This window comes from Thamnophis elegans, chromosome 9, assembly GCF_009769535.1.
Source record: "Thamnophis elegans isolate rThaEle1 chromosome 9, rThaEle1.pri, whole genome shotgun sequence".
NCBI classification, from domain to species: domain Eukaryota; kingdom Metazoa; phylum Chordata; class Lepidosauria; order Squamata; family Colubridae; genus Thamnophis; species Thamnophis elegans.
In genome coordinates, this window is record NC_045549.1 from 76,501,892 (window position 1) to 76,573,980 (window position 72,089).

Genomic DNA, 72,089 nt, shown 5'->3' on the forward strand with positions numbered 1-72,089 from the left:
TCACCATCGCAGTCTGCCTCATTTGTATAATGAAGTCACGATGCAAACTGATAGAGATGTTATAAAATTGGGGGGGAGGGGATTAACCTAACCATAACTGCCTTATCCTACATAATTCAAATGCAAGAGTTATTGCCTATCCATAATAGACTTATTGTCTATTATTTCAAGGGGGGGTTGGGCATTTGAATCAGTACAACTGAAGTCTGCTAAATGAGAGTTGATTAAATGGACACCTCATTTATCTTAAGTAGGGGATGGATAGACAGAGAGAGAGACAGACACACACACACACACATAAGACACACAGAGAGAGCTATGGGTGGATGGATGGATGGATGGATGGATGGATGGATGGATGGATGGATGGATGGAGATAGATGATAGATAGATAGATAGATAGATAGATAGATAGATAGATAGATAGATGATAGATAGATAGATAGATAGATAGATAGATAGATAGATAGATAGATAGATATGGAAGGATGATGGATGGATGGATGGATGGATGGATGGATGGATGGATGGATAGATAGATGATAGATAGATGATAGCTAGATAGATAGCTAGATGATAGATGATGATAGATAGATAGATAGATAGATAGATAGATAGATAGATAGATAGATAGATGATAAATGGATGGATAGATGGATGGATGGATGGATGGATGGATGGATGGATGGATGGATAGATAGATAGATAGATGATAGATAGATGATAGCTAGATAGCTAGCTAGATGATAGATGATGATAGATAGATGATAGATAGATAGATAGATAGATAGATAGATAGATAGATAGATAGATAGATAGATGATAAATGGATGGATAGATGGATGGATGGATGGATGGATGGATGGATAGATGGATGGATAGATCACCTCAACCATAGACAATTGGACACATACAAGGCAGCCCTTGGCTAAAAGCACAGAAAATATTGTAGCCCTGGAGATTAGAATTGGGCAGTCCTCAATTTACGACCACAATTGAGCCCAAAATTTATGTTGCTAAGTGAGGTGTTTGTTAAGTGAATTTTATCCCATTTTATCACCTTTCTTGCCACACTTGTGAAGTGAATCACTGAAGTTGTTAAGTTAGTATCACAGTTTGTTAAGTGGCTTCTCCTTTGTCTTCGCTTGTCAGAAGGTAGGCATCACATCAGTGGTGAGATTCAATTTTTTTTTACTACCAGTCCGTGGGCGTGGCTTGGTGGGCGTGGCTTGGTGGGCGTGGCTTGGTGGGCATGGCTTGACTTGGTGGGCATGGCTTGGTGCGCATGGCAGGGGAGGGATACCGCCAAATCCCCATTCCCTCCCAATCAGCTGGGACTCAGGAGGCGGAGAATAGATAGGGGCAAGGCCAGCCAGAGGCAGCATTTGCAGGTTCTCTGAACTACTCAAAATTTCCGCTACCGGTTCTCCAGAACTGATCAGAACCTGCTGAATCCCACCTTACGGATCATATGAGCAAATGTGCAAACCATCCATAAGCAACAACAACAACAACAACAAGAGTTTCATAAATGCAGGCACTCACCAGAGGAAATGCATCCAAAATGAGTGAGCAAGGAAGCACCTGGAGTTTTTCTGTCCGTCCTTGAGGAGTCTGGATCAAAAAAAGGTGGTGGGGGGAACCCCCCCCCCAGTTCGCACCTCAGTGGCTTCGACGGGTTGAAACAGGGTCCCTTTGTCTTCCAGTTCCATGTGTGCAAAAGAAGAATTACTGGAAAGGACGTACAGCCGTTTAGTGAGGGTGAGCCAAGTTCCGTCTGTGGACGAGGAAAAATGTTTTCCTTGGAAGAATTTTTTTAAACCAAGTTGGATTGGTCTTGAAAAAGCAGATTGGTTTCTTTTTCCTAAAAAGAAAAAAAAAAAAAAAGAAGTAAGCTTCATTTTTGCCTAAACGCCAGCTCCAAAAATCTGAGGTTGTAAATCAGCAGTGGGCTTCACATCTTGTTACCGCCAGTTCAGGGGTGAGCATGAGCCCCTTCTACGCATGCGCTTTGCTCTCACACACTCCGTCTGCACATGCGCCCGGCCTTAAAAGCTTGCCTAAACGGGACAGCATGGAGCTCGGGCAGGGGAGGGCGGGAGGGGCAGGTCAATTTTTTTACTACCGGTTGGTGGGCGTGGCATGGCATGGCGGGCGTGGCAAGGGGAGGAGACTATAAAATCTCCAATCCCACCACACGTCCCACTTCTCAGAACTACTCAAACTTTCCGCTACCGGTTCTCCAGAACCTGTCAGAACCTGCTGAATTTCACCCCTGGGGTAGGCCCCACCTGCAGTTTCTGCTGCTGGTTTGGGCGAACCGGTCCAAACTATCTGAATACCACTTCTTGTAAACTGTAAACTGATCTGTTGCAAAATTTCATCTGCTCCTTGCCCTGCACCAACTGTTCAAAACGCTCCTGAATTAATGTCTCCGCAGTTGGCAGGGTCTGCTTACTCTTGCCTGGGCTCGAAGGGAAAGGAGACCACATGGAAATCCCAGGAAGGTCAGCATCCCGTTAAGGCGACCAATGGGAAACCATCTCTTATTGTACAGGGCAGGGCCAAGAGGCGTGGAGGACATTTTTTTAAAAAATTAAATTAATGCAACCATGCATGCCTCTTCTGGAAGCTGGTCCTTGCTTTCCCATTAAAGCCGCCATTCCCAGTTGCTATTGTAGGCTGGGAAGCCAATTTCACGAAATTAGGACTTGTAAATAAAATAGAACCATTTAAAAACTATAGGTAGACCTCGACTTATAACAGTTCAAAGTTGCAACAGCACTGAGAAATTTGACTTAGGGCTGTTTTTCATACTCCCAACCTTTGCAGCATCCCCAGGAACAGGTGATTTCGGCTGCTTGGCAAACTGACTCATATTTATGACGGTTGCAGTGTCACTGGGGGGGAGGCGGTCACGTGATTCCCCCTTGGCAATCTTCTGTCAAGCAAAGCCAATGGGGGAAGCCAAATTCACTGAATAAGTGTGTAACTAACTTAACAACTGCTGTTGTTCACTTAAACACTGTGGCAAAGGAGGTGGTTAAATTGGGGTGAAACTCCCTTCACGAAAGTCTCTCACTTAACCAACGGATATTTTGGGCTCAACTGTGGTTCTAAGTCAAGGACTAGCTGTACGTGGACTTCAGGATCCCTTTCTCATTCAATCAAAAAAGCATCTATGGGATGCATGAAGTTAGCAGCAAACAAGTCCTCATCTCATTAGGGAGAATAGAATAGGGTAGACTGCAACAGAACAGAATAGGAGAACAGAATATAGGATGTAGAATATAGAATAGAAGATAGAATAGAAAATAGAATAGAGAATAGAATAGAATAGAATAGGAGAATATAGAATAGAAAATAGAATAGAATACGAGAATATAGAATAGAATACAGAATAGAAAATAGAATAGAGAATAGACTATAGAATACGAGAATATAGAATAGAATAGAATAGAATATAGAATAGAAAATAGAATATAGAATAGAATATAGAATAGAAAATAGAATAGAAAATAGATTAGAATAGAATAGGAGAATGTAGAATAGAATATGAGAATATAGAATAGAATAGAATATAGAATAGAATATAGAATAGAAAATAGAATAGAAAATAGATTAGAATAGAATAGGAGAATGTAGAATAGAATAGAATATAGAATAGAAAATAGAATATAGAATAGAAAATAGAATAGAATACGAGAATATAGAATAGAATATAATATAGAATAGAAAATAGAATAGAGTAGAATAGAATATAGAATAGAAAATAGAATAGAGAATAGATTAGAATAGACTATAGAATAGATAATAGAATATAGAATAGAAAATAGAATATAGAATAGAATATAGAATAGAAAATAGAATAGAGAATAGATTAAATAGAATATAGAATAGAAAATAGAATATAGAATAGAATAGAATACGAGAATATAGAATAGAATATAGAATAGAAAATAGAATATAGAATAGAATATAGAATAGAAAATAGAATAGAGAATAGATTAAATAGAATATAGAATAGAAAATAGAATATAGAATAGAATAGAATACGAGAATATAGAATAGAATATAGAATAGAAAATAGAATATAGAATAGAATATAGAATAGAAAATAGAATAGAGAATAGATTAAATAGAATATAGAAGAGAAAATAGAATATAGAATAGAATAGAATACGAGAATATAGAATAGAATATAGAATAGAAAATAGAATATAGAATAGAATATAGAATAGAAAATAGAATAGAGAATAGATTAAATAGAATATAGAATAGAAAATAGAATATAGAATAGAATAGAATACGAGAATATAGAATAGAATATAGAATAGAAAATAGAATATAGAATAGAATATAGAATAGAAAATAGAATAGAGAATAGATTAAATAGAATATAGAATAGAAAATAGAATATAGAATAGAATAGAATACGAGAATATAGAATAGAATATAGAATAGAAAATAGAAAATAGAATAGATTAGAATAGAATATAGAATAGAAAATAGAATAGAGAATAGAGACTAGAGTATAGAATAGAATACGTGAATATAAAATAGAATAGAATATAGAATGGAATGGAATGGGAGAGATGGAAGAGACTTTGGAGGTCTTCTAGTCCAACCCCTTGCCTAGACAGGAAATCCTGTATTATTCCAAACAAAGGGTTATTCAGCCTCTTCTTTAAAAAAAAAACTTCCAGTGTTGGGGCATTCACAACCTCTGGAGGCAACTTTTGTTCCATTGATGAATCGTCCTCACTGAATCGTCCTCCTTAGTTCCAGGGTGCTTCTCTCCTTGATTAGTTTCCACCCATTGCTTCTTGTCCTATACCCTCAGGGGCTTTGGAGAAGAAGCTTTATTTGACGTTTCCCGGGGGTGGGGAGAGGCCTATCTCCCCCTATTGCTGGGCCGAGGGAGCCCCCTGCGTGAGGGGGGCGGAGGGGACGCCCTCCCTGCATGGACCATCTTTGCAAAGGACCCACAAGCGATTCTTGCTCAGAGCAAAGAAAAGAGAAAAAAAAACGCAACCAGGACAGAATGGAAAGAGGAGCGCCGGGGCCGCGCATGCGCCAAAACGGGAGGGAGGGAGGGGGCGGAGCGCGGCGCATGCGCGTCTCCTCAGCAAGCGGGCTGAGGCGAGAGGGCGGCTGGATGGCGGCCGAGGCCGGCGGGATCCGGCAACGGCGGCGAGGGCGCTCGGGCTTGCCTTGAACGAGGGGGCGGGGGGGGGGGAGGAGGCGGCGATGGCGGGCCCGGGCCGGACTCCTCCGCCGGGGGGCCTGCTGCTGCTGCTGCTGCTGGCGCTGGCGGAGAGCGGGGGGCCGGGGCTGCCCGCCGGGTGCAAGCAGGACGGGGGCGGCGGGGGTCGCCCGCGGGGCAGCAGCAAGGCCTCTCCGGGACCCGGGGAGAAGGTGGTGTGCAGCAGCCTGGCCCTGGCCCACGTCCTGCCGCCCGGCGCCTTCCCCGAGAGGACCGTCAGCCTGTGAGTAGCCGCGCAAGGGGGGGGAGGGAGGTCCAGTGCGCATGCGCCCTCCGCCCGAGTGAGTGGGTGGGCGGCTCCCCCTCCCTCCTTTTGTCCTCGCGCTGGTTCCCCTCTTCCCCCTCCCCCCCTTTCTGCCTCGGATTGCGGCGGTCCGTTTAGTGACCGTTCCATTCCCTTGACCCCTCTTAGAGACAGTCCTCGAGATACGACGGCCTGCTTAGTGACCGTTTAATGGGATGCAGTCGTTCCTTGCCCCCCCCTGACTCCCTTCTTAGAGGCAGTCCTCGAGATACGACGGCTTGCTTAGTGACTGATGGGATGCAGCCCTTCCTTGGCCTTGGTCCCCCCTTGACTCCCTTATTAGAGGAAGTCCTTGACTTACAACGTTTCGCTTAGTGACTGTTCAAGGCGATGTAGCCCTTTCTTGGCCTGGATTCCCCTCCCCCCCCCTCTGTTCTTAGAGGCAGTCTGCTTAGTGACGGTTCAATGGGATGCCGTCCTCCTTTTGGCCTGCGTCCCTCCCTTCCTACAGGCTGTCCTCGAGTTACGGTGGTCCGCTTAGTGACCATTCAGGGCGATGCAGCCCTTCCTCAACCTGGGTCTCTCCCTTGACTCTCCTTTTAGAGGAGAGTCCCTCCCTTCCTACAGGCTGTCCTCGAGTTACAGATCGAGATCCTCGAGATCCGCTTAGTGACCATTCAGTAGAATGCAGCCCTTCCTTGGATTGGGTGCCCCCTGGACCGCCTTACAGTTTTTTTTTTCAGAGCCGTGTAAAAGCGAACCGTTGTTAGACAGTCCTCGACTTATAACAGTTGGCTTAGTGACCGAAGTTACGAGGGCAGTTGAAAAAGTGACGTAGGATCGGTTTTCACGCTTAACGACCATTGCAGCCTCCCCAGTTTCACATGATCAAAATTGAGATGCTTCTCAAACCGGTCCACACGGATGGCCGTTGCAGACTGCGGTCATCCCCTTTTGTGACTGACTGACTGGCAAGAGTCAGTGTGGGGAAATCCAGATTCACTTAACAGCCGGGTTACTAACTAAACAGCCATGGTGATCCACTTAACGACTGGAGCGAGAAAAGTTGTAGAAATGGAGCAAAACTCTCATAACAACAGCAATTTTTGCCCCCCATCGTTGCCGTCAGTAAGTAGATTAAGGCAGGGGTGTCCAAACTTGGGAACTTTTAAGACTTGTGGACTTCAACTCCCAGAATTCCCCAGCCAGCAAACCGTCCCAATCACTCTGCAGCAGGGTTCCCGGGTCCAGTTTCCAGATTCTACAGATCTGAGAGTTACGGAAATTGTCCAGGGTGTGTGTGAAACAGTGCAAGCACCAGTATTTACACCAGCAAAACGGTGGTGTTACCTTTTGAAGGCTTAGCGCCCTGCTAAGTTTGTAGGGCAGTTTTTATTAAAAACTTTTGATTAGGACGGTAAAAAAAACCTGTTGCGAGCAGCCTGAGCTTTGCAAATGTTGTGTCCTTTACAAGAATCCCACAGCTGCAAGCAAGATCTCCCCTTGTCTCCCGGTGCTGAAAAGCAGGGGAAAGAGCGTGTTTTCCTTGCAAGGCTCTTCTTATCCAGAGAAGCTCCCAAGAAATTGCTCAATTCACCGATTCTTTGGCCTTTGCTGTTGGTCCCACTTTCGTGGAGACATCTTCAGTTTGTCACACACACACACACAGATGAATCATGAACTGGAGTGATTCTTCAGGATGAAATTAACACCTTCAGGATGTTGTGTTGTTTTCTCAGTGCGTAACCTAGCCTGCCATTGACACTTTGTGAGAGTTTTAATTTTCCAGTTTGGCCTTTTGATTCCTTGGTGGTTTCCATCCAGTCAGCTTCGTTTGGTTTTACCCTGCTCCTTCCTCTCTAAACTGCTTTCATACTTTTGGTCCTGATGCCCTTTCCTATCGGTCTTAAGAAGTGCATTTTCCTGTTACTCTCCTCAACCTGATCGTTTTCTTCTGGGTAATTAAGACTTCAGAGCAGGCTGCGTCCCTGGACAGCTAGTAATGCGGCCCCACAAGGTATAATAAAAGGGAAGGACTCAGTAGGCAAACAAAAAACGCCAAGCCCAGTCTGAAGAACCGGCTAGGCGATAAGCCAACCATATTATGTGTTTTGTATGTGGCCCAACACAATGCTTCTTCGGTCAGTACGACCCAGGCCAGCCAAACGGTTGGAGACCCATGCGTTGAAGTGAGTCGGCTTTAATTAGTGTGCACAAGGAGCGGAGTTCCAGTTAGCAATGTTTTCTAGGCAGTGAGAAAATAGTTGGGCTCCCCACCCCCCCACCCCCGTTTGTCTGCTTCACCTCTGAGATTCATCTGTAGGGGGCTGCATTGTAGGCATTGCATCTGTGCCACAGATCCTAAACCAACAGTAGTTCTGGTGCTGTTTAAAATGGTTGTTTTTAACCTTTAAAGCCCTTAGCACCGGGTTATGGATGTAATTGTCAGGACCATTTCTTCCCTGTGAGAATTGGCGCAACCAACTGGTTCAGGCTGGGGAAAAACTGCTGGTGGTTTCCCATTTCAAGGGAGAGGAAGGGAGCCAGTGGTGCCAACTTTCTTTCCTTTTTTAAATAAATTTTTTATTTTCAAACAAACACAAAACATATAACAGAAAAACCTCTTCAACTGCATACAGTGTGTCGATTGGTTACAAGGTCTTTCTGCGTCCTTTCCATAGTCGTCACTTGAGCTTTATCAAAAATCACATATTGTCAATCAAATATCTTTGTACACATTATTATTATTATACTTCATTTGTTTGATTATCACTTGTTTCTCCATTTTAAACAAGGTATTCTAAATATGTATCCATTTATATTATAATGATTCATTATATCATCTTCAATATATCCAATATAAAGAATTTTTTATATCCTATTCTGTCATTCTATTATTTTAGCATTGATAACATTCTCTAATAATTTTAAATTCCATGTTTTTTTCCATTATTAGTATCATCAATCTAATATACATGTATACAAATTGTTATAATTGTTAAACATCCATTAAGCATAGCTATTATTACAACCTTTTTATATGAAACATATTAAATTTGAAGTAAATTTATATTATGGCATTTCATTACATCATCCTGAAGTCATCCAATGATATTACATCTTTATATTCTATTCTATATAGAATTATTTATCTTTTATAAAAAGGTTTTTCAACCTCATCTCCATCATCTCATTTACAGTTTGTATAAAATTTCATATCATCAATCTAGTATATATAAATGCTTTATTATCATTATTGATCATTTATTTGACTATAGCTATAATTACTTTGTCTTATACATAGTACTCAAAATTTAACTACATTTAACTAAATTTTATTGTGACATTTCATTTCATCATCCTGTATCCTTCCAGAAATAGTGCAGTCCAATATCTCTTGCCATTTGTAGAATCTGTATTCTAAGTGTTTTCTTGATAAGTCTTATGTGGACTTCTTGACAACTTGTTATTCATTGCATATCTTATAAAGATTCAAAAACCTCTATCTGTTCCTTTCACCAGCTTGACTTTTGTTATCGCTGGTGCTTCTGCCGAAATGACTGTCGTTGTTTCTGCCAAATTTTCTCCCCTTCATCTATATTTTGACATCTGAGATAGAGTTCCAGTTCATCGATCTCTCCTTTCCGTATTTTGCACTTATCATTTCCCTCCACTCTCAATTTGCTGTCAGTGTCAACAATTTTCTTATCATTTTAATATGTCTCTGTGGTTCTTTTGAATTCTGTCCTCAAATTTCATCATTGTTTTATAAGTATTCTCAACTCTTCCCTCCGTACTTTCTGTATTTTGATCTATAATTTCAAGTCTCTTTTCAACTCTCTGTGATTATTAAGACTTTTTGAATTTCTAGCATAATTCTTTGCAATGTTAGTCCCCTTTCTTCATATTGGGCCATTTTTCCAGGTTATAAACACTGCCACTAAAACATCCAAGGCTTTTGCTAGGTTTCAAACAAATTTAGTAAAGTTTTTCAAGTCAAAGCTTTCTCTTTCCTTCAAAGAAACACCTGTATAAACAAGATGTTTTCCACTGACCCTTTCAGTAAACAGAGCCAATAGCTTTGTATTATCAGATGTTGCCAAGCCTCTAGCCTCTAGATGGCAGTGTTACATCCTTTCCCTCTGTTTTTGCCCCTCTTTCTAAGCTCCAAACTCAGGAAGAGAAGAAAAAAATATTTAAAGATTGCGATCCGGCCGAGCCTTGCGAGGAAATAAACTTTTAATCCACAAATACAAAAAATGGAAAAAGTATAGAGAAAGAAGGGGGAAAAAGGACCAGTCCAGTTTAAAAGTAAGAGGCATTTGTAAAAAGTCCATCCATAGAAAATAAACAAAATTAAAGTGAAAAAGATAACCCAATAGTTTTAAACCAGGGTTAATTTCGCCGCTTGCTCCTTCTGTCTTCAATTTTATTTTAACTCTTAAGTCTTTTGGGTTTTCTCTAATGATAAGGATTTTTCTTACCATTTCAACACACTGTCTGTCCTATTCTGCTTCCGTTTCGGGGGTCTGTCCCAACCTTCTGCAGCCATTTTGGCTGCTTCTCTTGTAGCCGGCAAAAAGAGCTTTTTCCTGGATCGATCAGAGGCTTTGCATCAGGACGTGCCCTTCTCTATCACCGTTCCTTCAGAATGGGTTAGATCCAAAAGGATTGTCCAGCAACAGATATCGACAGCAATCCTGGAGCCCCAGGATTGCATGTCGTGTCGTAGCGACGTTAGGCCCCGCCTCTGCCAGCAACACCAACTTTCTGATTCGGCCTCCCAGGGAATCTCAGATGTGATCCCAGTTTGTTTCCCTGGAAAAATTGAAAATGCAGCCAACCTTATCAGTGACATGCACTGTGGAGATTGTATATTCATGGCTGCTGGACTATAGTGCTGGGGTGGAGGTTTTGGCTAAGTTTTGATCATATTTATATCATTTTTGTATTGGGTCCCATCAAGAATCCTCTGGGATTGCAGCACAATATAATTAAAAATAGGATTGTAATGTGGATTCTTCATATTGGCATAGTTTGTTGGGCCCAGAACCAAATATTCAAGTAAAACTTCTCTTTGATTGATTGATTGATTACATTTTCCCCAAGGGGACTCAGGGCGGCTCACAATTCAATCAGGGAAGGAGGTACAGACAGGGGGATAAAAAAGACGAGACATTGTCTTTTGTTTCTGTTGTTATGCCACTTACATTCTACTGTACCATTGTGCATATCCTTATCAATAATTCTATTCCCTTGTTCTAATATCTCATTGTGGTTTTTTTTTAAAAAAAAAAATAGTGCCAGGTAGATAAACTCTTTTGCTTTACTAAAATGTTAAGCTATTCAAAAAGGCTACTAGCAGAATTGAGAAATAATTCAATTACTTATGAATGCATAAATCTTTGTAAAACATTAAGACTAAACATTAATCTTAATATTTAAGAATTTTTTAAAATAAGTCTTACAGAAATTGGTGAAGCAGAACTTTTAGTTGCCCATTCTTTTCCATTGTTGTTAGCAAGCAATAAAAACTCATATTTGCATTTGACTTTTAAAACATTACTTTTCAGTATAACCTTTACTTAATTTCCCATATGGCTGAAAAGGTTTGAAGCGGTTATGTGCAAGGGCAGTTTATCTGCCTTACCAAAAGAAGGGAGAGGGATCCAATATTGTGGAGAACAAGAAAACATGGCATCGTTTGTATAGACTTGGATTTATGGTCGCATTGGTGGTAGTCTTTGAAATCATAAGGTGCCAGCTAATTTATATTAAATTTAGGCCCTTGTAATTGCCAAGTTAACATAGTTTAGTATCGTCATCCCTTAGACCTTGGTCTAACTCCAAGGCATCATTTAACTAACTTCTGTCCAGAGGTGGCCAGTGATAGATGGATGATAGATCAGATAAGATGTCGGGTAAATTGTGGACAAATTGCTGGGAGAAATCACTTTCCTTGTGTCATTTGAAAGGATGGTAAGGGTAACCCTTCCAAGCGAAATAGGCAGAAGCTAGCCCCAAGAAATGTTTAAACAAAAATAGGATTGTATGAGAACAGACTTAGACTTTGAATTTATACAGTAAACATTGGCAAATTGCATTTAAAATTAGAGCTGCGGAGATCTGTGAAGTTTTTTTCCCATTATGTTTCTTTCACAGTTTTTGCTGGAATTCTTCCCAGAAAAATATTTGGTTTAGAAAGCTTTCCATGTGGCCACTGTTTTCTTTGAGAAAGTTCTCTGTTTGTACATGTGGCTGTGTATTTTCTTAGGAAACCTTCGCTCCATCGTGTGATATATAAATCCTCAGCTGTTATTAATAGTGGCTGCTGTTCAGAAAAGCTTTTTTGAGATTTATAGTAGTCATACTACTACATACTAGCAAGAAGGAAGTTTCTTCCTTCTTGCTCCTCATTCATATCAACAACTTTACATGGCGTTTCTCTGTTAAGGAAAACTATCTCTGGATTACTTCAGATGTATTGATTTTCTTTAAATACGCATTTAATGCTTTTATGAAGATAACCTTTGGTTCTAAAGTTAGCTTGCATGTAACTTTAAAAGGTGTAAAATAATAAAATTAGTTTTTTTTATCTGTAAGCTTGTGTTGTTGATTCTTCTAGAAACAATCTCTACTATACACAGCATAACTGTTCAAGCAGGTTTAGTAATGCCTGTTTAAAAATGTAATTTTCTATTGTTTGCTTACCTTGAGGAAAACTCTTTCCCCCCCCTTTCTTTAAGTGGTTTTTCTCTTCTCCTAAGTTTAAGTCTATCCAAACCACTTCTATCCTTCCCCCTTTCATATTGCATATGTGTGATTTGAAAAGGAAGGGGCAAAGGGAATGAAAAGAATCCATCTTTCCTTCTGTCTTTCTTACATTTAAAAATTTAGTAGGAGTCTTGTTGGGCTAAGAGACCATGGTTAATCATATCATATAATGCACCTAATAAATTACATAATTAGTTTTATATCAATTCACCTATTGAGAGAGTGATATTGGGAGAAAGAATAAAACCAAATGCCTTTGCAAACTACTAGAATGCCGTCAAAGGACTTTTCTTAGGATGGATTTTCTTTTTGCTTTGTAGAATTCTGAGCAACAATAAGATATCTGGCTTGAAGAATGGCTCCTTTGCTGGACTAAGCCTTCTGGAACGATTGTAAGTTTTCACCATTACATGGCTTAGTATTCTTAAAGTTAAAATCCTCCTGCCTTTACATACATTTAATTAAACTTGTTCAAACAAAATATTCCAGCCGGAGTACTTAAATGACTAGAGTTCCTTCCTACGAGGCGTATTTTAAAGCATGCAATTAATTGCTTCAGAAGGTATCTCTCCCCCCCCCCCCCCCAAAAAAAAATGGTTTGGGTGAATATTTCCAAAAATGGTCCTTAGAGCATGTATCCAATGCATGTCTATTTATAAATGAACCATCTACATCTACAGCAGTAAGAGAAAAACTGTGAACCCTTTAGACCTATCTGCTGTCCTCTGATCTAGCATTTGATCTGAGTTTGATCTAAATCCTTTTACTAAGCAAACAGATTTTGGTTAAACAGACAGAACCCCAAAATGTGTTCTGCCAGGTTGATGGAAACGAATAATGCTCCAATTAACAGCGATCTCTGTGGGGAAAGGATGGTTGGTCTAGTCAGACAGAGAGTGCACATGTGTAGAAAGTGCACCTTGCAAAATACGCAATATGGAAAGTTGCAAGATGTTTGCAATATGGAAAGTTGCGAGACACCTCTTGCATCACCCAATGTCAATGTTCATGAGATGCCTTTTAGGAGGAGAACAAACAAAACTGGTACAAATGGAAGCCACGATCTGGCAACTGGTGGCTTCCAGGGTCCACATTTCCACCCATCTCGTTTGTTGCAAAGGGCTACCTGGTGTTATCCGTGTTCCGTGGACCATTGAAGTGGAAGTGGAACTTTCTGGCATTAATAAGAAACATTGTTTGCAGAAATCAAAACTTTTGATAACAAGGAGAGGAATTTGGCCGCTACTTTGTCGCCTTTTGGGGCCGGATGGAGTGTCAGAAATGGCGTAGCAGGTTTTTGATGGTTTCACCAAGTTTCCCTGGGATTTTTCTAATCAAGGCTAGTTTTATGACTGGAACCATTTCTAGGTGGAATCCTCTGGCCAAATTCTTTAACTCAGATGTGGGTTCCTTCTCTGCAGTGTTGTCCTGGCAAGCAGCGGTGAAATTCAGCACATTAATACGGTGGAATGTTTTGAATAAAGCACTGTATTATGCTAAGCAACTCTCCATCAGTTATCATGACTTTCTCTAACAACATTTATGATCCTTGAATGCTGTTTTTTTCCTGTTTATTCAACAAGTTGTAAATGCTATACATGTTTCTATTCTTTCTGCTTCTAAGAGAAATGCCAACTTTGACTTTCGTTTTTTTCATTTTAAGTTCCTAGCAATTAGACCACATAAGTAATCATTAAAATAATAGGCGGAAGCAAAGTATTATGTAATTAAAGACTGCATGTGCTTTAAGGAAATGAATCAATGCATATTTTAAAATATATATATTTTTTTGCTGTGTGCTGAACATTTAGTGCAGTGTTTCTCAACCTCAACCTCAATTCGCTGGCTGGGGAATTCTGGGACTTGAAGTCCAGACATCTTCAAGTTGCCAAAGTTGAGAAACACTGATTTAGTGTATTTCTTTCCTGGCTGAATGAATGAATAAAGGGTCTACAGCCTTTTGGCTGTTACACAGTATAGTTTGCCATTCAGTTTTCTCCCTAAAGTTATAGCTGGGTTATAGCTAAATTGCTGTACTTGCACCTTTGTATGTATCTCCCTTTGTGTCTACCTACCAAATTCTCTTCATTCAGTAATTCAATAGCTTTGTGTCACATAGCTTTATACTGCATTATGTGATTGGGTCAATTTGACAGTTGCATTCAGCTATTCAGAGAGTAAAATCCAAGGGAGATCTTTTTTCATACAAAGATATATTCACTGCCCTATCTTTGAAAGCTTGTGGTAAGGATTCAATCATTTTACTAATTTGCTTGAGCTCAAACGCAACATTTTTTTCATCAGAATTGCAAGAACATGTACTAGTAAATAACTTAGTTCTGATTTGTGACTGAGATAAGAGAGAAATTTTAACGTAGGTTAAGGTTAGCTGCTTAAAACTGTGGTTGATGACTATCAGTGTGTGGGTCTCCTGCAAAAGTTAGTTATCCTGATTATTCCCTCATCCCTAGAAACTCTGCATATTGACAGCTTTCCATTAATTAGTCGACTGAATGCATGCTGTTTGGCTTCATAGTTTGCTCAACTAAGAATTGATTGTAATCTATTTCAGGAACTGCGCTAATTAATACAAGTCTTTAGTGATACAACGGTGTGTTTTTATAAATTTTATGTGCAGTACTATTGTATACTTAATTCAGATAATTGTTTGATAATCTAGAGGGATAAGCATTCAATCTCACTATAGGACCACTTTGCGATTAAAAAGATTAAAACTTTGAACAGAGATCCATGACTCTTTCCCACTCGCGTCCCACATACAGGAGGTCCAGAGAACCTTATTTTCTTTCAGAGGTCAGGATCCACAGGCAGATGCGTTTGGGAATGCTGCCAAGGACGCACTTCAGTTAACAACACAGTTGTCTCTGTGCTGTTACTTTGCAGCAATTCGGAGCTCAGGTCCCTTACAATAAGGGCTTCCCATAGCAATTTCAAACTCGATAGCTAAGCCTTACTCACGATCGTATCCAGAAGGTTGGCCCCTGGAGGATAAGATAAGGGGGAACTGCAAGAGATCCTAAAGCATTTCTAGTCATGGTTCAGGAAAGAAGAACCTTGTGAGCCTGTACCTGAAAGGGTCCCCTGTGATGCTTTAACATTTGATTTTGAATGACCTAATCATGACATTATGCAATTTCTCAAGTTTGTCTGCCATCAATCAAATATGACCCTGTTGAGATTTGAGGAGAAAAGGGGTGGGCAGGTAGATTCGTATGGGTAAGGGGACCACGCAGCATCCAGAAACCGTTTGCACTGAAGTAATTGATTGTATGTGTATTCTGTAGGTCCTTTTGAACTATATTTTTTTTCAAGGTAAGAACAAAAACGAATTCCATATTTGAGGTTTAAATGTTGCATTCAGCGTTTTACTCACGGGCTGTGCCTTTGTCCCCTGATATGGTTACCCTGTCACTTTTATCACTGCAATTTGGCTAAGAAGATAAATGAACCCCTGGACTGTCAGAGTCCTCCTTCACGTGGGAAGTTTCTCTGCAAAGAGGAATTGTACTTTTTCTTGGTTTAATCTGGATGTATCTTTTGGAGACAATTATAAATGTGGTAGAGCAGGTGCCAATGAGTAACCTAGATAAAAAGGGTTCCATTATCCCAACTAATTTTGTGGGGAAGCAGTCCCAAGGTTATAGTAATCCTGCTAATTTCTGCAAGGTTGTAACTATTCTGCTTTGCCTTTTTCCTTGAAACAGGGATCTCAAGAACAACCTCATTAGTGTGATAGATCCAGGAGCTTTTCTAGGACTTACATCCCTGAAAAGATTGTAAGTATTGGCCGTATTATAACTGGGATATAAATGAAGTGTTGCAATAGGAAGGCTTGGGGCAGCTGTAGTCCCACCCGCACAACTCGCAATGTCCAGTTAGCTTCGCTCAAACTGAAACCATTTTCTGTTTTAGAATATTGTGTATAATCTTCATCCAACGCCCCACTCACGAATCCACATCCCTGAAATGTTTAGACCAGATTTCTCTTCTACAAGATGTTTTATAGATTTATATTTATTTTTAATCTTTGCATGTAGTGCCCACGACGGTGGGGATTTTTTTTTACATGTTCAACTACCAGCGTGTCACTTTGCTGTTGCTGTAAACATGGTAAAGCACGATTGTGTAGGTTAAAAATGAATTTTGAATTCTTTTTGTAGTTTTGGTGTGTGTTGTTGTTTTTTTAAAATAACCTCAGGTATTCCCCGAAATCCGAACATTTTTCTGGTGGCTCCCCCAGGGTAAAAAGGGTTTAGAAAAGCTGAAGTTGACACATTTTTAAGACAAGTTTCAACTCTGTAGATACTTAATGGAGAAGAAACTCAGCTGGCATGTTAGGATTTCTTGTAAATGTGGTTTCTTCAATGTCAACAGATTCACCGGGTTTTTCCGTTTATTTGGAATTAGTCTGAGAATGTTGCTTGAGTGGATGCTTCACTTCTGGTGGATGAATTGCCTTCCTGACCTCTGCGATCCTAACTTTCTTTAGTGCGTGGTCTAAAACTCTGCCTGAAGGGCAGCTTGTTGTCGTTCTCCAGTCTTTGCGATTACCAACAACCTTCCGCCCTAGAACTAACGTTACAGTGCAGAGAGGATGGTGGGAAAGAGCTGAGAAGAGCAGGAAATGAGGTCACAGGCAGCTGACTTGACTGAATCTCGGCTGATTAACTGGTCTATTGCTCAAGGGGGGACGGGGTAGGACTAGAAGACCTCTGAGGTGCCTTCCAACCCTCTACGTTCTAGGGCCGTGGTGGCGAAACCTATGGCCCAACAGGAAGTTTGTTCCTGCTTTTCGGAGGGCCATTTTCCGGAAAGCCATTTTCCGCCCTCCCCAGGCTCTGAAAACGCCCCCAAAGGGCCAGCCGGAAGTTTGGAAACAGTCATTTCCGGGGGGGGGGGCGAGGGAGGCCTTTTCCACCCTCTCTAGGCTTCAGGAAAGTCTCCAAAACCTGGGGAAGGGTTGTGCACGGATACGCAGGGGGAGGGGTGTTCATGTGTGCATGCGCAGGTGGGCGGGGAGATTGAGTGGGCATGCATGCACAATAGCGCACACATGCGCAATTTTGGCACGCCGTAAGAAAAAGGTTCGCCATCCCTGTTCTAAGGTAATTTTAATTAATTGGTCATTTTGATAAAATTACCCATGGCACACGCAGCACTTTTTCATATCTCTCCCCTCTTTTAACAGAGATTTAACAAATAACCAGATAGGATGCCTGAATGCAGACATTTTTAAAGGATTGACAAACCTCATTAGACTGTAAGTGTTATTTTTGATGTATTCGTTACTTCATTAAAAAAAAAAAACCTAGATGCTTAAAGCAAAATGTTTGTTAAATAAAAAAAGTATGTGAGTGTGTGTCTGTGTGTTGATGAAGAAGCCGCCTGGTTATTTTCTTTTTGGTTGGAGGCAAGCCAGAACTCAATTAACATCTCTCTCACTTAGCACCATAAATTTGGGCTCAGTTGTGGTTGTAAGTCGAGAACTACCTGTACTGTAGTAGGAGGTGACGTGACTGGAAGACTCTGCGTTGCAGCATTGCTGGTCCCTGTGAAGATTTCTAAAATGTTTGTGTTTCCACATTTCCTAGAAACCTGTCAGGAAATTTATTTTCTTTCCTTGCCCAAGGAACCTTTGATCATCTAACTTCATTAAAAGCTCTGTAAGTACAAATGGACGAGTCATTTGCTGGGTGCAATCTAATTTTTCAGTAGATTTTGCAACCTCTTTGTTGACTAGGTTTCTTCATGATCCCAAGATTCTTAGATTAAGGGTATAAACATGTATCATTTCATATTATTTTTAATTGTCATAACTTTATACTAAAACGTAATAAAGCGGTGGTACCCTTGTTTTAAAGCTTGTTAAAATTTTAAGTTTATCTTAGTTTACGGTGAAGCTACAGCTCGATCCTGGCTATTTTAATTGCTACATTTCAATTATTTCACGCTTAATTATATTGCTTCTCTTTTTAAAATTATTTCAGCGAATTCCAGACAGATTACCTGCTTTGTGATTGTAACATGCTATGGATGCAGCAGTGGCTACAAGAAAGAAATATAACTGTTCGTGACACCAGATGTGCCTATCCGAAATCACTACAGGCTCAACCAATCCTGAGCATAAAGCAAGGACTTCTGACCTGTGGTAAGAATGCTGCAGGACAAGCACCCTCAGTTAGTTTCTCCACAGCGTAAATCTTCCCCTTCCAATTTTCTTAACAATTTGATATTTGGCCATTGATTTTTATGATGCTGCTCAGCCATCATGGGTGGATTTTAAAAAAGTAAGTATTCTTCAAAAAGTGAATATTTTTTTATGTATGTATGTATGAAGCTTTTTATTAGATAAACATTAAAAACATTGGACATAGGGCGAGCTTTCTGGCATAAACGTTTCCATATAGTGATTGGATCTTACAACAATTACATCTTATCTCCATCACATAGAGATGTGTAATCAGTCAGATTACTTGTCCGTTGATCCTTTCTTTTATATAATTACGAACCATGCAAGTACATATCCAATTTCTACCTATCACACATTCTGAATACCATATTTTCCAATTCTTAACTTGTCTGTGTTTTTTTGTCCTGACCTTATCCCCTCATTTCTAACCATCGGTACCATTTGTCCCAGATTTCGTGGTATTCTGCCTCATCCTTGTCTTTGAGCTCTAGAGTCAGTCTGTCCATTTCTGTGCACGTCTGTATCGTCTTTATTGTTTCTTGTTCCGAGGGAGTCTCTTTGTGTTTCCATTTTTTTTTTTTGCAAAAAACAGACAAAAAGTGCCTATTTTCTGTTGCCAAATCCTGTGGGCCTAAATTCTCCTTAAAAAAACAATAGTAAAACATGTTTATTTTTTTAAAAAAATTCTTCATAGGCTGTTTTTTTTTCCCCTAACTAAACAACTGCAGTGATTCAACTTAACCACCATGGCAAGAAAGGTTATAAAATGGGGCAAAACTCACTTTAAAAAAAAATGTTTTCGTTAGCAGCATACATTTTCGGCTCAATTGTGGTTGTAAATTGAGGACTACCTGTATTTTTTGTATGTTGTGGTCTAGCTAAAAAAAAAATCCTCTCCTCCCCCCCCTCTCCCCCATGGAAAACAGACCCTCCTCTGGAGCTGCCGTCTTTCTCCATGAGCCCGTCCCATCGGCAGCTGGTCTTTGAAGGGGACAGCCTGCCTTTCCAGTGCATGGTTTCGTACATCGATCAAGACATGCAGGTCCTTTGGTACCAAGATGGGAAGATCGTTGAGACGGATGAGTCCCAGGGGATTTTTGTGGAGAAGAACATGGTTCATAACTGCTCTGTAATTGCCAGGTGAGAGACAGAATTCTGCGAGCACCGTCTGTGTGTTCTTCACCCTTTGATTAAATGGGCACCCAGACATGGATGTTGGGCCTGTTTATACAAGGGGAATTCTCACAGGACATAATTGCTACTTAAAGAAACTTTAAATATTTCTCTAATACGCTGCGTGATTATCACCTCTTCTAAAACAATTTCCTGGATGGTTTTTTTTTTTTTAAAGCAAAAAAAACTGCTCATTCTTCCTGCAAAATTCTTCACTTCCACGCTGTAGAAACCTACTCGCCCACTGCATTGTCTTAATTGTGACGGTTTCTTTAATCTCATTGGCGCGGCCTTTTCTAACATGAAAGAAGTTCACCGTTGGTTTTTAAACAATAGTTCAGAGAAGCTGCTGGATGGAATGATCTAGTTCTTTTGTACGGCAAGATCGTGCAACCTTGCCTGGCTACTGTATTTTTCGGAGTATAAGACGCACCCCCCCCCAAAAGAAAGTGGAAATGTTGGTGCGTCTTATACACCAAATGCAGCTATTTTTGGCGGCCTGAAGCCCCGCCCCTGCACCCCATTTTTGGGGGGTGAAAAACGAACCGTTTTTCGCAAAAATAAGTGTTTTTGCCTTCTCCCACCCCCAGAAACACTCTGCAGGCTTTAGCAGGGCTGGGGGAAGGGGGAAATGCCCCCATTTTGGCAAATAAACGGGGGCATTTTTGCTTTCCCTGAGCCCTGCTGAAGCCTGCAGAGTGCTGCTGGGGGACGGGGAGGACAAAAACTTCTTTTCCTGACTTTCCTCTTTGAAATCTTGGTGCGTCTTATAGTCTGAAAAACACAGTAATTGTTAAGGCATCTGATAGTTAATTTTGGATGTCAATATAGAACGGATGGGCAACCTATGGACTTCCCCATGCTGGCTCAGGAATTCTGGGAGTTGAAGTCCGCTGCTCATAAAGAGGCCACCCAGATGTAGAATAATTCATTGTTTCTTGCCAGTAAAACAATTCCCGGGAATGATTTGATAACAATGTTTAATGCTGCTCTTGCTTGTGATCACTAGTGCCCTGACCATCTCAAATATTCAAGCTGGGTCGACCGGAAACTGGGGGTGTCACGTGCACTCCAGGCGTGGGAATAATTCAAGGACTGTGGACATTGTGGTCCTGAACAGCTCTGCCCAGTATTGCCGCCCAGAGAGGATTGTCAACAACAAAGGCGACTTCAGGTAGGTGGGTGACGATGGGTGTTGAGAGGCCAGGTTGGCAGCCTTTGAGCTTGAGCATTGCCCAACCTTGCTCTCCTCCCACATAATAAACGGTGTCTTACTTAATCTGAACTGTGATCATTGAAAATAAATAAACGCAGAGCCGGTATCTTTATTGAGCAGGAAGCTGACACCGGTCCTTCGAGTTATGATAATGAGAATAAAACGGAGAATGCCACAGCATGCCCGTAAGCTTTTGTGATAATCATTTTGTCAGGGTTCCAAATAGCATCCAAAATAAAATAAGAATCGGAGCCAAGAGGCTCCTCAAAATTCCATTAATTTAAAAGAGCCATGTTGGCACATCTGGGAAAACCCAAATCTGAAAGCTTCCAGGTTTTCCCACCAAACACCCACAAGTTCATCCCGTGGTCCAATCTTCCACTGCCATGCTGGCAGTTCCACCCATCCAATTCCGGTCAGGTGCAGAGGTGCAAAGACAAAGGATGATGACCTTGGGTTTCTAGAAAGAATGTTGTTATGGCTACACATTGCCCAACCTTACCTCTGCAAGTGCCAGCTGTTACCCTTAAAACACCATCTCTGTAAGGTAACTCCTTTCATAAACTTCATGTCTGTGGCATCCTGTAGGCATGGATAACCTGTAGAAAACAAAGTCTCCAAAAATCTGCTTTGTTTCAAGAAAACACTGCAATTTAAAAACGACCAGGTGCCTTTTAATTATACCTAAAATGTTATTTTTGTTAAAAATGTTTTATTAATGTAATAATAGTCTTGCTCAGCTAGACAACGTTACTATTATTTCTGCTCACAATACCTTCCTTTGTCCCCAAAATTAGATAATTATCTCTAATCAAAGCTGAATCTTCTTTCCCTCCCCTCAAGCCAGACCTGTGCAAGATTGACAATGCTTTTTTTCTAGTTGCTACAACTGCTGTACCAAAGAATCCCATTTTCTCAGTCTATATAACTCTTGTTTCACACTCTGCCTTTCCCGGTGCCTCCATCCTTATTCCTCAACTTTTCGGCTAACTGCCACTTTTCCCATTTCTAAAACTTGGAGCTCTTCGTGAAATTACACTCACGCTTCCCCTGCCTCTAACTCAGCTGTTAAAATAACCAAAATCAGGGGCTTAAAGCCTTATTTTTTGTGTAGAGAAAAACTGGCTTCTGCTGTGGGAAAACGTTAGGAATTTGTGGAGAAGCAGCAAATGAGAGAAGGCCCTTGGTCTCCCCTCTGAGCTTGGTTCTTTTCTTACAGATGTTCCATTAGGAAGATTCTCGGTCATTGGTCTGAGTCAGTCGGTCATTCAGGTGGAATTGCCTGGAAGTTGAGGGTTTTGGGGATTTTTCTTTTTGGGTTTGAAATGCTCGGCTGCTTATCCCAGTGTTTCTCAACCTTGGCAACTTGAAGAGGTCTGGACTTCAACTCCCAGAATTCCCCAGCCAGCGAATGCTGGCTGGGGAATTCTGGGAGTTGAAGTCCAGACCTCTTCAAGTTGCCAAGGTTGAGAAACACTGGCTTATCCAAGGAGCTTCTTTGGTATAAACTTCAACCCAGACCAAAGAGGCCCCTTGGATAAGCAGCGAAACGTTTCAGACTAAAAAAAAGAAAGAAAAATCCAGTTGCCACAACTTAATTTCTAGATTAGCAAACTAGGTAAAATCATACAGGCTTGTTTGAGAGGAATATGCACCATGGGTTGGGTTGAGCCCAACCTCACTGGAGAATAAGTGTTCCTGTGTGTTTAGTTGATTTTAATCCTCCTTGATGAGTTACTCAAGGAGGCAAACACACCCAATGCTCCTTCCTCCTCTTATTTTCTCCGCAACAACAACCTTGTGAAGTGAGGTGGCCTGAGAGAGAAGGACTGGCCCAAAGTCTCACCCAGCGGGGTTTTCACAGTCTCCTGGTTTCTAAGCAAGCACTTTAATCACTACATTCCTTTGGGAACATGCCTGTAACTATGCCACTACCGGTATCACTTGCTTTGCCAGATTGGTATCTAGAGAAGAAGCTTAAAACAATAATAATGCTCAGAAGCTAAAATAGGCAGAACTGAATTTCCTCTTATTGTGCACTTCGTGTTTCCCTTGTTTTCTTTCGCTGACATTCCTCTTCTCATGTCACAAGCATTGTCTTCCGATCTCCAGGTGGCCCAGAACTTTGGCAGGCCTGACTGCCTACTTGCTGTGCACACGATATTCAGCTGGCAGTGGCATCTACCTGGGCAGCGCTCAGGACGAGAAGAGGGCATGGCGGAGATGTGGCCGGGGAGGTCGCTGGGGCGAAGAGGATTACTCTCGTTGCCAGTACGCAAATGACGCCACTAGAGTCCTGTATATGTTTAATCAGGTTGGCACCGATCTTTTGTGAGATACTTCTAATGCTGAGGTCTTTGAAAATGCGTTTATAATTCAAAGTATCCAGTATCCTTACTGCTATTTATATTATAGCAATAGCAATTACAATCTGGGTCTCCTTTTGACTAACCTCGGAAGGACGGAAGGCTGAGTCAACCTTGAACCAGTCAGGATCGAACTGCTGTCAGTTAGCAGAGTCAGCCTGCGATCCTGCATTCTAACCATTGCGCCACCACAGCTTAGATAGCAATAGCTCTTAGACTTACGTTCCGCTTCACAGTGCTTTACATCCCTCTCTAAGGGATGTTTACAGAATCAGCCTCTTGCCTCCAGCAATCTGGGTCCTCATTTTACTGACCTCGGAAGGACGGAAGGCTGAGTCAACCTTGAGCCGGTCAGGCTCGAACTGCCGAATTATACCCAAGTCATCTTTGTGTCTGTTTAAATGGAGAATTAATGAATAAGAACCCTTGCTGGTCCTTTGTGCTGTGTTTTTGACCGGCAATAGGTTTTTGCTAAAGAATCATTTCATGAAGTAGTTTCAAGTTTCAAGTTTAATTTTATTTATAGGCTGCTCAATCCCAGAGGACTCCGGGTGGCTTACAGAGAGGGGAAAAAAAGAAAATAAAAAGAAAATAGACAAGTTAAAAACCAACACAGATTCATTCATTTCAGTTGGGACTGGACCTCAACGATGAAGTCAACAGGCCCAGGCCTGCCGGAATAGCCAGGTCTTGACAGCTTTTCTGAAGGCCATGAGAATGGGTGAAGTCCGGATTTCTGGGGGTAGTTCGTTCCAAAGGGTCAGGGCAGCCACAGAGAAGGCCCTCCGGGGAGCCGCCCGCCGACATTGTCTGGCTGACAGCATCTGAAGGAGGCCCACCCTGTGGGATCTTACCGGCCACTGGGAGGAGTGTAGGAAATACCTTTTGTCTCCCTGGTTGGTTCGTTCCTGAAGAATTCCTTATAACAGAAAAACTTCACGTAGAAGATTAAAGCCGTCCGTTAAATCAGCTTCCTTGCTCTTTGTGCCTTACGATCTACACTATATTGCCAAAAGTATTCGCTCACAACTGCTTCTGATTTTGTGGATGGGTGAGCCAATACTTTTGGTAATGTGGTGTACGTATAGTAAGATGTAGATCATTTGAGGATCAGGAAATCCTATTTGGTATGCCACTGATTTATTTAGCGGCTTTCTGTCCTTCTCCTTAATCAAAATCATCAGAGCAGCTCTCGTGTATTTTCAATAAGTATCCCAGGATCATCAACACGCTTCAGCCCACATAAAGGCAGCCATCCCGGAATGATTCTTAAGTGGATGATGAGAAGAAACTCCCAATAAAATAGAAGGTGTTTGGTGGTGTCTTTAGGCATGTGATTCCATTCCCAGGGAAGGTGGATTAAGGCAGGGGAGTTGGGAAGGTTTCCTGAGTTTTACAAAAACAAAGCTGCACTCTGTGTACTGCAGAATTTTGGTGAACTTAGTGAAGCCTGTGTTGTGGCCCGCTGGCAGCAGAATTGGACAGTGAGGAGGTTGGGGAGGAACCTGGGCCAGTCCTGGGGGCTGAGGGAAGCTCAGACGAGGGCTCTGCATCGGAGGCAGAGAGGGAGCTAGAGAGCAGTGAGGCAGAGGAACAGCAGGAGCCTGTTCCCAGTGTGCGCATGCGCAGAGCTGCCAGAAGGAAAGAACAGCTCAGAAATCAGGGTAGACTTGGGAGTAAAGCCACAGGTGGACAGTGAATGGCCCCTCCCATAGGAAACAAAAGAGGAGCGAAGGGGGAGGGGGCTTTTACAGGAAACAATTTGTTCCTTCGGTCGTTTCAAGAGTGGAAATCTTTGTGACTATAAGAGGCTCTGTGCCAAGTTTTGCCTTGCCCTGCGCTTGGAAACTGGTTATCTGGCAGCTCTCCAAGCGAGATAAGGTTCGTGTTGATGAATATTCCTCTGAAAGACTGTTTGCGAAAGCCTTGCTGACTGATTGAAAGGAATTCACAGGCGTGTAAATAAAAAGGGTTTTGCAGGGACCAAAACTCTGCTTCTTGCTTGTTAAGGAAGCCTGAGTCAGAACAGCCTGTTCATTTCATATCCTTTTTTAATTCCTTGAATGTATTTTACATACGCCTTTTTCCTGCACCTTTAATGCTTCATGCAGATGCCGCTGAACCTCACCAATGCCGTAGCCACCGCCCGGCAGCTCTTGGCCTACACCGTAGAAGCTGCAAACTTTTCTGACAAAATGGATGTTATTTTTGTGGCTGAAATGATAGAGAAATTTGGACGATTTGCTGAGAAGTATAAAGAGGTAACTAACTTTAATTCAGACCAAATAATCCTCAAGCCATATTTTCTTGTGAAAGATCCTCCTCCCTCCCCTAACATATAAAAAGGTATCCTTCCCACATCGGCATGTTTGGATGTTGAAGACCACAGCTGCATTTGGCCCTTAGCAAAGGGAGTCACATTGAAAGAGCCTTCAGAATTAAAAGCACCGCATTTCTTTCTTAAAAGTCACTGCTGAAGACTGGTAGTGCTAGAATTCCACCTTTATACAAGTAGGCTTTAAGGTAATCTAAAATGTATGATGATATGTACGACTGGATAGTTCATTGCAGTAAGATTAAAACATTTTTTTTGCTGTGATTTATGAAGTCACACAGGAACACTAGCTTGCTACTGTTTTGACAATAGTTAACGCTATAAAAATAACACGCAAATCCAGGGACAAGACTTTTGATGTACTTTAAAAGGGATAGTCTGTAACACGTTTTAATCTGGCTCAGTGAAAGTGTATTAAAGTCACTTTGCTGAGCTATAAAAATTAAGTCTACAGATTCTCGATTTAATGTTTCATACTTGTTAACACTAAAATAAGCCGTTTATATGGAAGCAAAAATAAAGGTGAACAAATAGCTATAACCCCCCTCCCCCCCGCCCCTGAAATCTGTATTTTTAAATCTGTATGGCAATTTTATCTCCAGCTTCCTACCTTTTTATTGCAATAGCATCTCCAGAGTTACCACAGTGGTATTCTGTGCAATAAAAGTATGTAGTACAAAACATAATATTCTTAGAAAATAGGATCATGCTATGTTAGGAACTTGACTCGGGTTCTATTATTTTTCTAATGATACAAGATTTTTTTCGTTCTATATTGACCAGTTCAATATAAATTCTGGTCACTCCTTGGAATACGGCCTGGATGGCTGATATGATTGTTTTTTGTTAACTTGTAAAAGTATTTTGCTAAATACCAGAAGTCCATGGCACTCGGAAATCTTCAGATATTCTTGGCAAATTACATATTTTCATGTGATGGAAGATGACAATTGTTAAGTACATAACTGAGGAGTAATGACATTAACTGTTTTCTGCATTAAATTTAAAATTTCCATGTAATTCTGGCTCCCTTCGCTAATTCTTTCCAAGAATAGATTCCCTCTATTTATACAAATCTGAAGTACCATCAAAACAGAACAAAAACCAGCTGGAAGACTTAAGTAGGACATTTTGATAAAGAAACTTTTTATAGTGTGCGTTTTGCAGAGTAAAAACATTCACACTCATTGCCCCTGGCATTGCCAATCCAAACCGCGGAAATACTCCATGCAATGTTTGCCAGACAGTTTTAAAGGCCAAAGGATGCAGGCATAATTCTTGATAAAAAATAATAATAATTCCTGAACAACTTGTTTGTTCCACTTTAGTCAATTAGCAGGGAAGGAAGAACTGCTTTGTCTCCAGGGGGAAATTAATTGTACCTCATGAAATTCAAATGAGATCGAGGGGGGGAGGGGGAAAGTGCAGCACTTAACTCAGTAGTTACAAGTCACACTTAAGCCCAGAGCACCTGGATAACTCCGGGCAACCAAGGATGGCTTAAATTTGCTGGCAGTCTTCAGTTTGAGGGCTCTCTGTTTGTTTTCCTGCAGGCGTCTCATGACCCAAATAGGTAACATCATCAGTGCTAGAAGGGAGTGAGGTTTGCAAAGAGGAGGAAGAGGAGGAGGAGGTATGTGGGATCGTTGGTGCTCTCTGAGCTTGCTTGTTTTCTGGCAGACATTTCATGAGCCAAACTAGGTAACATCATCAGTGCTAGTAAGGAGTGAGGTTTACTCTCAGTTTACATTCTTACCCTGTTAGGGTTGGTTGATGAGGTGCGCTTAGAGGTTCTTTGCTCGGGCTGTTTGCTGTTGGCTTCTTTGGCAGTTTCTTGAATATAAACTGACAGCAGGCCACACTCCCTCCTAGCGCTGATGATGATGTTCCCTAGTTGGGTCATGAGACGTCTGCCAGAAAACAAGCAAGCTCAGAGAGCACCACGGACCCCTCAGGGTCAATCCTGAGCTACAAATATCCCCCTTTATTGGCCTGCAGTGTAGATTTAGTTTGGTGCTGAAATGGGGAGTCCTTGTTTTCTGTACCAAGAACCTTTTACTGCCCAATAACGTCTGGTGGCCCTTCCCCTCCTTCAGGCAGATGCAGATGGCAGCCTTTTCCCTTTATAGCACGGGGGATCAAATCCAGATTGCGCCATGGTCTTTTCATGCTGACTAAGTAAGCCTGTTGCACTCCTGAGAGGAGTCAAGTTTGGTCTTACCTGGCCCTCTTTCAGAAAAAGAACTCAAGGCACACCTATTCACCCAAGCAATTACAGGACAGGTCCAGCTACTTTTAACCTTGCCTGGTAATTTCCTTGGGTTTCCCGCTTCTGAAAATGCAGACAACTGAAAATGAAATAATGAAAGAAAAAACCATTTTTTAAAACATGGCTAATTTTATTGGGCTTGTTTTATTTAAACTCCCTTCTCCCTGGTTGACGGGTGGAGAAAACTTGGGCATTCCTAGAATAAACATTTTGCTCAGTCAAACGTCAATGCTTCACACCTTATTCTTCTCCAGGAATAAACAACCGCATTGATGTTTGATTGATTCCCAGCATTCTGAAAAGCTTGATTTGACTAAATTCTAACATATTTGAAAATTTGGCTCCATAGCCTTGTAAGGACTGCCTTTTAACTTTTTTCCCATTGTATGCCTTTTTTAATTAAAAAAAATAAAACCCAACACAATCCGATTACCGTAATTTCTATTTTTGCAAACACAAACGTTGTATTTATGTTATGCTTTTTTTTGGAGGGTGGGGGAAAACCTACTTATGCATTTTTTTAGGAGTGCACCCAAAAGCTTTCCGTCCAGTATATTATTCAAATGGGCAATTATAACCAACCATTATTAAGAATCACGTTCCATTTGTTGGGAAAGTATTTCCTAATCTATGGCGCAGTAAGTCCTGCTGAAGAATTGATTTTGAGGCCTAGGAAAACCACGTGAACAAAACGTGGGTATAATAAACTGCTGAAGACCTGTCGTTAAAAATGAAATTTGCTGAGTGGACAAAAACAGACTTAAGGTATAAATGGAGTGTGTGACATGACCAAGGGTTAAATTTAGACCCAAGGGAGGGTTTGTCCTTTCCAATTGGTGAATTTGAATGAATGATAATACAAATATGGAAAGTGAAGCCCAAGAAACAACATCCATTTCTTGAATGGAGACAGGGGGGAAGGTAATGAATAAACCTCTGTGCAAAATTATGCCAAAGCTGAGGCTGACACGTCTTCTGCTCTTCTCCTGCCAGCTGGGGGATGTGATGGTGGACATTGCTAGTAACATCATGCTGGCTGATGAACACATCCTGTGGGTGGCCCAGAGAGAAGCCAAGGCCTGTACCAGAATTGCACAATGCTTACAAAGGATTGCAACCTACCGGCTGGCTAATGGGGCTCAAGTTTACTCGACGGTAAGGACTGACACACTTGTTTTCCATTGGGACCCCCGCGGATCGAGTCAAAGCTGTGTTTTACTTTCATTGAAATGTTTGAAAAGGGATCGGGATTCTGCCTCTTGGCCTTATAACACTTCTGAAAAGGAAGCTGAAGGTGGGGGGTGGGGGACTGCATTTGGCCTGGAGGGGGGAGATAAACTTTCAGAAATGGGACAGATCAAGGCAAGGCTGCATGGGGAATAAGAGCTGTCCTCCCCACACACCTGTGGGAGGGGCACTTGGGTAGCAGCTCCAAATATTGGTGACTTGATGGGGTTTCCTTTCTTGAGCATACGATAGCAGTAGCACTTACGGGCCTCTCTTAAACTGCCTACAGAGTCAGCCTATTGCCTAGTGGACCGACAGACAGGATCAATCAACGGATTGATTTGATATAATATTTTTATACACACACACAGACAGACACGTAATGCTTACTCTTCCAAGGCCGGTTCTTTGGAAGTTTTCTATTCTAACAATTTGATGTATTTGGGGAGCTGATCTACCACTTTTGCAGCACACAGCACGGAATTTTTGTTTGTGTTGTTTTGTTCCAACAGTATTCTCCAAATATTGCAGTGGAAGCTTACGTCATCAAGGGCTCTAGCTTCACTGGGATGACCTGCACCGTGTTCCGGAAGGTCGCCGCGGCCGATCGCTCGGGCTTCTCTGACTATGGACGAAGAGACCTGGAGGGCAGCCTGGACAAGCAACTGGGCTTGAAATGCAACATCTCAAACACCTTGTCCAGCCTCGCACTCAAGGTGAATGGAAGCTAAGCCACCCTACGCGCATGGGCGCACCTGCTTGTGTTTGTGTTCCAGGTGCCCTCTGGCATTGGAGCATTTGGGGGTGCTGCCATTTCCAACTACAAGCATGAAATGACCTTTGTACATGAACAGATCGGGAGGGGGGAGATTAGGCTGAAAACCAGCATGTTATTTATCCTATATCAATAGATTGCATCGTTTTAAAACTAACTCTATGGTTTTTAAGCCCAAGTCAACCTTGAGCCAGTCAGGATCGAACTGCTGACAGTCGGTAGAGTCAGCCTGCCTGCTGCCTTCTAACCACCTGAAAAACGGGCCATCGGTCACTTTTTCCTCCCCAGCGCCGTCGTACCTTCCACTCGACGCGCCATCGCCCCTCGAGGGCTGCCTGTACCCTGCGTTAACTGCTCTGCTTCCTTTTGCAGAACACGGTTGTGGAGGCGTCCATCCAGCTGCCCCCGGCCTTGTTTCACCAGAGGCAGAAGAGAGAGATTCAGCCCCCCACGGAAGACGCTCTCTACAGGCTTCAGCTGATTGCCTTCCGGAATGGGAAACTCTTCCCGTCGACGGGCAATTCCACCACTTTGAGCGCCGACAGGAAACGCCTGACGGTGGTCACCCCGGTCATCCTCACCAAAGCAGGTTTGTCCCTTAGCGGGCTCTCGTCTCCAACCCCCTCTTGCGTCCCTTACTCCAGGGGTGTCAAACTCTGCTTCATTGAGGGACGCATCAGGGTTGTGTTTGACCTTGGGGAAGGGGGGGCGGGAGGGGCATGGACAGCTCGACGTCACTCGTGTCGGGGGCGCCTGTTGGTGGTCCGAGTGCAGCTCCCGAGCTCCGTTTTCGGCTGCCACGGCCTCCTGCAACCCTCTGCCAGCAAAAGCAGAGCTTGGGAGCCCATTCTCACTGGCAGAAGACGCACGGGGCGGCCTTTGGCTGTTTCCAGGATGGCCCAGCAGGCCACATCTAAGTACCCTGCGGTCCGGACCCAGCCCCTGGCCCTTTGACACCCCTGCCCTACACTCTCTCCGTTCTGGAAATACCATCTCTTTAATTTTAGCCTGTGCGTGAAAATACACACACACACACACTTTTTCTTTTCTTTGTGACCAAACAAGACGGCGTAAGCCCACCCTATCAGGACGTCCCCATCAACGTGACCTTGAGGCGCCTTGCGCACGGGACGGAAGCGGTGGCGGCTCAGTGGGACTTCGGTCTGCTGAACGGACAAGGCGGTTGGAAGTCGGACGGCTGCCGTATCCTTTTTTCCGATGAAAATGTCACCGCCATGCAGTGCTCCTCCCTCAGCAATTACGCCGTCCTGATGGTGGGTTCCGTGGTTTCCTTAAGGGCCGGGGGGGGGGGGGGAGAAACACAACACCCCGATGACGTCATCCAGGTGGGGGCCTTGGGTGGGTGGGTGGTTCCTATCACGGTATCAACCTGTCAGGAATGAACTCTGGCGTGTCAGGGAGTCTTGACAGTTGCCCTTGGCAGAGAGGATGGCGCAGGGTGGACAGATTGGGTGGGTTTTAAGAGTCGCAGGCTCGAATCTCTCTCCTTCCTTTTCGCTGGGATGGAAACCCTTAGTCCAGGCTTAACATCCCTCCGTTTAGTGACCGTAGGGGTGTCCAAACTCGGGAACTTTAGGACTTGTGGACTCCACTTCCCCAGTTTGGACACCCCTGGTCCAAACAACACTTTAAATGACTTATGACTGTTTTCCACACTTATAGCAATAGCAGTTAGACTTATATACCGCTTCATAGGCCTTTCAGGCCTCTCTAAGCGGTTTACAGAGAGTCAGCATATTGCCCCCAACAACAATCCGGGTCCTCATTTTACCCACCTCGGAAGGATGGAAGGCTGAGTCAACCCTGAGCCGGTGAGATTTGAACCGCTGAACTGCTGATCTAGCAGTAGCCTGCAGTGCTGCTTACGACCATTGCAGCATCCCCATGGTCACGCGATCCAAATTCAGACGCTTGGCAACTGGCAGGTACTTACGACGGTTGCAGCATCCTTCTCCCGGGAGGGAGGGAGAAAAGATGTCCCATGATCCCCTATGGCCAGCTTCTGGCAAGCAAAGTCAATGGGGAAGCAGGATTCCTTTGCTAACCTAACGGCCGCGGCGATTCACTTAACAACTGCGGCAAGCAAAGTCGTAAAACGGGACCAAACTCACCTGGCTGTCTCACCCAACAACAGAAATGTTGGGCTCAGTCGTGGTTGTAAGTCAAGGACTGTCTAACTTAAAAGAGCAACTTAGGGGTATATAAGAGGCGGATGAGGCTACCACGTTTTGAAATGTTCTGTTAAATAGGAAAGGACGAAAAAGATAAAGAAATCTGAGAGATCGTGTCCTGTTAAAAAGCCTTATAAAAGAAAAAGTAGTACTTAAAATCACCCCCCACCCATCCCCCCGGTCTTTGGATCTACAAGATCACGGTCTCAGAACTTTAATTGGTATGCCATCTTCTTCTTTTAAAAAAAAAGCATATGACACTGAAATTGCTATGAAGAATAATTCCTTTTTTAATGGGGGCATTTTAGCTGTTTTAATAAGTTAATTGACATTATCTCAGCGGTAATTCCTTCTCTGAGTCATACAACGTGTAGCCCTTCTGCGAACTGCTTTTAAAAAGCATGAAAAACATGAGGCTTTCGATCTTTTAGGCAAAAGTTCCTAGATTTATAGAAATCCTTTAGATTTATATCCTCATTTGTACAAATCAACAATGGAATGTTCCTTCCTCCTTTTGCTAACCCTCTTGAAAAGGAAAAGCGGCCCAGCGTCACTTCGGCCTCCTTGCTTTCTCTCACCAGAGATGAGCACCCCAGGGATGCTGTTCGTTTGTTTTTTTTGTCATTCTTGTTGTGAGCTTTTCTGTTGCGCCGTTCTGTCATCGCTGTGCAAACGCATTTCATCCTGCTATGATAAATAGGATTGCAACCCTTCCTGTCCATCAAGGCAATGTTCATTCATGTCCAGCGCTAGTTTTGGGTCTAGCATTTTTATCTCAAATCACAGTTTGCACATTATGGATATTATGATCTCCCTAATCCTGCCAGGAAGATGCTGAAGGCATCTTACTGGCAGGATTAGCCATGTAGGTAGGTAGGTAGGTAGGTAGGTAGGTAGGTAGGTAGGTAGGTAGGCAGGCAGGCAGGCAGGCAGGCAGGCAGGCAGGCAGGCAGGCAGGCAGGCAGACAGACAGACAGACAGACAGACAGACAGACAGACAGACAGACAGGATATAGATAGATAATGATGGATGGATGGGATAGATGAGAGAGAGAGAGACAGAAATGGATGGATGGATGGATAGATAGATAGATAGATGATAGATAGATAGATAGATAGATAGATAGATAATGATAGATAATGATAGATAATGATAGATAATGATAGATAATGATAGATGGATGGGATAGATGAGAGAGAGAGACAGAAATGGATGGATGGATGGATGGATGGATGGATGGATGGATAGATAGATAGATAGATAGATAGATAGATAGATGATAGATAGATAATGATAGATAATGATGGATGGATGGGATAGATGAGAGAGAGAGAGACAGATGGATGGATGGATGGATGGATGGATACATACATACATAGATAACAGAGTACATAGATACGTAGCAGATATATAGATGATTAATAATTAACGATAGATACATAGATATGATGGATAATATATATATAGAGGGGGGAGTGTGCGTGTGAGAGATGATAGTCATAGAGATGATTGATAATGATAGATTGATAATGATAGATACATAGTTTATTGATAATGATGGATGGATGGATACAAGGGTGGGTGGGTGGGTGGGTGGGTAGATAAATAGATGATAGATAGATAGATAGATGATACATAGATAGATAAATAGATAGATAGATAGATGATGGATGGATGGATGGATAGATAGATAGATAGATAGATAGATAGATAGATAGATAGATAGATAGATAGATAGATAGATGGATGATAGATGATTGATAGATAGATAGATAGATAGATAGATGATAGATAGATAGATAGATAGATGATAGATAGATAGATAGATAGATAGATAGATAGATAGATAGATAGATAGATAGATAGATAGATAGATAGATGGATGATGTGCTCATGATGCTCTGTGCCTTGTGATCCAACCTTTGGTGAGGCTCCCAGCTCCCCCTTGCCGAAAGGGTGGGAGGGGGACGGTGGGAGGCGGAGCAGATCTCCCTGATGAAATCCTGCCTGGTGGGCTCTGCTCCAGTCACACGGCCTCCTGGCCTGGCCTAACCTTCCACTTGCAACCCTCCTGACGTTAGTCGTTAGACCCAGGTTGGACTAACCTTCTGAATTGTCTCATGTTGTCTCGCCTGTCAGGATTTGACAGGGTTCCCCCAGTCAGCCGGCCTCCTCCACCCAGTGGTCTATGTGTCTGCTGTGATTCTGCTGAGCTGCCTCTTGATGGTCCACATTAGCTACGCCTATCACCACAGGTAGCCTCATCCTTCTCCATCTCTCTGGATTCACTCGGGCTCAACCAGCGGGGGTTTGTGAGGGAGGGGCGCACCGGCACTAACAACATCTGCCTTCAAAGCACTAAAGGGCAGGTGGTCCTCAACTTAGTGACCGTTCCAAATTACAGTGGCACTGAAAAAAAGTGACACATCACCATTTTTCACGCTTTGCGACTGTTGTCATGTAATCAAAAGTTGACTCATATTTATGACAGTTGCAATGTCCCAGGATCGTGTGATTCCCCCTTTAGCGACCTTCCAACAATCAAAGCCGTCAAGGAAGCCGGGTTTAACAACGGTGGTGCTGACTTAACGACTGCAGTGATTCGCTTTAACAGCTGTGGCAAGAAAGGTCGTAAAAAGAGGCAATCCTCAGCAAATCTCTCCGTTTGCAAGATACATTTTGGCCTCCATTGTGGTTGTAAGTCGAGGACTACCTGTAGCCAGTCCTTCGCCGTCTTGGCTAATGACTTGAGGCAGAGAAACAGATGCACAAGCTTTGTGAAAATGCCGCTTTGAAGAAAGATTCCCCATTTGTGCTTCATGAAACATTTCTTTCTCATGCTTGGCATCGTTCTAACATTTCACCAAATCTGTCTCCCTGCCCCATCTGCGCACGTGTGAAGATTAATACTGAAAAATGCAGAGCTTCAGACTGAATTAGCAGGAAGGCTTCAATGTTATATTCCTCAATTCGGGGTATTAAACCATCAAAAGAGTTCAGTAAAATGGCTCTGTCACCTAACGTGCGCTACACCATAAGCTCATAATCTATCATGCTAAAGTCTGCTCCAGATGTACTCTTATTAACATTTTCATTCATTTATTTAATTTCTCCTAACACTGAGGCCCATTCTGACGCTTCAGGCAGAGAAAGGGTTATTTCTGGGCCTTTAATTATTTTTGAAATATTTGTGATCCTGCTGGTAGAAAAAAGAGTTCTAACATTTCTTGCAGCTCTGTAGAATGCTTGCAAAATTCATTCCTGTAATAATTCTGCTTTGCCGTGGTTTCTTTTATTTTGGACTGATAACAGCATCCTAAATACAGAGGGGCAAATACAACTGTTTAAAATTGTGTAAAACCCTCCCCTTCCTCGGGTTTATAGATTGAGCAACTCTTAGTTTATGAAAAATTTAGCCTAATGTGGCTTCAGAAAGATGTCAGTAAGAGATGAATAATAGCAGAGAAACTTTCTGCAAGAAACCAATTCACTGCTAAACTTCAGTTAAAGTCTGAAAAGTATTGGCATTGCTCTAGAACATTTGCATAAATTAAGCAAGCAGGGTGGTTTCATGGAAAGTGAGCATTTATTCTAAAAGGGGCTCTAAAAATCCTTGCAATTTACAGGAACAGACGGTGACTTTAGTCGTGTTACAGTAGTAAACCTTCCCTGAAGATTAAAAGCAGTCTGTCTTAGCTGATCAGGCTGCCTGATTTTAGCTTTTTTCCCCTGCTGTTATAAAGGCATCACGTTTGTAAATACGTTTTTGCATTGATCATTTGAGTTTTACCAGGGTGGTTTCAAGTTTTGGGTGACCAAAATTACAAATGATTTCTTTGTCTAATCGATTAATACTTAGGTTTGTCTGCAAAATAACTGCTGTGGTTTTTTCTTTTTTTTTTCTTTTTCCATTCCACAGTGTCATCAGGATCAGTCTTAAAAGCTGGCACATGTTAATAAACCTCAGCTTTCATATTTTCCTGACATGCCTGGTGTTTGTTGGAGGCATAACTCAGACCAAACATACCAGCATCTGCCAAGCGGTAAGTCAGACGCATCCTGGAAAAATTGCGGGGAAAGGAAAAAATAAACTCAAGAATGAAGTCCATTAGTTAAGTGTTAACTGTTCATTTTCTGGAACTTTATGTTCAGGACATCAATTTTATTTTTAAAACAATTTTAAACAATAGGTGTCTGGTAGCATATTTCCAGGAGATATATAATTAATTATAATTATATATATATATATATATATATATATATATATATATATATATATATATATATATATATATATATACTTAAAGTCACACACATACACACATACATATACATATATATACATACATGTTGTATTTGTGCTGATAAATAAATAAAGGGAGACTAGTATAGATCTATTTCAAGCTATTTAGCTCTCATCAGCTAGCCATACCCTTACTGAGATTTGAACCTGGGCTATATTACATGTTAGGCAGACGTCTTAGCCATTAGGCCACAGGCTCTGATCCGTTATCAGCCAAGCCAGGGTGAAAGGTATCTATTAGATTTTACAACCCCCGGTATGCCCAAATATGGGAGGACGATCACTACTTCCATTCTCTGTCCTTCAGCTTGTCACAAGAGACCATCCAGGCAGAAACCCGATATTTTTACTGTTGCCTTTTTGTTACATTTGTTGTATTTGTGCTGATAAATACAACATTTACAGGAACAGAAGGTGTTCGCTAAGACGTCTCCCTAACATGCAATACAGCCCAGGTTCTAATCCCAGTAAGGGTATGGCTAGATGATGAGAGCTAAATAGCTTGAAATAGATCTATACTAGTCTCCCTTTATTTATTTATTTTACATATATATCTGATGAAGGGAGCTGTGAGCCACAGCTCCCTTCATCAGCTACCTGGAGCGGCCAAACAGGTGTAATATTTGAAGGCAAGGTGTGGAGGAAAAGAAAACTTGTTTGTGTAGATCCTGAGTGAATAGATTACAAGAATCTTATCGATGAGCATCTGTTATTGGCTAAAGATCTTCTGAGGCAGCCTGTCACGTGTCCCTGGGTGTGTGTGAGTTCTGTAGTCTCTGCCTGCTGCTACGTTGCTGGCAAGTCATTTTATGCTCGCAAAAAAAGCCACTTGGAGATCTCCAGTGAGGTGCTCTTCACTTGGCCCTTATTTTGATTGATGACGGCCATTAATTCTTCTAGCCAAAAGTCAAAGGACTCCCAAGACAAGGTCCTGACAAAACAAAATCACACTCTTGCGGTTTTGATTTATAGCAGCTTTCCCCAACCTCCTTCAAATGAGGGAGGCTCAACTGCCAGATTCTGTCAGCTGTCATGAACGGCCCTGAGAAACCTTGGCTGAAGAAGATCCGTTTGTGTTTGTTTTGTTAACGAGTAGTCTTTTTAAAAGGTGGGGGAGGGATGTGGTGGCTCAGTGGCTAAGACGCTGAGCTTGTCGATCAGAAAGGTCAGCAGTTGTGTCACATATTGTCAAATGTTAACCGGATCGCTGGTTTCCTGGGTCTGTTTCAATATCAGCTGCCATTACAATTGTATTCTTTTTCACAAAGGGATTTCTGAGCAGTAAAACAAGAGAATAGAATAGAATATATAATAGAATAGAATATAGAATAGAATATCAGAATAAAGAATAGGAATAGAATAAAAATAAAATAGAATGAAATAAAATAGAATAAAATATCAGAATAAAGAATAGGAATAGAATAAGAATAAAATAGAATGAAATAAAATAGAATAAAATATCAGAATAAAGAACAGAAATAGAATAGAATTCTTCATTGGCCAAGTGTGATTGGTCACACAAGGAATTTGTCTTTGGTGCAGATGCTCTCAGAGTACATAAAAAGACAAGATACATTTGTCATGAATCATAAGGTGCAACACTTAATGATACTCATAGCATTAAGCAATCAAATCATATTAGGAAACAATATCAATATAAATCGTCAGGATACAAGCAACAAAGTTCCAGCCCTGCAGTCATAAGTGGGAGGAGATGGGGGATAGGAACGATGAGAAGACTAATAGGAATAATAATAATAATGCAGCCTTAGTGAATAGTTTGACAGTGGGGAGGGAATTACTTGTTTAGCAGAGTGATGGTGTTTGGGGAAAAACTGTCCTTGTGTCTAGTTGTCTTGGTGTGCAGTGTTGAAAACATGCTAAAAAGATAATTAGAAGTTTAATAAATGCATCTCTTTTGGAAAGCAGAGCGAGTTCTTTAGTAGCTTTGCCAATGACCGTTCTGTTCCTTAGCGAGCTTTACTGGTTGATTGCTTGCAAAACAAACTGCTGAAGAATCGGAGAGTGAAGAGGTGGGGGGGAAATTTCTCTCTTGATCCACATGAAGTTTTTGACGACTGTTTTCCAGGTTGGGATAATCTTGCACTATTCCACCCTTGCCACCTTGTTATGGATGGGACTCACATCTAGGAACATCTACAAACAAGTCACCAGAAAAGCCAAACGGTGCCAGGATCCTGGGGAACCTCCTCCTCCTCCGAGGCCGATGCTGAGGTGAGAAGCCAGCAGTCCAACTTGGTTTTATTGCAATCGCCGTAACTCGACTGGACCAAATTTGATGGAGGAGTTGAAATCATGGGGCCGAATTAGAGTTTATCTCAAAAGTCCTAGGATGATGTTGGAGAAATCCAAAGAGTCCACAGGCACACGAGCACTACCCTCACTTCATGCTTGCCAAAACACAAATTACTACAGGTCTCCGCTGGTTTTAACATCCAGTGAATATGCTGAAGCTGAAATCAAGGCTTTATTTCTGGATAGTGTCTTTTGTTGAGGAAGGAGAATTCAGAGAAGGGGAAAAAAATGGGTTCATTTTTATTTCCCTTCATTATAAGCTCCTAAGCCAGTGTTTCTCAACCTTGGCGACTTTAAGTCCTGTGGACTTCAACTTCCAGAATCCCCCAGCCAGCTGTGCTGGCTGGGGGATTCTGGGAGTTGAAGTCCAACAGGACTTAAAGTCGCCAAGGTTGAGAAACACTTTCTAAGCAAAGCATACAATAAATCATCAGCAATAGCAAAAGTAGAAGTACAGGAAAGTTTCTCTATGCTGATCAAAACTCACTTGCTTCTAACGCCTCTGTTTAATCAACTTTAATCAACAATATGTGAAATATTGCTTCATAAGTTCCATATTAAAGGGAAAAACAAATGTAAGCAGGTAAGTAGGTTAATTAATGCCAGTAGACTCGGTAATTAAAGGTGGTTCTGTTTTGAAATTTCTTTTAATCCTTAATTAAGTCAAATACGTATTAATTCAGCAGAGCATATGTCATCATCCCATGCAAGTAAATTTCTTGATGAAATGCTTTTGGTGTAAGTAAGATCTTCGCACTAAGGTAGCTTTGAAGCAGACGTAAGACAACCAACCATTTCAAAAAATATAATGTCGTTATTATATTTTTACAGATGATTTTTCATTTTTCCTTCTTTTTTTTAAAAAAAAGATAGGCTTCTTAAACAAGTTTTTCCTTAGCCTTAACTAATTTGGCCATTATTTAAGAGATTCTTCATTCTTAAAAGAAAAGAAAAATCCAGGAGCCTGGAAGCACCTTTTCTGACCATCAAATTTTATGAAAAGGCTTAGAAGCTTTTCTGTGTAGCAGTTACTTCTTCCGATGCAAAAGATGACTCAGATCTCTCTTAATAAAATCTGTTGGTCAGAAAAGGTGCTACCAAACTCCTGATTTCTTGTTCCCCTCCTTTCCTGGGGCCTGTCGCCTCCTGCCATGTTCACAGGTCATTTGTCTTCTTTCTCTTTATCTCTTTTCCTGTCTCAAAATCATTTGGAACCACCGTCTTCTGAATAAATACACATTGGCTGGTTTAATTCCTTTCCCTGGAAAGTAACACAGACTGGTTTCAGGTGCTGTTTTTCTGTCCAATAATGTCTTCTGCTTTCTTCCTTTCTCACATCCCTCTTAACAGTAGATTGACGACTCTTAGAATCTCTGCTTCTACTTACCGACTTTCAGTTCATTAATCATTAATTTAATCAGTTTTTCAAAGACTTCTTGCCTTCAGTTGTTTTCCCCGCTTTCAAATCTCATTAATTGTGTCTCACCAGCATTAAATCCCCTTTCAGCCCCTAACTGGGTGAAGATGACAGTTACAACAATTTTATTCTCACAAGGTCTTTGTGTAGTACTGAACTTCCTCTTTTACATAAAGGTTATGTTTCATTTGCTTTGTTCTTAACTGAGATTTAAGATAGCGTGGTCTTCATATATATATAGCCTTTCTTTTTTTCGTTTCTTAATTGCGAATCCTCACCAGAAAGGCAAAATTTAGATACTTGGATATATAAATATTGTCAGCGGATAACTTGGCATCATCTATATGTCATGTATTCTTATTAACTGAAAGGGACACGGTGGCTCAGTGGCTAAGATGCTGAGCTTGTTCATCAGAAAGGTTGGAAATTGTCTCAGCTTCTGCCAATCTAGCAGTTCGAAAGCACGTGAAAAATGCAAGTAGAAAAATAAGAACCACCTGTGGTGGGAAGAGAACAGCGTTCAGTGCGCCTTCGGCATTGAGTCATGCCGGCCACATGACCACGGAGACGTCTTTGGGCAGTGCTGGCTCTTCGGCTTTGAAACAGAGATAAGCACCGCCCCCTAGAGTTGGGAACGACTAGCACAGATGTATATGCGAGGGGAACCTTTACCTTATTCTTATTAACTAGATATCTACAGTATGAGAAATAGGTTTTGCTCCATGATAGTTGCATATATAAGCCACGGACATAATTAACAAATAAGGGATATCTCTTTACTGAGAAAGGGAAATTCTTAATGGCAGAAGAGAACATTTGTAAAACTGAGAGGTATGTGAGTAGACTCTCTTCTCATTCGCCTTCAGAGCGAATAACATTTGCAGAATGCGAAGGAAAAGCTGCGTACATTTTTTTTCAGAGACAGGATATCAAATATTTTTAACATGTTGAACTGCATTCTTTTAAATATCGTAAGCTTCTAATGAAATATAAGTGAAGCTATCCAGAGACTTAACATCTCGCTAATAATTATTCATGTTGGCTTATTCTCTGTATACATTTTTATTGCGGGCATGTATGTTGTGCTCGCTCTTCCATCTGAAAAAGTTCAAAACTACTTTGGATGGATGTGTGAAATAGAAAAACAGTAAGAAATGAAGAGGCCAGGCTAATTTGTCATTTTATCTTGCTCCAGATCACAGCTTCCCATTTTAATATTGCTCTGCCTTATTCGTTAAAATGATTTCTCTCCATCTTTGTCCACAAGGTGGCAGAAGCTGATCAGCTTTCCTCAAAATTGAGAAAAAATATTGTAACTCCGTGATTTTAATTGGACTTTATTTCCTGCTCATCTAAAGTGTTCCAATATCTCAGGGGCTGCCATAAAGAAGAGGGATTCAAACTAATTCTCCAAAGCACCTGAGGGTAGGACAAGAAGCAATGGATGTAAATTAATCAAGGAGAAAAGAACTTAGAACTGAGGAGAAATTTCCCGACAGTGAGAACAATTAAGCAGTGGAATTTATTTGCCTCCAGAAGTTGTGAATGCTCCAAGACTGAGGTTTCCTGCCTAAGCAGGGGGTTGGACTAGAAGACCTCCAAGGTCCCTCCCAACTCTATTGTTCTATATTCAATGCTATTCTACTCTCTTCTATTCTAATGTAACATAAAAGTAGAAGAAGTAAAATGGATGGGGAGTTTTCCTGAAGGCCCAAGATGCCAAAAGAACTGATCCCAAAACAGGAATACCACAGGTATTCTGACCGAGGCTTCCCGAGAACCTGAAGCAAATCCCTTGTCCCAACAAACCCACCTTTTATTCATTGAGTGTGAACTCTGCTCATTCACATCCAGCAAAGGCTTCCAAGGGAGGATTTACCGTCACAGACCTTCTCTGGCTTGGAGAGCTGCCAGGCCGAGATCTGCAAAACCTGGCAAGGAGTCTTGGAGAGTCAAGCAAACTAATGGTCTCCTGCAAACTCCACTCCCCTTTTGCTCCTCTTTTATTCCCAGTGGGAGGGGCCATTCCCCATCCACCTGTGGCCTTACTCCCAAATCGACCCCTGTTCTTTAGCTGCTCCCTTCGTCTGGCAACTCTGCGCATACACACACTGGGAACAGGCTCCAGCTGTTCCTCTGCCTCACTGATATCTGACTCAGTAGGCAGCTGATAACTATCAGACGTCCTCAGCCTCCTCTCTGCCTCCGACACAGAGCCCTCACCTGAGCCTCCCCCAGATTCCAGGACTGGCCCAGGTTCCTCCCCAACCTCCTCACTGCCCGAGTCCTCTGCCAGCTTTGCTGACCGCTGACGGGCCACAATACAAGCCACCTCAGAGAGCACCAAAGATTCTTGCATGCCAACCCTGAGCTGCAAATGTTCCCCTTTATTGATATTTCTGGCTATTTCTTAAGCAAACTGATATTTAAAACAATAGTCGGCTTCTTGCTTCTTTTTTTAGGTTCTACCTAATTGGTGGAGGAATCCCTGTCATCGTTTGTGGGATAACGGCTGCTGCAAATATAAGAAATTACGGGAGCAAGCCTCACTCAGCCTAGTGAGTATTGCGTTGCTGGTTTGGTTGGGGGGGAGGGAGGGAGGCACAAGGGGGGCTGTGGAGAACCTCCTTGTGTCTGACCTGAAAGAGTTGTAGAGTTAGGGTGTCTCTTTTTCTTGCAGCTGTTGGATGGCGTGGGAACCAAGCTTGGGAGCTTTTTATGGACCTGCCGGCTTCATTATTTTTGTAAACTGCATGTATTTCCTCAGCATTTTTATACAGCTGAAGAGGCACCCTGAACGAAAACTTGAACTCAAGGAGCCCAGCGAAGAGCAGCAGCGCCTGGCCCCCAACGAACACGGCAGCCTGAACAACCAGGACTCGCTCTCCGTGTTGCTGCTTTCCACCGTAGCTTTGGAGAATGAGCACAGCTTCCACACACAACTTCGGGGCGTGAGCCTCACTTTGTTTCTCTACGTGGCTCTGTGGGTTTTGGGGGCCCTCTCCGTGGCTTCCTCTCCCCCTTTGGATTTGGTCTTCAGCTGCTTTTTTGGGCTCCTGTCCTTGTGCCTTAGCAGTTTTTTAATAACCCATCACGGCGTTAACAGAGAAGACGTCCGACATGCTTGGTTGATGTCCTGCTGCCCCGGGAGGAGCGCCTATTCGGTACAGGTCAACGTTCAGCCTTCTTCCGGCGCGAGTGGCCCAAAGGGGGACCCCGCCAAGTGCACCAACAGCAGTGCAGAGTCCTCGTGCACCAACAAGAGTGCGTCGAGTTTAAAAAACTCTTTGCAGGGTTGCAAATTAACCAACATCCAGGTTGCGGCGGCCCAGTGTCCTCTGAGCCTGGTGGCCCCCAGTGCCGGCCCTACTCCCCCTCCTCCCCCTCCCCCTCTGGACAACAGTCTTACCGAACACTCGGTAGACAATGAGATCAAGATGCACGTGGCCCCTTTGGAGATGCCTTTGCGCACCAACGGGCACCCCGGCCGCCATCACAAGAACCGAAGCAAAGGGCACCGCGCCAGCAGGCTGACCGTCCTACGGGAGTACGCGTACGATGTCCCCACCAGCGTGGAAGGAAGCGTCCAGAACGGCTTAATTAAGACACGTCAAACGACATCCGAAGGACATTCGAGGACCCGGAGAGCATACCTGGCTTACCGGGAACGCCAGTATAACCAGTCCCAGCCGGACAGCAGCGACACTTACAGCACTCTTCAAAAAGGGCACCGGAACACTGATAAAGCGGTGCCGCCTGCTGTTAAAAAAGACCCGCTGAGGAAGCCCATCGCGGTTGAGCTGGAAGGGCAGCAGAAGTCCTACGGCTTAAATTTAGCGGTCCAGAACGGGCCTCTGAAAAGCAGCGCCCAGGATGGGACATTTCTGAGTGCCGACAGCACCGGAAATATCAGGACCGGCTTATGGAAACATGAAACTACTGTGTAGTGCAGGGGTCAGCAACCTTAAACACGCAAAGAGCCATTTGGACCCATTTCCCACAGAAAACACCGGGAGCCACAAAACCTGGGTGGGCGTGGCCCACTGAACGTCACTCACTCCCACTAGGTCACATGACACACACACACACGTGTGCACACACAGTCATGCCTACCCAGGTTTTGTGGCTCCTGGTGGTGTTGGGATCTTCCGAAAGGGAGCCACAGCAGAGGGACGAAAGAGCCGCATGTGGCTCCGGAGCCACAGCATGCTGACACCGGCGAAGTGCTACTGAACGCATCCCTAAAAGGGTTTGAAAGGAACACTGGTTCTCTGCCCCGAATCATTTTCTGCGGTTGTCCCATGAAGGTATTTTATATGCGGGGGCCCTCGGGAAGGGGGGGTGGACTTGGATCTGCTTTTGGGAAGTACATCAGTGACATTTTTACCATTTTTACATTTTGCTCTTTGGGATGCCAAACCTGGACAGTTAAATCCTTTTTTTCTTTCCATGTAAGATCGTCCTTTGATACGTCCGATACATTTCATTTTTGTATTTAATTGTGTAAAATAAATAACTTGTTTTAAACTTCTGTCACGTACCAATTGCTGTCCTAAGACTTGTGTCTTTCCCCGTTCTGGCCACAAACTCTCCTGCTGGCTAACAGTGCCCAGGATTGTATTCCTAGGATCTGACCCCATATATCTACCTCCAAATGTGCAGCGCAAGTCCTCTTATAGTTTAAACCAGTGGGGCACAGCGTGGGAAGCCATTTGATTTTGAATGGGGGCCATTTGAACCTTGTTTCAACCAAGTGGATGGCCTTTTGGGCTTCCTCCGCCTGAGTAGAGTTCACTTTTTGAGCGGAGTAAGAACTATATGTCACGGGGAGGGGGGCATGGGGATTTTAGAGATGTTTACATGGGACATGGCCAAAAAAAGGTTGGAACCAGTGGTTTAAAGTAACGTAGCATTTTTAAGTGTTTAAATAGCTGGACATGCCTTGATAGGTTATTTATCAAGACAGTGTTATATTCAGTGTTAGACATTGACAGAAGATTGCAGCCAGCCCCTGGATTTAACAAAAGTATTATGCATACATTCACACACATACACACACACAGAAAGAGAGAGAGATGTTTATTTTGTGAAGAACATTGTGAGCTCTCCCCTCACAATCAGGAGGCTGTGAGTTCGATCCTAGGAAGAAATATTTCTCTCTCTGGGCACAATGAGAATATATCTTCTGAATAAACCCCCGCTTTGGCATCTGGCCAGTACACACTGCTAGCTGCATTCAGTTGCCCAGACTCCACCCCGCAAGGAATTATATGATTGTTAAAAGAGGATAGATAGATAGATAGATAGATAGATAGATAGATAGATAGATAGATAGATAGATAGATAGATAGATAGATGATAGATAGATAGATAGATAGATAGATAGATAGATAGATAGATAGATGATAGATAAGACACATATGGATGGATGGACAGACAAGATATAAATTGATAGATGAATAATAAATGATATAGATGGATAGATAGATAGATATATTGATAGATGACAGATAGATAGATAGATATGATAGATATGATTGATATGATTGATAGATGATAGATAAATAGATATGATTGATAGATATGATTGATAGATAGATAGATAGATAGATAGATAGATAGATAGATAGATAGATAGATAGATAGATAGATAGAAAGAAATATAAGACAAGACATGGATGGATGGACAGACAAGATATAAATTGATAGATGAATAATAAATGATATGGATGGATGGATAGATAGATAGATACAAATATAGTTGATAGATAGTTGGTATAGATGGATGGATGATTGATAACCGTTGTTTCATAGTTTTCAAAGGAAAACAAAAGGAATTGAATCAGCCAGTCCTGACATCAATCTTTCCATTTAAAAAACACAAAATTGCATGCACGCACCCACACCTGCACCCACACAACCCCAAAACCCAGGACTAAAATGTAGTGATTTTGACACACATATTTATGCTCCGGGAAATACAGAAAGTGCAGGCACATCTGTTGTCTACAATTTGTTTCAGGATCTGGGAAGGTTGCTGGGACCACAACTTGATCTATGCTGCTGTGTCATTTTCCTAGCAGTTGTCTGGTTGATGGCTGCCACAACCCCGGTGCGTGGCTGTTGTTTTTAATTTACCAGCTTAAGTCTGCCGTTCCGGGATCGCCTAGTGATGTCATATCCCAGTATTAACTCGGCTTAATCCTAACCCTGCTTAGCTCCTGAGCCAGGATAAGCTCCTTGGGGTTTGAACATGCCTCCTTGTAGAGCATTAATAAGCCTGGGATTTGTGGCTCCCGACATGTGTTCCTTCTGTTGTGGAGTGGCTTGCTTGTCTGTGAAGGAACTTCATTTGAGGAATATCCAACCACTGTGGATCGATGCCCTTCAAACGAATGGCGGTGTTTTACGTGTTCTTGTTTGACAGCATTTGCCCTTATAATTATACAGTCTTTAAAGGGGAGATTGTTCCTCATTGCTCTTATATTCCTAAAGAAGCATCTGGCATGCGAGAAATGATTACAGCTGTGGATAATGCAGTGTCTTTTGCGGCTTCGCTCTGCTTATAGCATCTCTTATTTGCTTCTCCTAATCACATCACAGTCAGGGTTCCAAATAGCATCCAAAATGTACTCTGATCCAAGAGTCCAAAGGCCAAAGGATTCCTCAGAATTCCAATTTATTAAGAGAGCCACGTTGGCACATCTGGGAAAACCCGAATCTGAAAGCTTCCCAGTTCTCTCCACCCAGTTGAAAGTTCAAGATCTTTCCCCCACACCCACAAGCCAATCCCATGGTCCAATCTCCCACTAACACGCTGGCAGCTTCCACCCATCCAGTTCTGGTCAGGTGCAGAGACAAAGGACGACCTTGGCTTTCTAGAAAGAATGTTGTTATGGCTACATAGCATCTAACTGTGTCCAATCCGCCCTCCCATTTTCCCACCATACAAAATGCATAGTAGAATAATAGAAAGTGTGGCGGGCCAGAGAGCCGAAAGAAAAGATGGATGCAGGCCTGACAATCACTTCTAGATGACATCTCCCTTTCGCTGGGGCTATGATGTGAATCAAACCACGATTCGACTTATTTTGAACAAAGACATGCCCAGGAAGCCGCCTGCTGTGTGGGATACTTGCTTCTTTTCCCCCCCAAGGAAGCGAAATAAAATTTAAACCTAGAGGCAGAAACCCAATTAGTTTAATGGGCCAGTTTGGAAAGAATGTGAGGTTAAAGAGAGAACGAAGCCACTGTCCTCAAGCAGACTAAAAGGCATGGATGTCCCCCAATTCCATTCACTCGCAAACTCTTTCCCAAAGCACCGAGGAGGCAGGACCAGAAGCAACGGATGGAGGCTTAACGAAGGAGAGAAGCCACCTGGAACTCGGGAGAAACGAGCAGAAGTTCCAGCTCCAGATGTGGGAGCTTCATCCCTGGAGGCTTTCAAGAAGAGGCTTGTCTGAAATAGGACAGGGCAGTGGCGGATAACCTCTTGGTCATTGCGTGCCGAAAGCTTGTGCAATAGCAATAGCAATAGCAGTAGACTTATATACCGCTTCATAGGCCTTTCAGCCCTCTCTAAGCGGTTTACAGAGTCAGCATATCGCCCCCACAGTCTGGGTCCTCATTTCACCCACCTCGGAAGGATGGAAGGCCGAGTCAACCTTGAGCCGGTGAGATTTGAACCGCCGAACTGCAGAACTGCAGTCAGCTGAAGTAGCCTGCAGTGCTGCACTCTAACCACTGCGCCATCTTGGCTCTTGCACTTCCGTGCAACATATGGAATGAGCTACCCCCAGAGATCCGGACCCTGCCCACTCTCATGGCCTTCCGAAAGGCTACCAAAACCTGGCTATTCCGGCAGGCCTGGGGCTGTTGACCTCTTGACCGAGGTCCAGCCACGATTAGACTGGGTACATGATGTGTTTTCTTTTTTAATCTGTTTTCCTCCGTTTGTTTTTAACTCTTTTTAAAATCAACAGTCCACCCGCGGAACCACACTCACAATGCAATGCATGTGCGATCCCCCTAGCGTGCCCTGGCCCCCTGCATGCACACCTGGCCCTCCCGTGCTCCCTTCTCCCCTCATGCATGCACATGTGACCCCCCCCCCTGTGCTCTCCCCGTGCATGTGCGAGTGACACCCCCCCCCCGTCCATTCGCCCTGTTGTGAGCCTCCCTGTAGCTCCCTGGGAGCAAAAATGAGCTGGGGGGGGGCATCTGCCCTTGCACATGCGCAGCAGAGACCCAAAAATCAGCTGGCCGGTGGGAGGCATGTGCCCATGTGCGGTGGAGGTGAGCTGGGGCAATGGCTCATGTGCCTGCAGAGTGGGCTCTGCGTGCCACAGGTCCACCATCACAGGTCTAGGATCTCCTGCGTGGACTAGAAGACCTTCAAGGTCCCTTCCAACTCTTCTTATTCTATTTCTACGTTCTAAGTTCATCCCGTGAAAGAATTTCAGTTTTTCCTCCCCGTTGTGCAAATGCACATTCAGACACCCACAGAAACCCTTTTCATGCCCTGGAGAAGGAATCAGAACAGTTGTGGAATGGAATTAAAGGAGGGTTTTAAGGATACGGAGACGAGATCCAGAGGCAGAAGCAAGCAAGGGGGCTGTGGGGCTGAGGGATTTGAAAAGGGGGATCTCGAGAGATCTGTTATAGGAGAGGCAAGAAGCAACATCACAACCTCTATCAAGACATCAGATATGGAAGCCGGCCCCACGAGAAAATCCCCCCTCTGGAGGGGCAATGTTTTCCTCCAAGGTCTCTACGACAAGAGACGTTCGTAGTAGCCTCATTTCACCAACACTGTGTAAATCCCAGGGCAGCCGGAGAGCACAGTTTGACACCTCCCGGCTGCTGTCAGATGCTAATCTTGCCACAACATACAACGTTGCCAAGTTTTGCCCAGAAGCCCTGGAAATCCTTCCAACTGGGACCTGTGCCTCAGATCAGCTGCAGCGAGAAATTGACTGATTAGTTCATCCCCGTTTATAGTATGATAGGTTTAATTAGCCACGTGTTTAATTGTTATTTTGTATATTTTTTATTCCTTTTAATAGAGATTTTTAGAGTTTTGTTTTTATACCTATATGGGATAGAAGTTGGCAATGTTTTCCTTCCTTCCCTTCCTCCTTCCCTTCTTCCTCCCTCCCTTTCCTCCCTCCCTCCCTTCTTCCTTCCCTCCCTCCCTTCTCCTTCCTTCCCTTCCCTCCCTCCCTCCCTTCCCTCCTTCCTTTCTTCCTACCTTCCCTTCCTTCCTTCCCTTTCTCCCTCTGTTCTTTCCTTCCCTCCCTCCCTTCTTCCTTCCTTCCCTTCTCCCTCCCTTATTTCCTTCCTTCCCTCACTCCCCCCTCCCTTGATTCCTTCCTTTCCTTCCTTCCTTCCCTTCCTTCTTCCCTCCCTTCTTCCCTCTCTCCCTTCTCCTTCCCTCCCTCCCTTCCTTCCCTCCTTCCTTTCTTCCTACCTTCCCTTCCTTCCCTTTCCCCCTCTGTTCTTTCCTTCCCTCCCTTCTTCCCTTCCTTCTTCCTTCCTTTCCCTCCCTCCCTTCCTTCCCTCCTTCCTTTCTTCCTTCCCTTTCTCCCTCTGTTCTTTCCTTCCCTCCCTCCCTTCTTCCTTCCTTCCCTCCCTCCCTTCCTTATTTCCTTCCCTCCCTCCCCCTTCCCTTGATTCCTCCCTTTCCTTCCTTCCTTCCCTAATTCTTGGCCATAGGCTAGGCAACATAGATTTCCCAATCAACAGAATCAGAATCTGTGGTTCCCCATTGGCTACGCCAGAACATTGGTTGGTTCATTTGCAGTCCTGACAGCAACTGGAATTACTTAAATCTGTAAATTTACATCTGTAAAGTTTGCAAGTGAAGCAAATTCCGAGGAGTGGCCTATGAAAAGGATCTTTTTTTAAAGCCAAAAACCCCCCCTTCTCTTTCAAATAACCCTGATTTCAAGGCAAGAAAAGGGATGTGACGACTGAAGCCTTATTCAGAACAAACTTACCCGTTCGAATGTTTGTTTCTGCTCCAAAGAACAATTCCCCCCCCCGTCTCAGTTACGCAGCTGCCACAACTATCCGAACAAATACAACAATGAAAGATTAATTTTTCAAAAGAGCATGCCTGCATTTTAAGGAGGTGATTTTGGATGCAATGGCTCTGCCTTAATGTATTCTGCACAGTGACGTAGAACTGTAAACTCTTGTTGGAAATAAGTTCCCCAATGTAATACTGAAGCAGATGCCGCGGAATGAAAAAAGTCCCTGTGGATCTGGTCCATTAAGCAAACTTATAGCAAATTCTGCATTTTCGTTTGAAGGAAAATGGAATGGAGATACCCGTTTCAAATTGGATGCATTACAACTGGATCCACAGTCGTTCCTGACTCTAGGGGGTGGTGCTCATCTCCGTTTCAAAGCCGAAGAGCCAGCGCTGTCCAAAGACGTCTCCGTGGTCATGTGGCCAGCATGACTCAACGCCGAAGGCGCACGGAACCCTGTTCCCTTCCCACCAAAGGTGGTTCCTATTTCTCTACTTGCATTTTTTTATGGGCTTTCGAACTGCTAGGTTGGCAGAAGCTGGGACAAGGAACGGGAGCTCACTTCATTATGTGGCGCTGGGGATTCAAACTGCCAACCTTTCTAATCGACAAGCTCAGTGTCTTAGCCACTGAGCCACTGTGTCCCTTATTTGAAATGTAATGCAAGGTAAAAACAAAAAAAAGCGTATTTTTTTTTATTTCATGAAGTTATAGGGTCAACGTGTACCTTCCTTGACCCCCCCCCCCCACAGTTGAGCGATAGGCTAGATCAAGAATTGGGGGAGCGGGAGGGGACTTCCCAAAAGAGGGCAGTGACAAAATACCATTTCTTCCTGGTCAGTCACCAGATGTCACCTTGGCTCAACTGGATTAAGGATTTCTTCCAATAGCAGTAGACTTATATACCGCTTCATAGGGCTTTCAGCCCTCTCTAAGCGGTTTACAGAGAGTCAGCATATTGCCCCCAACAATCTGGGTCCTCATTTACCCACCTCGGAAGGATGGAAGGCTGAGTCAACCCTGAGCCGGTGGGATTTGAACCGCTGAACTGCTGATCTAGCAGTAGCCTGCAGTGCTGCATTTAACCACTGCGCCACCTTGGCTCTTCCATCTCCTCACATCATCTTTTGAGCCATTCAATGATGTGGGATTATAGAACTAAAGTTTATTGAAAAATGTAGGTTTTGCATAACATTTCCAGAAAACAAGAGCGAGAGAGAGAAAGAGGCTGCATGTGTAATGTGGGTAACAATCTGGTCCTTATGATTGAAGAATTAAGAATGGAGGCCTTTGAACTCTGGGGCTGGAGAAGAAGACTCCTGCATTGAGTCCCTTGGACTGCAAGGCCATCCAACCGGTCAGTCCTAGAGGAGATCAACCCTGGCTGCTCTTTAGAAGGCCAGATCCTGAAGAGGAAACTCAAAGACTTTGGCCACCTGATGAGAAGGAAGAAGGACTCCCTGGAGAAGAGCCTCATGCTGGGAACGATGGAGGGCAAAAGAAGAAGAAGGGGATGGCGGAGAAGGAGGTGGCTGGATGGGGTCACCCAAGCAGCTGGTGTGAGCTTAAATGGACTCCAGAGGATGGTAAAGGACAGAAAGGCCAAATTGAAAATCACATTCCTAATGCTGCCTAAAAAGTGATTTGGGATGGGTTTAAAATGGCATTTTTGGAGTCCAATGGCTTACTTTGGAGAGTCAGAATAAGCCAATGTTTCTATGGCAACTTTCATGGACAACATCTTTCAGGAGGTGCGTGCTCACTTATTTAATTTTCACCTTCTTTCTCTTATTATCGGTCTTTTCAAGCAGGAAAGAGGAAGACCAGCTTCGTTGTGTAAAAACAGGGTTGTCACACCCCACACACCCACATCTGCTTCCAGTAACCCTAGCTCAGATTGGAGGTTATTTAAAAAAATAACCCCATGACTCCAAAGACCACAGGAAAGAAGCTCGGCATGAATTCAGAGAAAGAGAGAGAGACACACAGAAAGACACAGAGAGAGAGAAATAGAGAGAGAGACAGAGGGAGAGACACACACACAGAAAGACAGAGAGATCCCTAGCACTGCATAGCGGAGTGAGCTCCCGTTCCTTGTCCCAGCTTCTGCCAACCTAGCAGTTCGAAAGCACGTAAAAAATGCAAGTAGAAAAATAGGAACCACCTTTGGTGGGAATGGAACAGCCTTCCGTGCACCTTTGGCGTTGAGTCATGGCGGCCACTTGACCACGGAGACGTCTTCAGACATCACTGGCTCTTCGGCTTTGAAACAGAGATGAGCACCACCCCTTAGAGTCAGGAATGACGAGCACACATGTGTGAGGAGAACCTTTTCCCTTAAGAAAATGTTTATGTACATTCTCATCCAAGAACTGAGATGGGAAGGAGAGCCACCTTGCTAGCAACAGATCTGGATGCTACTTAGGTAATTGGAAAAAAGGAAAAGGAATCAGGAATCAAGTTCCATTGAAAAGGGACTTGGGTCTTCAGAAGGGAGATGTTGTTGTTAATTGCAAGGTCATGTCCGACCCATCGCGACCCCATGGACCACGGTCCTCCAGGCCTTCCTGTCCTCTCCCATCCTCTGGAGTCCATTGAAGCTCATGCCGGCTGCTTGGGTGGCTCCATCCAGCCACCTCCTTCTCTGCCGTCCCCTTCTTCTTCTTTTGCCCTCCATCGTTCCCAGCATGAGGCTCTTCTCCAGGGAGTCCTTCTTCCTTCTCCTTAGGTGGCCAAAGTCTTTGAGTTTCCTCTTCGGGATCTGGCCTTCTAAAGAGCAGCCAGGGTGGATCTCCTCTAGGACTGACCAGTTGGATAGCCTTGCAGTCCAAGGGACTCAATGCAGGAGTCTTCTCCAGCCCCAGAGTTCAAAGGCCTCCATTCTTTGGCACTCAGCCTTCCTTGTGGTCCAACCTTCACAGCCTAAGTAGCTATCAATATAATTTATATCCTGGAAAATAGGAAGGCGTTTACACCCACTTTCTCCAAAGAGCAAAACTAAGAGGAATGAACGCAGCTGGGTGTAACATTGGCTCTGGATGGGAGTTATGAGATTTCTAGTCCAAATATATGTGGAAGGCATCCGGCTGGGATACATTTGGTGATTGAGAAGCTCCCACAGAAAAACTATCAGAGCCTGGGACAGATGTTCACCTAATGATAGGATAATTACGTTAATTAATGTGATCTCCAGTCAGAGATTAAACAGTTTTTAACTCTAAATGCACCTCTGAACTGAGTGCCAAGTTCCCGGCAGTGGATCACACTGAAAGGAAACCAGATTTAAAGATCCCAAACCAACGACGTTTGTGAGTCAAGTTGGACTACCTGTAAGTAGGAAAATAAATTCCAACCTTGATGTTTCCTTCCGTCTCTTAATTATTGGGCCAAGCTTGGGAAAGAATATGGAACAACATTTGCAAGCTCCTGCAACTATGGTCTGACCTAAGCGTAGTACACAAAATTGTCTACTACAACGTCCTACTACTGACTACTTCAGCTTCAACCTCAATAATACAAAGGCAAACAATCGATACAAACTCAAGGTAAACTGCTCCAAACTTGATTGCAGAAAATATGACTTCAGCCACAGATTGGTCAACGCCTGGAATGCTCTACCTGACTCCGTTGTTACATCCTCAAACCCCACATAGCTCCAACCTCAAACTGTCTACTGTGGATCTCCTCACCCCATTCCTAAGAGGTCCATAAAGGGGGCGTGCATAAGTGCACCAGCGTGCCTTCCGTCCCTCTCCTACTGTCCTCATTTATTTGTCCCCATTTCCTTCATTCGTGTCCATGTTTATCTTTATACTTAATATCTTGTACATGTTTGGCAAACTAACTAACTAAATAAAAACTCCTATTCTCTACCTTGAGTGGGTTTTTAAACTGATTTTATTCCGGCTTCCCTCTTTTATTTTCAAGCTAGCAGGCTTAGGCACAATGGAAGATTCATTTTTTAAAGAAATCTCACGGTGGACGTCTCAGCCCCAACACCCAATAATGCTGTGAAAGGACAGTGAACTATGATTGGAAGTTGGAAGTTACACCTTGTTCCCTGACTTCCTCCTTCAATATTGACAAGCACCCTGCAGCCAGACTCAAAGAAATGGAGAGAGGGGGGGGGGGAGGAATGAGTCAGTGCCTCAGTGTACTAAGTTTAATTAAAATTGATTTACTTGGCAAAGCCAAAAGCTATGACTTATCAAAGGGTGATTTTTTGTTTTGTTTTTTACAACAATCTCTTTTGAAGATAAAATCAGTCTCTGGCGTTAAGGAGATGCTGCATTGCAGAAAGAGGTAACTGGTGGGAAACGAGTGGGAGATACAGGTCAATGGGAACTGAACCCTTGGACAGATGCATCGTTTTAGAAATGTGGAAGTTTTAAAAAGAGATTGGACAACCACCTGTCTGGAATGGTATAGGGCTTCCTGCCTGGGCAGGGGGTTGGACTAGAAGACCTCCAAGGCCCCTTCCCACTCTCTTATTCTATTCTGTTAAGTGCAAGTTGCATCCTATAGTGGTGTCTGCAGGCCACCCACAGCCCTCTTAGATCCAGTTAATCGAGATGCCTGCCTGTAGGATATAGGACTGGATTCCCTGAATCACATTTCAACTAATCCAACTTTTGGAGGTTCCTGTTCTGACCGAGGCTTCCCCAAAAAGCACGAAGCAGATTCCTGGTCCCCACAAACCCCCTTTTATTAAACAAAGGTGAATTCCTCTCCTTCACCTTCAGCAAATGCCTGGCAAGCAGTCTTTCAAAGGTGGGTTTATGACCACAGACCTTATCTAGCTTGGAAAGCTGCCATGTAGATATTTTCCAAATGAGGTGCTGTGAAAGGGAAGACTTGGCACAGAGTCTCTGAGATTCATGGACAGATCTTCACACTCCTGAAATGAACGAACGAATGAACAGACTAATTGTTTCCTGCAAAAGCCCACTCCTCTTTTATTTCCTCTGGGAGGGGCCATTCACCATCCACCTGTGGCCTTACTCCCAAATCGACCCCTGTTCTTTAGCTGTTCCCTTCGTCTGGCAACTCTGCGCATGCGCACACTGGGAACAGGCTCCAGATGTTCTTCTGCCTCACTGATGTCTGACTCCGAAGGCAGCTGACAGCTGGCATACGGCCCTTGCCCCCTCTCTGCCTCCAACACAGAGCCCCCATCCGAGCCTTCCCCAGACTCCAGGATTGGCCCATCTTCCTCCCCAGCCTCCTCACTGTCCGAATCTGCTGCCAGCTCCGCTGGCCAGGGGCAGGCCACAACAGTTCCCATTACAAAATGAACACAAAGTGGAGCTCACAGGGCAGCCTAAGCTACAATGGGAGAATTCCGTTTGTGGTTGAGTCAACCATGAGAAGTCAGCCTAGGCCAAGGTGTCTTAATTTTGGAAGTTTAAAAAAAAACACCTGTCTCTCTTCCAACCAAGATGGAATTTGGGGGCTTAAGGTAGAGTGGGAAAACAAAACTTAAATTCCAGAAGGCAATCGTGGCAAACTATTCCTAAATTTTTGCACGGAATGTATTCCCGAAATCACTACAAAGTCAAACTCCCCTCGAAGGAGGCTTATCTGAATGCTATACTTTTGCAATATTGATAAAATACTTCTCCCTTTCCCTCTTTTAGAGAGGGGGGAAAGTATCAAAATTTAAAACATTTATGAAAGCTGCTTAGCGTCTAAGGGCTGGCACAGGCATAAAATGATAAAACAATATGTGAAATACATATCCCCTCTCCAAAACAGTCCGGGTGCTTATTAAAATAGGACACGAGGAAAGAGATAATTAAACATTCATCCCGCTTGGGTCAAAAGGAGGAGCATCAGGAGGAAAGTACAGACTCAAAAAGAAAGAAAGAAAAGCCCCTCCCGATGGAGGAATCGGAGTTTGTCAAAGAAATCTCTCGAATTACTATGTTAATAGGAGTCGAAAGGGCCTCCACAATAATGAAGCTCAGCCTTCATTATACTGGGCAGGATTAGAAATGAGTTCAAAATGGAGGGTAATATAAATGATTGAAACATATTAGCTGAATAAGGTCCCTGAAAGGAAGAGATGTTTATTTGAGCTTTAAGGTCTAATTTTAGTTTCAACCGTCGCAGCTAAATTGCTCTCTGAACTCAAGATCACTCCAAGCGTCGCATTCGAGGGGCATTTCCCTCCCTCCCCTCTCATGGGGAAGGAAAAGCATTTCGCACACTGGTGAAGTGTCTCACCTCCCCCCCCCCAACCCTGAGTTTCTCTGCCCTATATTTTCAGACAAGTTTTTTTCTGAACGAGGCTTCCCAAGAAAATGAACTAAACTCCTGGTCCCAATAAATTTCATTAATTGACTATCAATTCTGCTCATTCACATCCAGCAAAGTCTTTCGAGGAAGGATTTACGGTCACAGACCTTATCTGGCTTGGAGAGCTGCCAGGCCGATCTCTGCAGAACTTGGCAAAGAGATAATTAAACTTTCATCCCGCTTGGATCAAAAGGAGGAGCATCAGGAGGAAAGTACAGACTTAAAAAAAAAAGCCCCTCCCAATGGAGGAATTGGAGTTTGTCAAAGAAATCTCTCAAATTACTATGTTAATAGGAGCCAATGAAGCAAACAAATTGTCTCCTGCAAACTCCACTCCCCTTCCGCTCCTCTTTTATTTCCTCTGGGAGGGCCCATTCATCGTCCAAGTCGACCCCTGTTCTTTAGCTGTTCCCTTCATCTTGCCACTCTGTGCATGCGCACACTGGGAACAGGCTCCAGCTGTTCATCTGCCTCACTGATATCAGAGCCTGAAGGCAGCTGATTGGTTCAGTCTGTACTGTTTGCTCTTTGTTGCAAGGAGGCAAATTGCTGGGAGGCAGAAGCAGATTTTCTCCCCTTATTTTCCTCCCAAAAAGCTAGGTGCGTCTTATACTTTGGAGCGTCTTATATTCCAAAAAATACGGTAAGAGAACCCTGACTCCATAATTAAAATAAGGTTGTATCTCTCTGCCAAGGAGATGCAAAAAAAGAGAGAGATTCTAGAATTCAGATCACACTTCACACACACATTGCCTGATCCAAAAAATATTGGGGAAAAAGTTAAAAATTGGCTGTAATCCATAACAGGAAATCAAATCGACTGGAAACTGGAGACATTCTTATTAGGTATAATGATGACTAAATATAAAAAAGAGGCCCTATATCTAATCTTACATATAGTTTCAGCAGCTAGGATTGCATTCACGCAGAGATGGAAAAATAAGTCAACACCAAATGAAGATGAATCTCTAGAAAGACTCTAGACTGCACCAAGATGGAGAAGTTAACTGAAGAAATCCAAGGAAAGGAAGAGACAGAATATTATCTAGTATGGGGAAAATTGTACAGGTGTTTGGAGGAAAGCAACGAAGATTACCGATAAGAACCTAAGAAAGATCAAAGTTACAAACCAAGGAAAAACGTTGCACAAGCAAAAGAAGGAGAAAGTTTGCCTGATGTCCGTAGCCAAAATATAGATAGAGAAGTAAAAGACAATGAAATAAGAGGGTTAAAAATGGTTAAATTTTTAGACACCTATAACAATAGAAAAAGAAAGGAAGGGAAGAAGGAAGGAAAGGAGGGGAGGAAGGAAGTAGAGAATGGAGGGACGAAAGAATGGAAAGGAGTGGAGGGTGGAAGAGAGAGAAAGAGAAGGAGAGATAGTAGGAGAGGAAGAAGAAGTGTGGAGGAGAGGTAGGGGAAGAAGAAAGAGGTAAGGAGAGGTGGGTGGAAGGGAGAGAAAGAGAAGGAGAGAGGGTAGGAAGGAGAAGAAAGAGGGTAGGAATAGGGGAGAGGTAAGGAAAGGAAGAAGGGGATGGAGAGGAGGAAGGAAGGAAGTAGAGAAGGAAGGGAGGAAGAAAAGAAAAGAAAGAGAAAACAAGGTGGTGTCATAACAGGTGCGAAGGATGGTAAACAAAGCATTCTAAACTATACCTTATAACCTCTTAAATGGAATAATAATAATATAAGAATGGCAAAGAAAAAGAATAACTATGTGAATGTATGTCTATAACTGTATGTAAGAGAATAAATGACAGTAAAAATATAAAGCACAATATAGGTAAACAATATTTGGTCATAAGTAGCTAAGTACAAATAAATAAAGAATTGTACATAAAAATGGATAACGAATAACGAGACCATGAACGCAAGATAGAAATGTATAGTAGGGAAAACATTAACTGCAAAGAAACCGATTCGGAACTGCGGTATGATATACGATGGAACTTATTGTTCCTATGTTGTTTTTAAGTCATGTGTTTGTTTCTGTTGATGTGCTTATAAATAAATTTTTTTTTTAAATGGTTAAATCCAATGGTAGTGTATTAGGAGGGAAAATATTGTATATAAAAACGTACCGTTTTTAGAAGGAACATGTATAAATGTAGTCTATGTCTTTGTTATTGTGTTTATGTGTTTAAAATAGAAAAAAGAAAACTGCTTGATCAAACATTTAAAAAATGAGAACACTTAGGAGTGCCAAATAAATTGTGTTTCCCTTCAGATACAAGCCCGACTATTTCCTGTTCTTGGCCATTGTTTTCATATGTTGCAACTAAGCCATTCTGGAAGCTTATTCCCCCCCCCCCCCAAAAAAAAATAAGGATAAATGTTTTCTGTAAACCAATAAATGATGGGAAAGTCTTGATTTCGGAACAAAATATGATTGAGGAGATGTTTTGAAACTTCCCTGGGAAAAGATGGGCTTAACAACTTTGCCAAAAGTTTGAATCCATGAGCTTCTCTGTGTTCGCCCGGAGGCCAATTCTCCCTTCCTGAAGATTCAGGTGGGACTAAACGGTGAACAGAACAGCTGCTTTCATCTTTTTTTTTAATCCACGATGTTATTAACATGAAAATTTGAAGATCGGCAGCAAATCTTGTTTTGAGAAATTCAGTCTCGGGCTGCCTGCCCCCTTCCTGGTGTCCTTTTCTTCGGCTTCTTAAAATTCCCCAGTGGAACTTAGGAAAGGTTGAGAGGGAGATTGTGAGCTCCTCACTCCAGGGAGTCTCGGAAGAAATGTCCATTCTGGGTTCAGGTCCAAGTGGGGAGAAAGACACTGGAAACTGGGGTGGCCGTTTGGAGAGATGGTTTTTAATGGTGGACAGGACCACTGTCATACCTGCAAGCCACACTTTCTACTGTCTACTTTCTATTGTGGGAAAATGGGAAGGAGGGTTATATGGAGTTGGGTGATATGTAGCCATAACAACATTCTTCTTAGAAACTCAAGGTCATCTTTGTCTCTGCACCTGGCTGGAACTGGGTGGGAGGAATCTGTCTTTGTGCCAGTGGGAGATTGGACCATGGGATGGATTTGTGGGCCTGGGGGCAACATCTTGAACTTTTAACTGGGTGGGGAAAACCAGGAAGCTTTCTGGGTTTCCCCAGATGTGCCAGCATGGCTCCTTTAATAAATTGGAGTTTTGAGGAATCTCTTGCCTCAGATTCTTATTTGCTTGAGGATGCTGTTTGGAAGCCTGACAACCACATGGCTTGAGTCCTGGGCAAAAAAGGCACATGGAGTGGAGAGAGAGAAAGAGAGATTTATCCTAATACTAGTGGGTTCCTGTAATAATTGGTACCAATTCACTTTGTGCACACTTTGTGCATGCGCAGTTGACTGCAAATTGTTCTGAGCATGCCCAGAAACACGTTGGCCATGGCAGAAGAAACTGGGAAACCAGTTTGGGGGCATGGCCAGCCTGGGTCACTGCTGCTTCTGTGACCCAGGCCGAATCACCAAACTGGGAGCAACCCACCTCTGATTTATACCCTCTGTTGGGACTTGATCTTGATCTTGTATTCTGATTGGTTGTCAGACTCCCATGGGCCCATGCAGGGGCAACTCTGTGGACTGTCTTGAGTCCCAGGCTTGGTTGAGCCTTGCTGGGTGATGCAATCTTCCCAGGTGCTATGTGGTGAGATGGGTAGAGGGCTAATCCTACCTCTGTTGGATCTTGGGTGAGGGCATTTGCCTATGAATAGTCCTAGCTGTCTCCTTAACTCTTAAGTGCAGGACATCTGCTGTGGGGGCTATTGAGAAGGGATGGGGCTATTATGGGTGAGTCTGTTTCCTGCCTAAAAACATGTTTTCCCATTTCTCATCCAGGGAAAGATAATATTCGGCCTTTTTCAATATTTCCTAAAATATTTCATCTTTCCAGGAGGGGGGCTGGGGGTTAACTTTCTACAGGAGAGGCAGGGAACGGCGAGTGCAAATGGCTAACGAAGAGCTCTTGATGAATGCTTGGCACATTTTTGAAGGAAATTTGCCCGTGACGCCTCCTTTCCAAAGAGAAAGTGATGTTTGGAAATGAAGTGGAATACATATTCTGTTTCCTTAAAGTAATTGCATTCGCACCATGAATCCATCGAGCTGACAGCTAGAAACGAGCGATCTCTGCCAACTTATTAGATCATGGTTATCGAACCTAAAGAGTGAACCCAGTGATGGAGGAAGAACTCGGCAGGGCTGCACCTCGGAGAGTGAAAGAAGGATAAAATGGATTAGCCTTCATATTAACCTTGTTAAACAAAGGGGGCTGTGTTGTGACCCACCAGCAGAGCTGGCAGCCGATTCAGACAATGAAGAGGTTGGGGAGGAAGATGGGCCAGTCCTGGAGTCTGGGGAAAGCTCTGAGGAGGGCTCTGTGTCGGAGGCAGAGAGGGGGCCAGGGCCCTATGCCAGTTATCAGCTGCCTTCGGAGTCAGACATCAGTGAGGCAGAAGAACAGCTGGAGCCTGTTTCCAGGGTGTACATGCGCAAAGCTGCAAGACGAAGGGAAGAGCTAAAGAAAAGGGGTATACTTGGGAGTAAGGCAGTGGTGGGTTGCAGGCAGTACACCCCGGTACGGGCATACCGGAGCCTGCCGTGAGCACCAGTTACCATTCTGGAGGGCCCACCTGCCCGCCCTCACTCCTTATCTGTCTTTAAAGTCTTCTGTGCTTCTGTGCATGGCACATACAATGCCTGTGCGATGCTCTGCTGAGCAGCTGGAGCGTTGCATAGGCTCAAGGAGACATCACTGGACAGTAAGAAGCATGTGTGTGCTATGCGCATCCATGTGGATGCCGCCATCATACTGGTTGGAACGGGATCTGGAACCGGCCACTGGAGTAAGGCCACAGCTTGACAATGAATGGCCCCTCCCAGAGGAAACAAAAGAGGAGCGAAGGGGGAGTGGAGTTTGCAGGAGACCATTAGTTCACTTAATTGGTTCGTGACTCTCCGAGGCTCCTTGCCAAGTTCTGCAGGTCTCAGCCTGGCAGCTCTCCAAGCCAGATAAGGTCTGTGACCGTAAATCCTCCCTTGAAAGACTTTGCTGGAAGTGAATGAGCAGAATTCACAGTCAATTAATAAAGGGGTTTTTTGTCGGGACAAGGAGTTTGCTTCACGCTCTCGGGAAGCCTCGGTCAGAACAACCTGTGATCTAAATAGGAATAAATAGAATGCTTCTCTCTCTATAAGAATTCATCCAAGCTTGGAGCACCAGCTAAAGCAAGAAAACATTTCTGCTGCCTGCTATAAAGTTAGACTGATATAATAATATACATACATTTGTTTCAAATGCCATAACTTATGCTTCCAAGTATTACATCTCCATGCTTCTGCTGAGTGGTTTTTTTTTTAAATGGCAAAGCAGCCGCTTTTAAGAAGTCTATTTATAATACCCTAACATATGTCATACCCAAATAAGCATATGGTGTTAATGAAAAGGCTATTAAAATGCTTTAAATGATACCGAGAAAGAGAAAGAGGGAGAACCACAGAAAGAGCATTGAATTCAGATTAGATCCACCCAGGAAAGGAAGTCTGCCGTGAGAATTGAAGCCCAAGTGAAATAAGGACAGAAAGCTCCATAATAAGAATAGCAGCGAACCTGGACCAACACAAGGGACGCAGGTGGCTCTTTTATCGAATGTGATGTCCTTAATACAGCAAATGAGAAGCCTAATAAGGATTTTCAAAATTGCATGAGATTTGACAGTTGAATAAATAAAAATAGCCTTGAGGTTCACAGTGACGTCAATGCGAAAGCTGGGATGATCCCTGGGGGGGCCACGATTCTTTCTGGATTTCCTGTATGTTTCAATGTTATAGGAAAAAGATCTCTATCTCTCTAGCTATCTCTCTAACTCTGTCTGTCTGTCTGTTTAGCCATCCATCCATTCATCCAACTATCCATCTGCCTGCTTGCCTGCCCATCCACCTATCCATCCATCCATCCATCTAATTATAACATCTATCACATTGCAATTCTATGGCTCCATATTATTGTGATTTAATATTTTAAATTAAGGGACACGGTGGCTCAGTGGCTAAGATGCAGAGCTTGTCAATCAGAAAGATTGGTAGTTCAGCAGTTCGAATCCCTAGTGCTGCATAACGGAGTGAGCTCCCATTACTTGTCCCAGCTTCTGCCAACCTTTCCACCCATTGCTTCTTGTCCTGCCCTCAGGTGCTTTGGAGAACAGCTTGACTCCCTCTTCTTTGGGGCAACCCCTGAGATACTGGAACACTGCTATCATGTCTCCCCTAGTCCTTCTTTTCATAAAACTAGACATACTCAGTTCCTGCAACTGTTCTTCATACGTTTTAGCCTCCAGTCCCCTCATCCTCTTCCTTGCTCTTCTCTGCACTCTTTCTAGAGTCTTCATATCTTTTCTACATCGTGGTGACCAAAACTGAATGCCGTATTCCAAGTGTGGCTTTTACCAAGGCCTTATAAAGTGGTATTAACCCTTCACAGGATCTTGATTCTCTCCCTCTGTTGATGCAGCCTAGAACTGTGTTGGCTTTTTTGGCAGCTGCTGCACCCGGCTGGTATTGTATTATTTAGGTGTCTGAGCTCATGCGTGAATCTTTCAGCCATATTTTGTTGATATAGTGGCTGAGAGCCCACATATCACAGAGCATCTCAATCCATGGCTTATTAATCAGATGAGATGGTTCCAAAGGACATTTCACCCCCCCCCCCAATGAAGAAACCACGTTGTAATGTAGCACAATGGGGAAAGTCAATCAACCTGGATTTACAAGTGAAGGAACAACAGGGAGGTTCAGTCTTAGCAAGGGGGATGGAGGTGCATTTATTCTGGATCAGCTAATAGGTGACACAAACGTAGTTAGAATGCTGAGATTTGAAAATAAGATGCAGGGGTGAAATTCAGCAGCTTCTGACAGGTTCCAGAGAACCAGTAGCGGGAATTTTGAGTAATTCAGAGAACTAGAAAATGCAACATCTGGCTGGCCCCAGAGTGGGGAGAGAATGGGGATTTTGCAGTATCCCTCCCCTGCCACACCCACCAAGCCATGCCCAGAGAACTGGTTGTAAAAAAAAATTGCATTTCACCACTGGTTTAATGGCTCTCCCCCACCCCCCATGCGTCTCCCTCCCAGCACATGTTCAACAGCATGTTTTATGGCCAAATGGAAACCTCGGAGCAACTCTGGCTCTTTTGCATCAATGGCTTGAACTTCGGAGCTCCATTGAAGTTCATTCCTGGCTCAGAACAGCAGCTTCCAAATGCACCATTTTGCACATAAATAGGATTGATGTTGTGATTCAGCCACATGCTGAAGCACGATAGGTTGTTTTTAGAAGTGTTCTGCTTGACAGTTCTTTCTTATCACTTCTGTTTTCCCATAAAGGTAACTTGTATCATTTCCTGCCGAAAGAATCATTATAGTTTTTCACCTCCTTCAATTCCACCTACTATTTTTTCTTTCTTTCAGGCCGCAAGGAAAGTGTTTCTTTCTTTTTCTTATTATTATTTATCATTCTGTCAAAGCCTTTTAACTATCTCGGGCTTCTGGGAAGGGAAGCTCCTTCGTCTATGTGTCGAGGGGAAAGAAATCCTTTAAGCGTAGATGTCATGTAGCAGCTCTGTTTATCTGGAAGGTGCTTGGTGCACACGGTTGCCTTCAACCAAATCAACTACAGAATATTCAGTCAGCCCTACAACTCCTTTCAATTGTCTTTTTCACCTTCCTTCCCCTGGACTTTAGAAATAATCTATGCACGGTTGATTTCCAGATATCTCAAGTTACCTGTCAGGGCTGCATCCATCTTTTCTCTTGGATCTTTGGCCCGCCACACTTTCTATTATTCTACTATGCCTTTTCTATGGTGGGAAAATGGGATTGTACGGAGTTAGATGATATGTAGCCATAACAACATTCTTTCTAGAAAACCAAGGTCATCCTTTGTCTTTGCACCTCTGCACCTGTCCGGAACTGGATGGGTGGAAGCTGCCAGTGTGTCAGTGGGAGATTGGACCACGGGATGGACTTGTGGGTGTGGGGGCAAGATTTCAACTGGGTGGGGAAAACCAGGAAGATTTCAGATTCGGGTTTTCCCAGATGTGCCAACATGGCTCTCTTCATAAATTGGAATTTTGAGGAATCCTTTGCCTTGGACTCTGATTTAATTTTGGATGCTATTTGGAAGCCTGACACCTACCCCTGCTCTAGTTACTGCACTCCGAACATTTCCATAAAGTCATTTTATCCGTTGGGTCAATGCAGCGCATTATTTCCAGAATTATCCGGATACAATTCTCGAAAACCCATCGTATCTTCCCTGGTCAGGAAGAGAAGGTTGCAATCTAGTGGGTTGAAATGCCACCTTATGCCTCTTATTATATTTCCAGATATCCTCAGCCAGGCGTGATGTAGCCTTGCTTGATAGCATTCATTCATTGCTAATTTTCTTTTTGACGGATAAAAGCCCTTGTAACCCTTCCCTGGTTTGCCATCACAAGCCACCTTTCCTCTTTCCCTTGCGTCTCTTTATAGCCCTATTTAAAGTCAAAGGAAGAGAATGTAATTTTCTTTGCTTTTTATAATATGTCACGAAAGGTTAGGGAATGAAGACATTCGGTTAATTCCTGAAAGGAGCCTCGTGAAAATCTGCAGATTTCATTCTCAAAGACAATTTCATAAGAAGCGATAGCCATTGTTTTCAAATCCCACTGTTCTTGGGTTTAAGTCATCTGAAATATCTATCCTGCACTTGTGACACGACTATTCATTGTGTAGTCTTTTCATAGATTTTTCTGCTCGTTTAAAGAGAATCCTGACTCACAATCTTATAACTGGGTGTTTATACATTGTAAATCATCTTAAACCATCATTAATTGATCATTTAGACGAGCGAGTTATTGGATACCAGATGGGTGGCAAGTGAATTTCCTAAATAGGTAAATAAAAGGAATGAAATGTTACTATCTTATGTTCACTTCTCTTTGACGAAATATGAAATAACACTTGTAAATGATGAGCCAGCTGTTTGCAAAGTAAGATGATGTCAGACCGGGGGGAAAATCCCACGCCTAAGAACGCCAATCCCCAATATTGATCTTTGTGCTTAGGCCTTAAATGTTTCTCAGATACACAACTGAAGGGTGCCTTGTGGTTCAGTTTTGATCTGCAGTTTCTTAACAAAGTAACACACAGTTTCAGGACAGTGGTGGGATTCAAATTACTATACTACCGGTTCTGTGGGTGTGGCTTTGTGGGCGTGGCAGGGGAAGGATACTGCAAAATCCCCATTCCCTCCCCACCCCATTAACCTGCTTCCCAGCTCCGTTCTCCTGTTCAGGGCTTAATAATAACAATAGCAGAGTTGGAAGCAGAGATGGGTTGCTCCCAGTTCAGCCCAACTGGAGTAGAGAGCCGAGGTGGCGCAGTGGTTAGGGTGCAGCACCGCAGGCCACTTCAGCTGACTGTTATCTGCAGTTCAGCAGTTCTAATCTCACCGGCTCAAGGTTGACTCAGCCTTCCATCCTTCCGAGGTGGGTGAAATGAGGACCCAGACTGTGGGGGCGATATGCTGACTCTGTAAACCGCTTAGAGAGGGCTGAAAGCTCTATGAAGCGGTATATAAGTCTAACTGCTATTGCTATTGCTAGTGATTCAGTCTCTTCTGCCATTGCAAGGATGTTTCTGCGCCTGAGCAGAACAAATTACATTCAACTGCACATGCATGAGCAACGTGTGGTAGGTACCGAAGCGGTACCGGTACCAATCGGTACAGGAACCCATCCCTGGTTGGAAGGGACCTTGGAGGTCTTCTAGTCCAACCCCCTGCTCAAGCAGGAGACCCTATCCCATTTCAGATGGATGGCTGTCCAGTCTCATCTTAAAAACCTCCAGTGATGAAACAGACGCAACTTCTGGAGGCTACTTCTGTTCCACTGGTTGATTGTCCTCATTGTTAGGAAGTTTCTCCTTAGTTCTAGGCTGTTTCTCTTCTTGATAAGTTTCCACCTGTTGCTTCTTGTCCTTTGCTGTAGAGGAATTCCCTTCCAACTAAATAAAAGAGGTTTTATCAGGACGAGGAGCCTGCTTCATGATTTTGGGAAGCCTAGGTCAGAACATATTCGGCTTCTGTTCATCATTAATGTCCTTGGTAAATACCATATTTTTCAGAGTATAAGACGCACCCTTTTCCCCTCTAAAAGACGGTGAAAATTTGGGTGCGTCTTATACACTGAATGTAGCCCCACCCACCCACCATCCCCCACCCTTTGGCCTCTGCCTCCCAGCAATTTACCTCCTTGCAGCAAACGGGGAAAACGGGGCTTGCGGAGTCTGCAATGGGCTCCCTGCAGCCTGAAACAGCTGATGATCGGGAGGGAACTGAAACTGAAAGTGAAACTTGCTGTTTGTTCCATGAGGCAAATTGCTGGGAGGCAGATTATTTTGCTTGTGCTAATCAGGCTGTTTGCTGCAAGGAGGTTAGTCAATAACTATAAATGCCTATAGAGTCTTCAAATTATTAGACTTATTTTTTAAAGACTGCTTTATTATTGTCCTGTCCTGTCCTTCAGTTATGAGCCAAGAGAGCTGAGCAAGATTCTGCTTTAGCCTAGACGGAGGTTTCCTTCCCCTGATTTTGATGCCGTGCGTCATATCAGGAGCAGTTTAATCTGCAACGATGCGGGGCCTGGCACATCTGTCGGTATCTTAGAGCTATTAATGATTTAGTGACGGGTGATACAAATGGGAGGATAAATCCATCTATCCCACTGTCACGAAGTCTCACCATGATTGAGGAATAGCTTGTGAGGTCCTGGCTTCCTATTTTGTAACCCAAGAGCACGTAGGAGAAGCACGTCACTTGTCAAATAGAGGGGTGGGCTTACATTCCTGGTCTGGAGAGGCCGTGCCTGTGCATGAAACGAAGCAGAGGGCACTCTTGATACACTGCTAAATTTCGGGAGAGTGAAAGAGATAATTTATAATGGGCAATGCCACAAGGGGTGATAGTATTTAAAATAGAATTCAGAGAAGATGGGTTTGTTTTGGGGGACTTTGTGATATAAAATGGGCACAACTTTTCAGAGGGCAGTCTTATAATCTCCAACATAATTAGCATAAAAACAATTTTGGGCAAAATTTTAATGACATCATTGTGGCGGTAATCTTGATTCGCCTCCCCCCAAACTGCCCCTCTGCATCGCATAATTCTCTTCCAACCCTTCTTTCTTTCTTCTGTTTTCCTGGATCTGAAAAAGATGCCAGAGAAGAGCCAAGAAAGATGTTCGGTCCGGATTCTGCATTCCTCCACAAAGGGAAGAAATGATTCAGAGAGTTCGTAAAGTTCAAACAGGGAGCAAAAAAAAAAAAAAAAAAAGGATTCTGCTTCCATTGTGGATTTGGATTCTGATTGTAAAATGATTTGATAAAGAGTGTTATCCTGCTTTTAACCTTTTGCTCCAAGGATAAGCTTTAAAGAAAAAGGTGATGTGCGTTTTTGTGCTTTCAGAGTTCTTTATAGAAGAATATACACATTACACACGCACACATACACACTATATGTCTGTCTGTCTGTCTGTCTGTCTGTCTGTCTGTCTGTCTGTCTGTCTATCTATCTATCTATCTATCTATCTATCTATCTATCTATCTATCTATCTATCATCTATCCCTCATCTATTTACCTCTATCCATCATCTATCTCTATCTTCTATCCCTATTGTCTGTCTGTCTGTCTGTCTGTCTGTCTGTCTGTCTGTCTGTCTATCTATCTATCTATCTATCTATCTATCTATCTATCTATCTATCTATCCATCCATCCATCCATCCATCCATCCATCCATCCATCCATCCATCCATCCACACACACACAACGAGAGAGTGGGGGCATATGTATGTATTCATATTCAAGAATAAACTTTACACAATGCAACCATACTGTTCACTTTCAGAGTATATCATTTCCCTTAAAACAAAGAGACATCTCATATTTAGATTCCCACCCACAAGAATATGATGTATTGATCGACCCTTTTATTTAAAAAAAAAGGTTTAATATCTTATAAATATTATTTATTGTTTTATCTTAAAGAGTAACTTTCAAAAAAAAACACAACAAAAGCATACATTCAACCCCCAACAACAACAACAAAGAAAAAAATGATTTATAAAAGAAGAGGAAAAAGGGATCAAATGATTTTACCATTTATCATGCAGGTGTGCGTGTGTGTGTGTGTGTGTAAGAGTTCATCTTAAAAGGATCCCATCTTTTCCTGCATCCAGTAAAATCTGGGAATTGTTTATGGGATTGTTTATATTTTTTTTCAAAGCAGACTTCTGCCCCACCAACTCAATATGGGAGATGGGGCAGCCAACCTAATTAGAGAACGAAGGAGATTATTTTCAGAGTTGTAGTACACCGTTTAATGACCAACGTCATTGCTCCCCCAAGAAGGGCCTAAGATTCGATCCCATTCTGATGCCCTGTCAGGTTTTGCAAATAGAACTACGGTGCTGTCAAGATTGACCTTAAGGCATTTTCCTCTTGGCTTGGCGAGAAACACACAGGAGTGATTTATGAGGAGACGAATCACCCCCTCTTCACCCAGGGATCTTCTCAAGGGAATATGGACCTTCTCCGTTAGTCACCTTCATCTACAATGTCCCAGATTCTTACGGTGTCGTGGGAAAGCTTTATCTGAAACTCTGGCGCTTCTCCTAGAAATAACCAGGTGTCAGGAGGAGACAGTTGTCACATTACAAAGGGATCTGACGGGTTGAGCGGCTGTACTCATTAAAATCAGAACTGGAAACAAAATGCTGCATTGGCTGGCATCGTTTAGCTCTTTGCTGGAGAAGTGGAAGGTTGGTGCGTTGCCCTTTCCTCTTTCCGTCTTAAAAGAACGATGGCAGAAATATGACAAAACTCCATGGCTGTGGAAATCCTGAACATGAAAGAATAGAATAACAGAGTTGGAAGGGACCTTGGAGATCTTCTAGTCCAACCTAGAAGCCTAAGCAGGAAACCCTACACCACTTCAGACAAATGGTTATCCAACCTCTTCTTAAAACCTCCAGTGTTGGAGCATTCACAACATCTGGAGGCACCATCAAGTCCTTCTCGTGGCCAGATCATAATTCTTCGTCTTGGGGTTGTCTGCAGATTCTCTGGGTTGGCTAAAGGACCTTTTGGCTTGGTCTGTTCCGGACATCTGACGACCTTTCTGGATTTCAGGGACCATTTGGGGGGTGGGGGGTTGTTCTCCAGGCTCTGCTGCAGAGTCTGACCAAGGCCTGAGGTGTCGGAAGAGGATGGAGGTCTTGGATCAGAGGGTTTTTGGAGGAGACGAAAGAGCAGGAAGTCTGGAAGGTAGCAAAGAGCTAAATCGGGTGGAGCAAGGCAAGAGTCTCTGTTAATATACTTTCTGGTGATCAGAGTGAAAAAAGTAATTATTTCCCCACTCTTATGGCTTCCCAAGAGAGCCATCTGGCACCTTCTCCTAGGTGTAGGGCCAGAAATGCACCGACAGGAAGAGGACTCTGTGTGAAGATTATTTGAGGCATCCATCAAATAAAAGGGCTCAGATTGTCTCTTTCTACGTGTCCTTCCAGGTTGATTGAGGCCACGTCTGGCTTAGTTATCTGGAAACAGTTTGAGCCTTTTCATTCTGACCAAAAGAAAAGGGTCCTTGGATTAAATATGCAGCCCCCTGCCTCTTCTGACCGAGGCTTCACAAGAGCCTGAAGCAAACTCCTGATCCCCATAAAAACCCCTTTTATTAATCTGCTGTGAATTCTGCTCATTCACATCCAGCAAAGTCTTTCAAGGGAGGATTTACAGTCACAGACCTTATCAGGCTTGGAGAGCTGCCAGGCCGATCTCTGCAAAACTTGGCAAGGAGTCTCGGAGAGTCACGAACCAATTCAGTGAACTAATTGTCTCCTGCAAACTCCACTCCCCTTTCGCTCCTCTTTTATTTCCTCTGGGAGGGGCCATTCACTGTCCACCTGTGGCCTTACTCATAAATTGACCCCTGTCCAAATCTGCTAGCCATCCAGATTTAGGGACACAGTGGCTCAGTGACTAAGACACTGAGCTTGTCGATCAGAAAGGTCGGCAGTTCGGTGGTTCGAATCCTTAGAGCACCGTAACGGAGTGAGCTCCTGTTCCTTGTCCCAGCTTCTGCCAACCTAGCAGTTCGAAAGGACGTAAAAAATGCAAGTAGAAAAATAGGAACCACCTTTGGTGGGAAGGGAAGAGCGTTCCGTGCGCCTTCGGCGTTGAGTCATGCCGGCCATATGACCACGGAGACGTCTTCAGACAGCGCTGGCTCTTCGAGTTTGAAACAGAGAGAGCTGAGGTGGCGCAGTGGTTAAATGCAGCACTGCAGGCTACTGCTAGATCAGCAGTTCAGCGGTTCAAATCTCACCGGCTCAGGGTTGACTCAGCCTTCCATCCTTCCGAGCTGGGTAAAATGAGGACCCGGATTGTTGGGGGCAATATGCTGACTCTCTGTAAACCGCTTAGAGAGGGCTGAAAGCCCTATGAAGCGGTATATAAGTCTACTGCTAAGTCTACCGCCCCCTAGAGGTGACTTGGTGACTTGGTGACAGATAAATTTTGTGACACATATAAATAAAGGTGCTTTTTGGGGAAGCCTAAGTCTGAACACTTTCGCCAACTGAGCTGTAACATCAAGAGGAGCATGGAGCCCAGAGTTGGTCGTTATCCTTCCAATCTCTTCCTGAGTGCAGTAATAATTCATCTCTTCACTTGCTGATCAAGAGCTTAGAAGAATGTGGGCCGCAGATTCTATTTTTGCTTCTCTCCAGGAAGACTCAAAGTATGAGATCTTGTGGCATATTCGCCCTTTTTATACCAGAAGGAAAAGAATTGGTGCACCGGAGGTTGCATTATAATCTACATTGATGTCAAAAGGATGTTAATACAAAGTCTCAAACAGTATTCTGAGGATACACTAGAGATGGTTGGGGGGGGGGAGTCAAAATTCACCTTATTGCAGTTATGCTTGCTAAGTTAATAGCACTCAGACTTATATACCACTTCGCAGTGCCTTTACAGCCCTCTCTAAGCGGTTTACAGAGTCAGCCTCTTGCTCCCCCCAACAATCTGGGTCCTCATTTTACCCACCTTGAAAGGACAGAAGGTGAGTCAACCTTGAGCCGGTCAGGATCGAACTGGCAGTAGGTAGAGATAGCCTGCAACACTGCATTCTAACCACTGCTCCCCCAGGTCTCATATACTCGGAGGTCATTAAAAAAGGATGCAAGAGAAGATGGGAACTGGAGAATGGGTAATGTAGTCATTGATATCAGCAAAGCTTTTCAATGCTCTCTTTCACCACTGACTCCTGTGCAGTAACTAGAGCAGGGGGGTGGGGGTCAGGCTTCCAAATAGCATCCGAAAGTTAACCAGAGTCCGAGGCAAAGGATTCCTCAAAGTTCCCATTGATGAAGAGAGCCACGTTGGCACATCTGGGGAAACCCAAATCTGAAAGTTTCTTGGTTTTCCCCACCCAGTTGGAAGGTCAAGATCTTTCCCCCCCACACCCATCAGTCCATCCCATGGTCCAATCTTTCACTGCCACGCTGGCAGCTTCCACCCATCCAGTTCCAGCCAGGTGCAGAGACAAAGGATGACCTTGGCTTTCTAGAAAGAATGTTGTTAT

General features: G+C 43.3%; 1 protein-coding gene across 1 annotated transcript; it reads left to right on the forward strand.

Moving 5' to 3' along the window:
• The first annotated feature begins 5,151 nt into the window (after positions 1–5,151).
• Positions 5,152–44,049, forward strand: ADGRA3 (adhesion G protein-coupled receptor A3). Its single transcript, XM_032223877.1, has 19 exons — positions 5,152–5,489; positions 12,605–12,676; positions 16,010–16,081; positions 17,494–17,565; positions 17,897–17,968; positions 18,293–18,453; positions 19,422–19,635; positions 20,678–20,842; positions 22,997–23,198; positions 25,362–25,511; positions 28,848–29,009; positions 29,594–29,797; positions 30,229–30,445; positions 30,922–31,130; positions 34,189–34,304; positions 35,969–36,092; positions 38,442–38,587; positions 42,548–42,643; positions 42,766–44,049. The coding sequence occupies exons 1-19, from the start codon at positions 5,251–5,253 to the stop codon at positions 44,030–44,032; spliced, it is 3,960 nt and encodes a 1,319-aa protein (XP_032079768.1). The 5' UTR covers positions 5,152–5,250; the 3' UTR covers positions 44,033–44,049.
• Positions 44,050–72,089: the final 28,040 nt, after the last annotated feature.

Bases quoted from the DNA above. Each gene is read 5' to 3' on its own strand.
- ADGRA3 (XM_032223877.1), top strand. From the start codon at position 5,251: ATGGCGGGCCCGGGCCGGACTCCTCCGCCGGGGGGCCTGCTGCTGCTG. The intron at 17,566-17,896 runs GTAAGTGTTATT...CACATTTCCTAG, and splicing joins TTGACAAACCTCATTAGACT to AAACCTGTCAGGAAATTTAT. The intron at 42,644-42,765 runs GTGAGTATTGCG...TTTTTCTTGCAG, and splicing joins AGCAAGCCTCACTCAGCCTA to CTGTTGGATGGCGTGGGAAC.